This window comes from Capsicum annuum, chromosome 12 (genome assembly GCF_002878395.1).
Source record: "Capsicum annuum cultivar UCD-10X-F1 chromosome 12, UCD10Xv1.1, whole genome shotgun sequence".
Lineage (NCBI taxonomy): Eukaryota > Viridiplantae > Streptophyta > Magnoliopsida > Solanales > Solanaceae > Capsicum > Capsicum annuum.
In genome coordinates, this window is record NC_061122.1 from 7,799,000 (window position 1) to 7,863,709 (window position 64,710).

The window sequence follows — 64,710 nt, forward strand, 5'->3', positions numbered from 1 at the left end:
GTAAGGGAAGTACAAGTTGTAGCCAATCTCCCAAAAGAATTGTAACAAAGTGTGTTTGACACGGTTTGATTTGCCGTACTCGAGTAGAGGATCTTTCATAAACAGTGTGTTTGGTACGATTCTCGTTGCATACTTACTTTGATTTGTTGTATTCGAGTAGAGGATCCTTCATAAGCAGTCTTTCTGCTTTCACGAGGTAGTGATAATTAAAGTCTGCACGCACTATACTCGCTGCAAAAGCCACTTGTGGACTCACCGGATATGTCGTTGTCATTGTTGTTGTAGTGTGTGTTTGGTAAGGAGGGAAATATTTTCAAATTGTTCAATGTTTAATTGATCAAATTTATTATAGAAAATATTTTTTCTAGGAAAACAAATTTCTTAAAAATGATTTCTCGTGTGAAAGTAGGAAAAACAAGTTTCACAAGTAATATTTCACGTTGATTGTATCCTCTTCATCCTCCAACACACCTCGATCAATTCATTTTCACTCTCACCATGTAGCTTTACATCCCCACCACCCATACCCTTACAATCCACCCATCTCTCCTAGCTAGCAAGTCTAAATTATACACAAATATTTTTAATATATTTTTTTTGGGTTAACGTATCAAACACAAAAAAATAATTAAGAAACTCATTTGTATTTCTAAAAAATATTTTCTATGATGAGAAATATTTTTCCTCATACTGAACATGCACTTAGGAACCATTTGGTAGGATGTATAAGAATAATGCAAAATATGATGCATTAGCAATACTTGTATTAGTTATGCATGTGTTAACTATGCTTGCATTCTTGTTATGGAGTGTTTGATTTCGTGTATTAAAAATAATATGAATTGCATAATTTTTAAAAAAAGATATTTATTTTCAAAAATACTCTTCATAAATACGGTGGAAAAAACTTTGAGGGATAATTGTATCTTTAATCATGCATGTTAATGCATACATCAGGATTCATTGCATTACTAATACGATAGATTTTGAAGTATTAGTAATACACCCCTCAATACATAGTAAAGTGTTTAACTAATGCAAGCATTACATATACATAATTTAAAAAAGTACCAAACAAAATACTAATTAATACGCAAGCCTAATGCATGCTTATTATTTTTAATACACTCTATCAAACGACACCTTATTAATTTTATCTTTGCTAATCTTTAAACCTGAAAATCGAACCTCATAACTGTCAACCTACTTCATTAACCACTAAGTTACATTCTTGAATGCACTAAGGATGTACACTGTCAATACATACAAGTTTGCTCTATAAACCCTGTTTAAAAAGGGCAGTAACATTTGAATTTAGGGTACACATATGTTTTGACACTACTGTGTGCATAGTACTAATATTCTTCAAAAGAGAAAATGAAATCAAGAAAGAGAAATAAGAGGGGGCAAAAGGTATGTATAGTAAAGTGATAATTTAATGAAGAGAGATAGAAATAAGAGAAGTAAATAATGTGTAAGAGATGTTCCTTCTGAAAATCCTAATTGATGATACATTGTTTTCTCATTCACACAGAAACAGATAAACAAATTAAAAGCACCTTTTTGGGAGACTCATTTTTTTTCTCCACATATATTTAGGTAGGTGTGCAATATTAGGTTTCATGGGAGTACATTATCCGGAGCGGCAAATTCAGAATTTAGGGATCGTGGCTGCATGGAAGGTTTGAATATACATATTAACATCCAAAGCTTTAAGTAGTGGTGTAGCCAGAATATTTTATAAGAGGGTTTAAAATCGAAAGAAGTAGGCACATGAGCTAGTCGAGGGGGTTCAACATCAATTATATATACATAAAAAATAATTTTAAGTATATATAAATAGTATAATTTTTCACTGAAGATGATTCGGGTGAACCCCTGACCATAAGGTGTCTCCGCCCTGGCTTTCACTAAAACATTCAAGTATCTTCTTGGCTTACTGGGTGCTTTTCTAAGTTTTATACCAGATTTTATACACTTTTTAATATAATTATATCTAATCTGCATCAAATTTAATGGATATCGGAGCACCAGAAATTTGGTTATAGGTCCACCCTTGATTACTTGTATCTATATGTTGTTCAGACTTTTCAAAACTGATGTCAAATTCGTGTTGAATTTTAAAAAAATATACTACTTTATTTTAAATGACTCGACAAACATGCGTCGTCATTTTTGAAGAATATACGAGAAATATAAATCAGTATAAACAATTCATTACATCATCAAATTTATTATAATATATACATATAACTTATCAGAAAGGGAATGCACTCAAACTATTATACAAGTATATATATATAACTTGATGATATGAAAATTATTTATATTATTTAAATTCATACATATATATATATATATCTCAAACTTCAAGAAGAAAAATAGAAGGGGAATAGAATAGTCAATGTAAAGAGAGAGCATATGTAGGTATAGACTTGTTCTTCTGAAAGAATTATTCATTGTTTGTTTGTTCAGAAAAAATACAGTAAATATATACTATATAGGATTAGTCAATTCTGACTATAACAATTGAGAAAAATCAGTTGTTTGTGTTGGCATTGTCCAATTAATGCTATTGCAGAAGTGGTGAGTGGGGGTGGGGTGGGGTGGGGTGGGATGGGGTGGGTGGGGGAGTAGGAAAATGAGCAGTAATTGCTAAATTATGAAGAATTAGCAGGCTTAGTTAAAACCAATATATTATAAAACTAATTAAATTATGAAGAATTCTCACTATGTAAATAGTCATGCGATCAGGAGGTCATGGGTTCAAGCCTTGAAAACAATCTCTAGTAGAAATGCAAGGTAAGGCTGCGTACGATACACCCTAGCGGTGGGGCTCTTTCCCGAACACCGCGTATAGCGATAACTTTAGTGCACCGAGCTGTCCTTTTTTTTTTTTTGTCAATGAAGATTAATGATATATTGTCGATTGATAAAACTTATTTGAGATTAAGGGCGAGTAGAAGGTGTAACATACTGTGGCAGAGTTAAAATTTTCATTAATTCAGAAGTAAACATACAAGCTTTCAGAAGTCAACGTACAAACTATCAGAAGGGGTTCAACATTTACTATATATACATAAAATAATTTTAACCATATAAATATGGTATATTTAGTTTTCCGTTGAAGAGAGTGAGGATGAACCGCTTGATTTAAGGGTCACTCCACACCTGATAACATGGATAAACCAAGTGGAGAGGAGGATTCATCTGAATCTCATTCGGTCAAAAAAATACTCTCTCTATATATATAATAGATTGTTGGACCTTCTTAATTTCTTTATTTAACTTTTATCATATTTTGAAACTCTTACTGAAAATCTCAATTTCCTACCTAATTTATGTATACACCATAAGTAAGTAGCATGCAGTTTAAATTTAAAAAATATATATAATCATTAATGTTAATTTGTTTAATTTGATATAAATCTTAAATATAAATAAATATTTATGGGGTGGGGTGGTGGGTTGTGTGTGGGGGGGGTGGGGAAGTGGGGTTAGCAGTATGAGATTCAGAGGGACAACCCGAAATAAATGCATTTTACCAATTCCCCCCTTTTGGCTTCGTAAGCTGCGCTTCTCTCGGGATATGCCTTTCATTTCTATTTATGAATTGATTTGTATTAAATCTCGACTAATATATATATATATATATATATATATATATATATACTATTAATATTATGATCTCTATTCAGACATAGAGTTTGAATGAGAAATTGTTAATTAACGATGGATGAATCATTATAATTCAACTTACTCTATTGACGCAATATTCATTCATTGAATTTACAGGTCAAAGATTTATCATCTCTATGGGATTAAATTTCGAGTTATTGCGAAGTAAAAAATCGATGAGATTATGGAAGAGAATCAAGCGACTTCTGGACTTTCTGTGGCTAGCCCCTCTATCGATTGTGAGTTCCCAGACATGGGGAGTTCTCTTTCTCCAGATTGTTTGAGCTTACTTAGATTATTTTAATATTCTGAATTTTAAATTTAGATTTTCGAGAATTACACGAAAATACTACTACATTCTGCCATTATATTCATATTAATATAATTAAAAAATATATTTTTAAAAGTATTGATATGAAGTGTGATAGGTAAAAGTGAATGGAGAGGGAGTACATATTATCTAACTTTGTTTTTATGTCTATTTTGTACATATGTCTTTGTAGGACGACGTTCATATGGGATTTATTATCATATCATAAATAGGCTGAGAGGAGGACAATTATTGATACCAAGTTCAATCAATAATAATAAATAGTAACAAATGTTAGAAATGACTTATAACTATATACTGTAACATGGAAATCAGTACTACTTATTATTTAGTTGGATCTTTAATTTTCCTTTCACCACCAAATTTTTTACATAACTACTTGCATCCTCTTTTATAAGACACTATCCTTTTCAATTAAAATAAATAAATAATTGTGGTGTTTGAATCTACATACACGTATCTCAACTAATTTCATGAGAAGCGATGAATGATGAATGATGAATGATGAGATACCTAGCCACGTGAGTGTTGAATAACTATGTGTCTATCAAAATTAAAAAAAAAAAAAAGGAAATCACCTAATACACTTCTTTTGCCTCGATTGAGATTTAAACCTAAGACATTTATAACCAATTTTATTTTTTAAAATATACTTTAATTTACTTCAAACTTTTAATATGTGTACCAAAAAAAAAATAAAAGGAGGATCAAGACGAAGTTAGCTGTCCCTACTAGATTTTGTTGTTGGTTGGACTTTAGCAATTGCAAAATAATTGTCGTAAAAAGCACTATTATAATTCTACTACTTGAATTCTTTAAAAATATTTATAAATTCGTGATGAATTCTTTAAAAATAATGTATTTTTTAAGATTTCAATATGAATGTGGCAATAAGAGCATACTAATTAATCAATTGAGTCAGTCAATTTTTATATATATTTTTTTTATTTTCAAGATTCAGTCAGTGTATAAGTTAAAACATTTTGTATACTTCATTAATTAAAAGGGCTTAAAAACCAAAAGAGAGTGTTAATTAATTAGTAAATTCAAAAGGTTTGCTTTTTATTCTTTTCTCCCGTAGAACATGCATGCATGAAACTTATTATACTGCTATTTAGGCCACAATATTTACGCCTAAGAATGTGCATCATAGAACCCTACCCCGCACCCCCACCCTCCCTACCCAAACCTCTCAACAATATTTTCGATATGAGTCACTTGAGTCGAGGGTGATCGATCTTATGAAAACAGTCTTTCTATCTTTACGAGGTAGGAAAAAGGATCTACAATCATACATTGATCTTTCCTTCCTATATTTTAGATCAATGTATTTTTTCCTCTTCTTAAATTGCTCCACTAATCTCCTCACAAGGTGAATGACCTCAGTAGTCGAACTACCTGACATGAAATCGAATTGATTCTCGAAAATAATTATGATCCTTCTCAACAGGGGCGGAGCTACCCTTTGCCGAGAGGGGAATCATCCGAATCCCATTCGACAAAAAATTATGTTATATATGCATGATTAAAATTATTTTTTATATATATATAAGATGTTGAACCCTCTTTGATTAGTTCGTATATTCACTTATAAACCCCCTTGATAAATATTCTAACTCCGCCATTACTCCTCAACCTCAACTCTACCACCTTTATCATACGCCTTCAAATTTAAATCATGTAACCAAAATTTTCTGTATTAAGAGATGTTTTATCTCAAAATATAATTTATTTATATAAATTTAAATTAATCAAACACCAAAATAAATATCGAACTGAGATGTGAGTAATGGGTGAAGGGGAAAAACATGGGAAAGAGGACAAAAGGCATGCAGCTGTATAAAATGTCAGTGGGGAAGACGTATATTGCCCCTACTAAGACTCTGCATGCATTAATATAACAAAAAAAGACAAAATTTTCATCATTACTTTGCAACTACTAGCAAATCATCATTGCCCCCCCACCCCCCCACGCGGTTCTATTCCTATCTTTATTACTCCATTTATTTATTATTATTTACAAGTATAATTTCATTTTTTTTTATATTTTACAAGTAACTATGTACTAAATTACAATAACGTAACAATGTATTTAGTATTTGATCTCACAAAATGAGGTTCGAGATGAATATAATGTACGTAGAGTCGAAGATCTTACATCTATCTCAAAGATAGAAAAGATGTTATTGATAAACCCTTGATTCAAAAAAAATTCATCCAAAATAGTGCAAAAAATAATGTTCCTATAGATATTAGTGTTATATAAAATTTAATTTTTAAGATGAGATGATCGCAAAAATATCAAAATTCGATTTATCCAAAATATCCAATCGTGACAGTGCGAGAGGTGTTAAGGTGCCAACATCGGATGTGATTAAATATATTAAACCTTTTATATTTGAATAATTCTTGTGTCTCTTTTAAGCTAATTTTTAAATTTGAATTAGTTCAAAAAATAATTTATCGAGTGCACATGGAAATTAGAAAGATGATTAATTACACTTGGTTTATACTAAAGCAGTAATATCTTTTCCATGCACTTTTATCACATAACTATATATAGATAATAAACATATTTTAATCACAATAAATTAATATAATAAAGATTTTTTAATTTTTATGTAACCCCTAAAGTTTAGGATTAATTAATATGACCTATCTTTTTCTTTAATTTTCGAGGTGGCACTGTTCTATACATGAATCTCACGTGTAACTAAACCAACTATATAAGGAAATTCAACTAGTATAAGAGTATAATTTACTTTATATTAGAGTACTAGTAATAGCAATTATTTTCTGTAAATTGACCTAAAGTTGTATCCTACGTTTTGACTTAAAAGCAGTCCTATATATATAGGGTTACTTCTGATTTGGTATAAAGATAATATATAGTCAAATATATTTGTAGCGGCTTTGTTTAATCAAATTGACTCTCGAAAAAGAAACACGATAAATATTTTAGAACTGAGGAAGTAACAAAATGTGAAAAATTTGAGGATAAATTTTCACCACTCTTATTCTAAAATTTTCCTCAAGATTTTTTAGGGAAAAGAAAATATTAACACATGATCAAGAAGTATAGTCTAAGATATTAGATTAATTAATAACACACACAAAATCATAGTAAACATTAGAGAACATTAAAGTTGACGCAATATTAGGTCTCTCAAAAATAGTTATAGTAGTTGATAATAAACTTTAGTGCATGGGCTAATTAACAAGTATTAGCCATCATAATTCCATCATGCTTAATGTAATAAAGTACTCATATGTAACCTAAATTACCTAAGATGGATCTACCGGCGTACGCCGGCCATCAGCTCTAGCAGCCCTAGGCTGCTGGAACTGGCTCAGCTGGCCTATAAGAAGGCTACTCGCGTCAAAGTTGTTACTTCCATGACCTTCAAATGCTCGAAACATGTGTTGTTGTTGTTGTTGTTGCTGATCCCGAGGAAAGAACTGATGGTGGTAAAGGTGGTGGGAATGATCTCTCCCACCACCGCCACCGCCACCACCACCTCCAGACATGAAGTTGAATTGTTGGTGGTGGTGATTCGCGGCTGCAGCAGCTGCGGCTGCTAAGAGTCCATGAGTTGTAGTACTAGCAATACCTGTTTACATTAACAAAATTAAAATTTTTATATAAAAAAAAAATACTAAAATATCACACTCAAGAGTTTTTTCTTTTTGGCTACACTATAATATTCTATCAAGAGAAATCAACAGTTTATAATATATGATAGTAAAAATTAAGTCTATCCTATTTATAAAGTAGTATAATTTTCTAGCAAAGAAAGTCACTTTACTACAACCTAACTCTGCCCTATTTGTTGAAATATAATATAAATCAACTATCTAAGTACAAAAAAATGTAACATTTGTTTTTATGGTGAATTTAGACATGAAATCTTTAATTTTTTTTTTTAATTCAAACTTGTTTAACTCTCAAAATCTGAATAATAGCACCGTATAATTCAAACGGAGAAAGTAATTTAAAAAAATGTAGTACTCTTCTAATTTGTGTAGCATCATTGCAATTTAGTGAGTCTAAAGTCTTTTTTTGTAGATATCTTTAAGTGTTTTTTGAATTGGAATTCGTTTGACTCTCGAAATCCACAGTACCCACATAAACTCAAACCCAAAAAGTAACTAACAAAAATGTAGTGTTGATAAACAATATATATGTACTTACCTCCTGAGTTTTGGTACTTGGAGAGTTCAGATTTATGTGGCACCATTCAAATTTCAAGGGTCGAACTTAATTTTGCTCGTGAATTTAGATACGGGGTTCTTTAATTTTTCTGACTTCAGACTCGGTTGATTCTTAAACTTCGAATAATACCATATAAATTGAGACTACTAAGTTTATACATATTGAATACGTACCTCCTAGGTTTTGATACTTGGAGAGTTCAGATTTATGTGGCACCATTCAGATTTCAAGGGTCGAACTTAATTTTAGTCATGAATTTAGACACGGGATTCTTTAAGTTTTCAGAATTTAGACTCGTTTGACTCTCGAAACTCGAACAATACCACATAAATTGAGACGACAAAGTTGATAAAGATCGAATACGGTACCTCCTATAGGTTTTGGTACTTGGAGAGTTTAGATTTATGTGGCACTATTTAGATTTCAGGGTCGAACTTAATTTTGGTCATTCTTTGAGTTTTCAGAATTCAGACTCGTTTGACTCTCAAAATTCGAACAATACCACATAAACTGAGACGCAAAGTTGATAAAGATTGAACACACATACCTCCTAGGTTTTGGTACTTGGAAAGTTCAGATTTAGCACAACTAAGGTCCATTTGAAGTTGCCTAAGTTGATGTTGAAGGAGTGAAATAACACCAACACAACCATAAACAGGATCACGTAGCCTCATATCAGCTTCATATGCTAACGAATTTACAGCATCTTCACGTTGATGAGGCTGTAATTCGTTAAGCAATTTGGTCACATTACTAGCACCAAACACCTTATGAACATTCGCGAATTTTTGAGGTTGATCAGGAGGGAAGTAGGGCGCGAACGTACATTCTGGCTGGCATTTTCTACGCAGGAATTTGCAGGCCGCGCAAGGAGAATTTGACGATAGTGAAGAGGAAGATGACATTGATGATAGCTAGCTTCTTGTGTTGTTTTCCTTGATGTTTTGCTTCACTTAAGAGACCTAGAAAAAAAAAAATGGGGTAATGAGAAAATTAATGAAGTATAAATTGATCAATCGAAGTTTAAGTTCTATGTACTGAGAATGATTCTTATACAACGAGTTAAAAGTTAAGTATATATATAGATATATTATCAGATCATCTAAAGAATATTTATAGGTAAATAACAACTAATATGATATTTATGTACCAATAAAAAAGTGATTTAATGGTGTGAGTTAAATAACTTAAACACTCTTTGTGCAATTAGATCATTAAGGTAATTATAGGTAAATCTTCTAATAAATCTTACTAATAGCTAATTCTATCATAAGTTAAAATTCACTCATAAAATAAAAATTCTTTACAATATTTAGCATATATAATTAACTTAAGCTCATATCAACTAAAATGTTTGCCTTTGGAGAGACTTAAAATACTAAAAACATGAGTATATATTCTTGAATCTTGATCCAATTAAATTTCAATCAAAATTCTGAGATCTAAAATAACCCTTTTTCACTGGGTATTTTATTGTTGTAGTTGTTGTTGTAAAATGTAAAATAATACATTAAATTCTTCTATGTTCTAAGATCAAAGGGGAGGGACAAAATACAGTAATAAAAGTACCTGATTTTGTTGTTGAATATTTGTTGTTTGGTGAAATAATACTATTACACCTGAACAAAGATGAAGAATAATATTGGTATAACAAACCAAGTAAATACTTTTTGATTTTTTACCAAGTGTTAGTAAAATTTAGAAAAATAAAATTGTGTACGTGTAACATGAAAAGCTTAGGAATGGAAGCAAACAATTATTAGTACATCTAACAGATGGTATTAAGAAGATTTACTTTGGAAGTTATAATTTTTTGGGATTGGATCCCGTGAAAATAAATTATGAAAGTAAGAGCTTATGTATTTGTTTAATAAAAAATATAATTATCACTTTTTACGATGTAATAATTCTAGTCTCCTACTTAGATCTTGCTTGAAAATTCATTCATTCATGAACCTCGTCTAGTATATTTAGAGAAATTGTTTAGAATATATATACATATTTTGGTCTTAAAAGATAGTATCAACTTGTAAATTTTCTTAAAATATATGAGATTTATAATTTTTAAAATAATCTCTTCAGTTTATCTATTGATTGTTACAGTGAAATATTATTATAAAATATGATTATTACATAGCGAGCTAAAAAATGTGTTTTTAGTTAAAAAGATCGATACGTATAACGAATATTTTTTACATTATCAAATTATTCAAGAAATATTTGTATGTGAGATGATCTATAATCTTAAAAATATAAAAAAAGAGACGACGGTGTAAATAACTTCTTACAAAAAATCATGTGTATAACTTAAACTCTTAGATTAGAGAAAAATTAAGACTTTGAAATTCATTTTCTTGAGATAAGTAAACAAATAACTTAGTAGAACAATATGACAAACTAAAAAAGAAAAAGAAAACAATAAACTATCAATACCTAAGTGTTATGTTGCTCGAACTCTTTCAAAATGATAGCATATTTGTATTAGATCCTTGAAAAATACATTACTTTTGCAGAAATTGACACACACCTATCATCTTTCTTGAAGAATCCGAGCAACATAGTTTAATTAAGCATAATAGGACTATATATTTATTTATTTTTGTTTGAAAGTTTGTGCCACTATAGTCTCCTAGAACTCTTTGGTCAAACCTTTATTACTGTTTTTTGTTCTTTTTTACAGCACTAAAAGTCAAGCTTGGATCTTGTGTAGCTAAAAAGCTATCTTTTTCATACAGAAAACTATAAAGAAAACAAAAATACTACTACTAACTCCTTTACACTAAAATAGAGATGAAATGATTACCCTTTTTTCCTTTTGCTAAAAAGAGTCTTCTCTCTTTTTCTGACTAATAATCTTCAAGAAAATCTGCTACTACTATATATAAAGAAAGTGACAGAAAAATAACTTAGAACAAGCTAGATAGATAGACTAAGTAATATAAGGGTTTTCTTGAAATGAAAAATATAATTATAAGTAGTTAGTACTAGTAGAAAATAATGTTTAATTAGCTCCCATATGAAGAGTCAAACAAATATAATAAGGGACAAAAACATATAAAGATGGTGACAATATATATATAATTAGGAGAAGCACAAGAAAGTGTTTCTTGAATTTCTTTTGGATTTTTTTTACTTAGTAAGTGAATGTAAGTGAGGATAAAAGGGAGAAAAAATAGGGAAGTCCCCCAAGAGAAGAGGCTAAGGAGACGGAGAGAAAGCAAATGGAACTTTTTGTGTGTTGTTATGATGACTTTCTTGTGCTTATTATAGAAGAGAGATGGTGTGTTCTGTTCGGTCCTTTTCTAAACTCTGCGCAAAATAAAAGTTTTAATGTACTGAACTGTCTGTCTTTTGGAGAAGGTGTGTGTTCGGCCCTTTCTTTTGGACTTCGTGCAGAATGAAAGTTTTAGTACACTAAACTGTCTGTCTTTCGGAGGAAGTGTGTTCGGCCCTTTCTTGGACTTCATGCGGAATGAAGGTTTTAGTGCACCGAATTGTCTGTCTTTTGAAGAAGGTGTGTTCGGCCCTTTCTCGGACTTCGTGCAGAATAAAAGCTTTAGTGCACTGAACTGTTTGTCTTTCGAAGAAGGGGTGTGTTCGGCCCTTTCTCGGACTTCGTGCAGAATGAAAGTTTTAGTGCACCGAACTGTTTGTCTTTCGAAGAGGGGTGTGTTCGGCCCTTTCTCGGACTTCGTGCAGAATGAAAGTTTTAGTTCACCGAACTGTTTGTCTTCTCAAAAAGGTGTGTTAGGTTTTAGTTTTTGGAGGGATCTTATTGTTGTTCTAGTGTAGGAGTTTGGATGTGTGAAGTATGGTTTTTAGGGTTTCATTGAGTAAGGTTGGAGGGGTGGGGGTGGGGGTGGGGTGGGGTGGGGGGATATTAATGTGAAGAGAAAGAGGGTATTTTCTAGACTTGTGTCATTTGATGTGACTTATCCTTTTTTCTGTCCTTGTATTCCATTTGTTGCACTTACACACATTTAAGTCTCCTCTACACACTCTCTTTCTCTCTCTCTCCATAATTTTTCTTTTTAAAAAAATTGGAACTTTGTTTAAATTGTTGATGGTGGAGTACTATCTAGAGTTTGTTTGAATTTCTATATGATATTCCATACCATTTTTGGGATCCCAGCTAATTCAGTTTGCATGATATAAAGTTTATTAAAGGAGAAAATAATTTTATCATAATTATGAATTCGAGCCTTTTGGTGAGGATGAAAAAATCATATTCATCTCGGCACAATTTCGATTATATTGTATAAAGAGAAAAGATGATTTAGCTTATATGTGAATAATATATGTATTTTATTTGTTGTATAACATCGTATCTTAATATATTATACTACTATATATATAGTATCAAGCTTATGATGCATATTATTTACTCTGGCCCAATAGATTTAACGTATATTTGTGTATTTAGGCCTACGCCATCATCAAGTCCAATAATGTGTGTATCAATTTTTTTCGAGACATCTTCATCTCCATCTCCAACTACATCAACAACATTATAGATCACAACTGCGTTCGATTGAGCAAAATGTGGTAAAAAATATTGATTTGTAAACACTGTTTTCTTTTCATAAGCCAACTTGATAACTTTATATGTCGTAACAAATCATCATTTATCAAGAGGGTGACCACAAGCCAATGATACTTGCAATAATTTGAAATATTTGTTCTTCACTCGAATCCCAAAGGAAATTCAGTCTATTATATTATATTCGATTTTACTTCACCTCAAACACAAGTCCATCGTTAACAATGTTATTTACTTGTTTGGTCTAGAAAGACCATAACAGCGTTGATAACACTTAACTATATATTATAAGCACGAGTAGCAAGTTCTTCGAATAACCTAAAATTTAGCTTCTTGCAAAATGTAATGAAGTCCCATTGCATTTTTTGGATGCACATCTCTATGTCACACATTTTGTTGGGCATATCTTTATAGTTTAGACCTGCATTTCTCCATCGACTAGTAAAGTCATCAAAGACGATTTCACCATGCTCATAATTTACCTTATGCTATGAAATCAATCGAGGAGCTCCGACTCTAGTTGCTCCTAACTACCAATAGTATTAAGCTCGAGGTTCATGTATCATTCAACGTGTTAGTACTACCCAACATTCTGGGTAGGAGTACTACGTTGATTTTTATGAATTTTTTTTTTACGAGTATAGTACAAGGTTGATAAATAACAAACACAAAATGCTACATTTTACAGGCTCGGAAAATAATTTCAAAATTTTATACAAATTTGGAACAGATCTTACACATTGTGCATTCAGCACTCAATAAATTAAAATTGAATGTATAAATAGTACTTCTCGATTTCATTTTATTTGATCCGTATTAACTAAATAGAAATTATAGCTTTTTTTTTAGTCTTATATATGTAATTTTCTGAAAGTAATTATAGCCTTTTTACTTAACAATCTTAAGAGTTGTATTTGTGTAATTGTCCAAATTGGTTATTTGTGCAAATCACCCTCTATAGACATTGGAATGGACTAGAGAAGCCCAATTTCAACTGGGTTGCAGAAAACAAGATATAATAATGTCTCGAGGAAATCACATAAATATACAAATTTAGAGCCTATATTACAAAATCTACCATTATTATTTTTTATTTACAAAAGGTAGCTTTTATTTACAAAATCTACCAACTATTCAACTGTCATAAGTTCTTTTGAAACAACCTTTATGAAATACCACTTTCTATACCATGTTTATATTATAGTTTTTGAATATAGTTAACAAATCTTTAGAGGACACTAATTTCTATATCAATTTTATATTATATTTACAAGAGCACAGTTTATATATTATTTTTATATCATTATTTTAAAAGGTAATTATACCTCATAGAAATATACCATATTCAAATGTCATAAGTTTTTTGACATAGCCTTTATGAAACACCAATTTTTATACCATATTTATATCATATTTTTAGGATGTAGTTAAATAATTTTTAGATGACACCAATCTCTATATCAATTGCATATCATGTTTATAGAAACACCAATTTCTACATTATTTTTATACCATTTACAAAATATATAACATTTATGAAACACCAGTTTCTATACCATATTTATATCATGTTTATAGAAACATCAGTTTCTACATTATTTTTATACCATTTACATAAATATGTAAATAACTAGAGAAGATACAACAGCCTCGATCTCTGCCGCTACAATTGAATATCACCGATAACAATTATGTATTTGCCGCAGCATGAAAAATAAGAAAAAACTACACCAAATTCCCACGCGATTGGTCTGTTTTGTTTGTTCCCGGTGGACTTCACCGATAACTGAAATAAGGGTTGATTTCGAGGTGTTTCAGATGAGTTTCAGCGGTGGTTTTTGACTTCGGTTAATCCAAAAAACATGAAAAACAAGAAAATCCTCACCAAATTTTCACGCTGCAGGTCTATTTCGTTCGTCCCCGATGGATTTCGCCGAAAACTGAAATGGGGACGAACGAAATTGGTCACAACCCACAATTCTTTTTCAAAGAATTAGTGTTATTATATCTGATTTTGTGTTGGTTTTTGGTATTTATAGATTGACAAGGAATTTGGGGTATAAAGAGAAAGTTTTGATCTAGGTATTGATTATTTTGTTGTCTGGGTTGATGAGTGTGGACCATTTGCATTTTCAGTATAATGGCTTTCTATTAGGGATTCTTTTGATTTCACTTTCGGCTTAGGAGGAAGGAAAGGACTTGTTAGGTGGTTTTATTTTTGCAGTTTTGTTGTGTTTTAAGCATTTGTTTGTTGTTGCTGATCCTTTTTATTTTGCTTATTTGTTGAGGCATTATTGTAGGGGTAGGTTTTGTAAGTTTTGTATTGATATATTTTGTAAAATAAAATCTTGTGGTATATTTTGTAATATAGGCTCTAACTTTGTATAGTTATGTGATTTTTACATGTCAATGACAAATGTTAGACCCAATTCGTGTTCTATAGGGAAGAGATAAAAGAAGGAAAAATTACACATTATAGATGAAATAATTTAATAATTACATGGTATGATTAATATTTTAAAAAATTACAATTCATAGTTACTAATTTTTAATAATTACATGGTATGGTTAATATATATATCAAAGACAAGTAAAACTTTCTCTCTCATAATTAATTTTTTTATTTATCTTTTAGCTGATTGGAGTGCTTAGAGGCAATAGGTCATTCTTTTATTAGATGTTTTTAGCGGCAGTATGTATTCCTCCTAATTCAACAAATCTCAAAGTTTATTCTAGCATATATCAAAGACTATTTTTCTTTCTATTTCTTCTTCCAAATTTTCTAATATTTTATGTTTTCTCCTACACATTCGTTTTATTTTTTCATAGAAGATTTTCTTAATTCAACTAAATTGTTATCAATTGTATATTATGTGTCAATTATCATAGTGTCTATTAAATAGCTATATATCTATATATATATAGTTGCAGAATGTATATTGAGTGTGTACATATACATTTTGCATAGTGTATATACAAATATACAAATTATTTTTTTTAATTCAATCGTTATTTTCTTAATACAACTAAATTGTTATCAATTGTATATTATATGTCAATTATATATGCGTATATATATAAGTTGTATATTAATTGTTTATATGATGTAATTGTACAAGTCGTATATGTATAAGTCATATATGTCAATTGTCTATGTCAACTATATAAGTCATATAAGTATAAGTTGTTAATTGTATATGTACATCTATTTTTTTTTCTATTGTATATCTGAATGTTTGTATATTATCATAGTGTATATTACAGTAAATAACTATATATCTGTATATATACATTTGCAGAATGTATATTGAGTGTGTACATATACATTTTGCACAATATATACATAAATTTACGATTCTTGAAATTATAAAAAATAAAAGAATGAGAAAGGGGGCGGGGGGTATAAGACTTATAACTAAATTCCTAGTGAAAGTTTCAATAATTACAAATTATAGGCAAAAGTAGTTAATAGTTATAAGTATATATATAAAAATTATACAAATCAGAAGAAAAATAACCTAACTGAAATAAGAGATAAAAAAGGAAATTTGAAAGCAATAAATTCCCTTAAACTACTCCAACTTTTCACTAATTGCTCATCCATTATTGAGTATTAAAGCTCATTATCTGCGAAAATGGATGTATTAAAGCTAAAAGATTTATTTTGAAAAGATTTGAGAGAAGAAAGATGAGTTATTCAACAACAATTTTTAACAGGTATTTTCATAATTCAAATTTTATTTAAAAATTCTTGAAATACGATTTTTTGAAAACCCACTTGTCAATTTGCGAGTATATTGGTATATTTATTGTTTTTGACTAAATTATATGAATTTGAATATGTTTTGATTCATTGTTTTACGTTAATCTATACACTATGTAAACTGCAATTTCAATTTGTGATTTAACACGTGGATTGTTATTATTTTTGAAACCTGATAATTGTTAGTTTATTTTGAATTCATAGTTACTGACAATTTACATACTGTATTTGTTAACAGATTATGTTAAAAAAAAATAGGGCGATTATCAATTGTTCTGAAGTGAGGCGTATGAAACTGTTATAATGAGTATGAACAATACGAGTTGGACTCAATTACAATTGAAGAAACAGAAAAATATGATGGTTTGATTCAATTGATTGGTAAGCAACTTTGTATTGAGTTGAATTTAAAAACATTGAAAGTTGAGTATAAAGCTGACTTTAGCAGTAAAAGAATGGAGATATATAACGACATGAGGTTGACAGTTTAGGTAATGGTACGAAAAAAAGAAAAAGAATTCAGAATCTATCCATTATGTGTTTCTATATTTGATAAATCCATAAAAACGAGAGTGCTTGCTCAAATGTTGAATGTGTTATTTCTGTCATTTATGAGAAAAAAGGAAATTCTGGAGATCACGGTGTATTAATTAAAGTTGCTGATAAAAAAGAACATGATCAGACAATTATTTCTGATCCAAATCACAACGAAGTGCTCGTTGGTCAAGTTTATAAGGACAAAGCCACTTTAAAATCGATGATGACGCTTTATGCAATCAGAAATAGACTCCAATTCAATCCGATACAATCAAAGCAGTCGGGTAGGTATATTTATCATATTAAAGCATTTGTGTGTATATTCTGTACATGTTTTTATCTTATGTTAAAAATGTATTTATGTATTCATGTATACATAATAGGGATAAGTTTATTCATATTATTGTATAACTAGATATATACACTTATTACTATACGTTTTTATTCATACAGAATTTAGTAAACGTAATTGCATACGTTAGTAAATTAGTTTTGAACTTTTTTAAAATACTAAACTTTTTATGTATAAATTACTAATAGATAAGTTTTACGCCGTAGGTATAATTTGGTGTGTAAATCGAAGGAATGTGATTGGTTGCTAATGGCATCTAGTAATAGAAAGATCAACTTCTTTAAGATTCGTCGATTTTGTCAAGAGCATACTTGTCCTTTAAAAGATTGGGTGTACGAGCAGAAACATGTTAGTAGTACATTAATTGATGACATTGTGGAGAAGAATTTATCCAACCATAAAAGAGTATATACGGGGAAACACATACAGGAGGATAAAAAGAATGAGCATGGATTGGATCTGACTTATACAATAGCCTGAAGGGCTAGGAGAAAGCTTTGATTTCATTGAGGGGTACAACGTATGCATCATACAACAAATTTTCAGGATATTTATACATGTTGAAAAAAACATACTCTGATTCGCACATACGGATGAAAAAATAGAAAATGGTGAATTCCTATATGTGTTTATATTGCTCTATTCTTCAATTAAAGGATTTGATTCATGTCGATCAATTGTTGTTGTTGATGGAAGTCCCTTTAGGAGAACATAAAATGAAACTTTTGTGCCAGCTAGTACACTTGATGGAGCAGGTTTGTCCGCTAATTATTATTTATACATTAATTGCACTTTAAACATTATTAAGGTGTTAGTAAATACAACATTATTTGAAATACATTATCTGAAAAATACATTGTAGAATGGTTTATGTATATCTTGAGTATGCAGGACATATGTTTCCTCTTGTTTATGGAATATTGGATTCTGAGAATTATGCAGCTTGGAGTTGGTTCTTTGAGAAGTTTAAAAAAGCTCATGGAATAAAACCAAATATGTGTTGTATCTGACAGGAATGAGAGTATTATAAAGGCTTTGTCAACGGTGTATGATGGTGTTGCACATTATACTTGTATCTAGCACCTATGAAAAAATGTCGCAACCAATTTCAGAAAGTCGCATGCAAAATTAGATGATGTGTTTTACACAATTGCTAAAACATATACAATTTCTGAATTTAACAATCTAATGAAGAAGGTCGAACAGATAGATGTTAGGGTGAAAGAGTACTTGCAGAAGGCTAGTTATGACAAGTGAAAGATCTGTAATGTACCAGTGACCATATCAAGAGAACTTTTCCGACCTTGTCTGGACTGAAGTGCATAGAGTCTGTTTGGGCGTTGCCCATTGGTGGCACTGGAAGCGGTACCCTGCTGATTTAGGCGGATGGACTGAGCTGAAGGACGACTGTACTGACCCTGTAAACCTATCTGAGGACAATCTCTGATTCTATGGCCTAGCTTGCCACACCCGTAACATACTGATAACGCTCAATCTACAGCTCTCGTGGGAGTGTAAAGCGGTCGTTAGCAAATATAGAACCCAACCTGGGTTGGGTATCGATCCCACAGAGAATAGCTTGGCCAACAAGCAAGAGAAATTACTAGACTTTTAGTGCAAGTCTCGTAGGAAAGGGGGGATTGTAGTATGTAACCAAAACAAGAATGTAAGAACTGAAAATAGCAAAATAAAGAGAGATTGTCACGTGTGTTGTAAACAATGAGAATTGAGGCGTTGGGGTTATGTCCACCTTCTGAGGTATACGTCTCTATTGGCTATGAGTGTGTAGAGTCTTGACATGTAATTGCTTATAGAGAATTGTAGTCGATGGTAAATCCAAGCGTCTCTCGACCTAAACAAGGACTATTTCACTTTAACTCTCTCGAGCTTAAAGCGTGACTAACGGTACGAATTCTCCAAGAAGTTAGTCCAGGTACGGCACTAGCTTTTTAATAGGAAAGGGTGTCCTACTACCTTGACATTATCTCTTTTCCAGACAAATAACTTTTCTCTCGAACAAGTCAGATGTTAGACTGGCGTTGGTCTATGCGTCTTCTTTTCTAGACAAATAACCTTTCTCTCGAACAGGTTAGATGTTAGAATGGCGTGTTCTTGTGTTTGAACCGCAAAGAATGTAGATTTAAGATGAAGAGAATAATGATATAAGCAATATACTTGTCTTGAACTCACAAACTCATAGCTATAGATAGTAACTCATTCGGCTTCCATAACCCCAACTAAGAGATTTAGTTACCCATGAATGCGAAGGATATCACGTTTTGCATGGTGGATGGCGTGAATAGTAGGTGTTTGGCGTGTGGTTTTAGTGATTCCGTAGCAAGTAACGATTCTCTTGTTGTGGAATTTAAGAGTAGAAGAATGAAGAATTGAGAATGGGTTGTAGGAAGATGTCTTAATTGTAAGGAGATGAATGAATTGTCAGAATGTCTCCCTTCTCTTGAAAATCTCTAACATGATAGGGTATTTATAATACTCCTATCCTACTCCTACTAAACTAATAAAATAAATAACCAAATCCTAATATACTAATGAAATCCTTGACCCAATTGTACTAGGGTAAGGTTACAAAATTATAATCCAAATAGAATGATGAAACACATAACCTAATTGCACTAGGTTAATGTATTATGGCAAAAATCCAGCTTTGTGTCTGTAAGTCCCAAAGTCTTCAGAAATGCTGTTTTAGCCCGGGACAGATTTTCCATGCAGCAGATTTAGTCCTTTATGCGTCCAGCTCCTTTCCATCTCGTTTGTGAGCTTTCTTTTGCGTCAAGTAAGCCATAAATTGCTGTATTTTGCATCATTTATACCTGAAACTTTCCTAATCACATTTGTTAGCTCATTTACAGGAAAAAGGACTAAAAGTGTACGAAATAGATAATTAGTTCTCGAAACTAGGCTAAAATATGGGCAAAATATATTGATATAGGCGCGTAATTTCGCCTATCATCACATACTTCACTGCCAGCCCTACACACACCCTTATGATTCTTACCATATTCTCCACAAAGTAGATGGATACGACCATTGTTTACTAGCTGAAGATGGAGCTGGAACCAAGGATTTGGACAAAAATAAGAACGATTACCGCCTTCTGAGTTAGGCTGAGTGAAATTGAAGCTACCTATTCTAGTTCTCTTGTTCTCCTTCTCTCTCTCCTTATTCTTAGCCTCTTTTATCTGCTGAGCATAGACCATAAGCCTAGATATGTCCATCTCCTTAATTAGCATCATTGTTCTGCACTCTTTAACAACACCCTCTGACACCCCATATATGAACTTGCTCATTCTGGACCTACTGTCTGCTACTAAATAGGGAGCATACCTGGCTAACTGAGTAAACTTAAGGGAATACTCTTTCACAGTCATGTTGCCTTGCCTGAGATTGATGAACTCTAACACCTTGGCTTCTCTCAGCTCTAAGGGAAAGAATTTATCTAGAAAAGCAGTAGCAAACTCTTCCCACTCTATGGGTTCTGCATCTGTTCCCCTATCTACCTTTCACTGCTTAAACCACGTATGAGCCACATCTAGTAGCTAATAGGTGGCTAACTCAGCAATCTCATTGGAAATATCTCCCATGATATCTGTGACTTTCTGAACCTGATCGGGGAACTCCTGTGGATCCTCTTCTGACTTAGATCCTGAGAATAGGGGAGGATTCATTCGGGTGAAGTCCTGAATCCTGGCTGCATCAGTATGGCCATTGGGTTGGCCTGAACAACAACTAGCCATTCATTATGAGCTACTACCGAATTGACTAGAGTGGTGAATCCAGCTTTGAATTCTGCATGGGACACATACTCATCCAGGGGATCTGCCTGAACGGGCAGAGGTGCTGACTGATTTTCAATTCTTCTTTTGTTGGTCTTTTTGGGAAGCATGTTTTACAAACAGAAGGAAGAGTTGGATTAGACTGAGAGTTTAACTTGAGCTCATGCTCACTCACACGATGTGAATACTAAAAGAAGGGAAACTTTTCTAAGAACGTCTCATAGCCTCTTCTCTATAAGTGTGGCGCACTACACACACATGCACAAGACTCTACTAGACGCGACTTTTAGACTCTCTAGGACTCTGTTGAACCTTAGGCTCTGATATCAAGTTTGTAATATCCTGAGTCTATACATCCAACGCTACACGGTGCTTACGATCCCGACGGACCATAAGCTAACCCATGACTAATATCTACCATGAGCACTGAATAGTAATACTATAAAATGCAGAAAATAGGCTAAAATGTTATAAGGTTCAAAATCTAAAAATACTTAAAGAATATCAACTGGAATAATAATATGCAAAACTAAATATTATCTGAAAGTCTAGTCTTAAAAGCATCTAACTAAATTGTCTGAATGTGGAGTTGATGAAACAAGCCCCCAACTAACCCCGACTACTGAAATATTAAAGCTACTAAAAATACTAAAATAAAATCACATCCTCGATGGATGAGGACTCACTACTGAATCTGTTGCTGCTAACTGAATCTGCCTATGTGCGGTCAAGAACCTGAGCGTCCGAACCTATGATATTAGACATCATAGCGCAAAGAAAGAGTATGCGTCAGTATGTGGAATGTACTGGTATGCTAGATGAAGTAAGTTTAAATGCAAGGGTTCATATGCATAAACACTAACTGACTGAATGATATAAAGTAACTGAATATAAGTGTACATGGATAACTGAAACTGCTGTAAATACTGAATATGCAATACTGTGCATATCCGTGTATACTGTAACTGCAATTTTACTGAAGTTGAGTTCTGGTTTATGATAACTGAGTAACTGAAAACTGAGTTACTAAAACTGATTGACTATATCTGACAGTCCTGATTCTGTAGAACTAAACTGAGTTCTATATTGAGGATGAAACTAAAATTGTGGAAAGTAATCATCTAACCGACATGCCCCAAATAAGATAACTAGGGTCCAACTTGTAACCCCAATTGGAAGGGTGTCAGTATCGTACCATGGGTAAAGACAACTAAAAAGTTACCCACATCTAGCAGGTACTCTAATGAGAACGGTGGTACCCTCAACTGGCAATTAAAACACCTCATCAACCCTTAACTGGTAGGTTGATGTCTCAACCTACGCTGGCTACGTAGTTCTGAAATGCAAGGACTATTTCTAAGGATCACAGGTAAGCCTCCATCCTTGGGTTTACTCGGTGCTGAATTCTACTCCCAACTGAATAGACACTGAACTGATTATACTGAGCTAACTAGACTGATACTGAGTTCTGTAACTGACTGAGTTCATTGAGTTCTGTAACTGAATGAGTACTATTATTTTGTGTCATGACTGAGACTATTCTATAACTACTGTAGCTCTAGGTAAACAACTAGATTTATGGGTATTGAATACCCCCAGGACTCGACAGCATGAAAGTGAAGCATAGCATGATCTTGAAAAGCATAAAAATGTCCACTTGTTCATAATTCATTCATAGAGACATTTTTTCAAACACTTGTAGGGCATAACCTTGTACATATGCTAGCATGTCATGATTTCACCATTTAATTCAGATGGACATTCCATTAAACACATGGAGAGCACAACTTAATGCATATAATCACTAGCAGCATGTAAACATTGTAACTATAACATCCAAACTTGCAAATTCAAGGACTATAACCTAAGAACTACACAATTCAATATACATGATGTTTCAATTTCATGGAATCTACAATTAATCATGGATTGAAAGTCAATTAATATCGTGAACATGAATACAATCCAATTTCAAGCATGTAAATCATGAATCGATCATCTTGTAGTTAAAAAAAAATGAAATAATGAGCAATTAGTGCTCCTTTAGGGTTAAATTTCGTGTTTAAGACTGACTTAGGTCACAGAAAAATACCCAACTACCCTTGGGAATGATTTAAAAATTGTCACTGAAAAAACCTAATTTTGGGCCCTGGCGCGACGCGGTACAATTGCGGTACCCCACTGATTTTGAATTTTGGACTCAACGCGACGCGGTGCAATCACGGAGTTTCACTAGAAATGGACAATTCTGAAAATGTTAATTTTCGCGATGCACCATGATCGCGATGGAACACTGAAAAGTGACAATTGCCATTTGGCATGCCTCCGCGACGCGTTGATGTCCCAGTTGGTACACTGTCTTACAAAAATGGCTTTAACTTTCACCCAATTATCAGATATGGAGGGATTTTATATCGTTGAAAAGTTGACTGAATTTCCTACGCAATGATAAGCTCTAAACTGTAAAATTCTGAGTATTTAAAATTTTTTATATAGGATTACTCATGTACTGAGAGTTAAAATGAGCTAAGAAAATATGGGGTATTACATTAATTCAGCACCAAAGGATAAAAGGGGCTTGATGACTGATTATTTGCTCAAGTAGTGATTCTCGATAGAATTCCTATCAAAGTAAAATTATTATTCATGTATACACAAGACCAACATAAAAATACAAAACTTAAATTGAAATGAATATATGCAATATGTACATATGAATTATAAATGTATTAACACTACATATCAGAACAAACATAAAACTTATATATATATATATATATATGTATATATATATATATATATGTATATATATATATTATGTTAATATATGTATAACTTTTTTCACAGAATACAAACGAACATAAAAAAAAAATTAACATTATGACATTCTAGACAACTAAACAACTAAAAAATTCTAATAGTATATATGTATATGTATAAATATTTAGATTGACAAATATAATATTTTTGATATTCAAATTAGTAAGGTACAAATAACATACTTAAAAGTGTGTTTCTTTAGTGTTCCTTCAAGTACCCAACTTAAAAACTGATCATATAATTTCTGATTGTGTGGCCCATATATGATTTCGAATCCGAGTGGATGTTTTGTACCAAAAATCTTAGGCATCCTTGATGAGCTACCTGAAAATTAAACATTAATTAAATAATAATTTATTTCTAGTATATCACATCTATAAAGATAACTAACATATTGTTTTACTAGATCCAGATCCAAAATCATTCATGTAAGGAGATGTTTTCTATCGACCTGATTTTCGTGTCCTCTGGGATAGTTTTGGTGTTTCTCCTATCAGTTTTCTTTTGTGCATATCTATGATACGTCTTTTAGTAATCAAACTTGGGAGTAGTTCATCAGGAAATGCACATTGAGTTTTCGTTACATCCTGAATTGACTTTGGATGCTCAATTTCAGCTGGATCTTCTATGTGAACCGAGGCTGCAAACATGGCTTGCTGGTCTGGTGAGTAACTGCTTATATCGGTATGTACTGCAACAATCTGAAGATCGTGTTGTATATCTCTATGAGAATGATCACCTTCTACACAATCAACTTTCGTTTCATCCACCTAAAACAAACATGAAAGTAATGATTATAAATATAAAGTAAATAAATGAGGAATAGTATGAACTTAATTCATTTAACAGTACATGAACTTTCATCAGGTCAAATGACTGATCTTTTATTTAAACATCTTCATGACCACTGTCCATGTTTTTCAAGTTGTCAATTAACTCTTCAATATGAATTCCAGCATTTTGAATCTTCAAAATTGATTTTGTATTCGGAACCTAGTATATAAAAGTTCATTAAATTGGCATTCAGAAAATTCATAAAAAAATAAAAGTATGAATTTAGTAACGACTTCTACTTATTTCAGAAATAAAAAAAAAGGTATATAAAATGAATTCACTGCTTAAAATAAATGACTAAGCATAATTGAAAAAATGATAAGAAAAAAGAAGTAATACTAAATTTGCGGCTTAGCAAAGAATACCTCATCAATGGGCTTCTTAAGTTGAAAATTTACGTTCGCATCATGCTCATGTTCAACAGGAACATTCAAACGTGAAGGGGTACCATTGACGTCCATATTACTCTGGTAACAAGCAATATTGGTGAGTTAGTACTTCGTACATTAGAAATGTGCTTCAATTTAAGATATAGAAATAAGCAATTGTCTCAATCCAATAGTCCAATATATATATTCATATGTATTTCTATGTGCATATGCCAATTTAATTATAAAAATATGTAGACATATGTATATACAACTGTGTGCATATAGGCATTCTGAATCTATAAATGTATATACAATATCAACATAAAAAAATACAAAATTTAAATTGAAATAAATATATACATTATGCATATATGTATTATAAATGTATTAACACTACGTATCAGAACACACATACGAATTGAATATGATGATAGAATTGACTGCATGTATATTTGTATATACGTATATATATATATATATATACACACACAAATACAGTTATATATAAATTAATATAACTGTATTATGTCAATATATGTATAAATTTTTACACAAAATACAAACGTACACATACAAAACTTCAATATTATGACATTCTATACAGCTAATCAATAAAAAAGTCTAATAGTATATATGTATATGTATAAATACATATGTACGTAAGAACATGTTACCTTTGAAAATCTATATATACATAAGAACATAGGTCGTAAATATATATTATATCATCTTATAAATAGTTACCTTTGAACACTTGCTACTGCCAGGAACACAATGCACACTCATGGGTGGGATTTCTCCTTGCTCATCAATCGATGATTTTTTTGATGAAATCCTAATATGTATTACAAATCATTATTTAAATTATGTATGATTTATTCGAAAGTAATGCTCGTATACTTCATACCTTCTCATGAATATATTTACTTTTGATAGCATCCATGACAATCTGACGGTTGGCATTTATCAAATTACACAGATTTTAAAATTCTGACTTTACCCACATTTTATATAATAAATTTGCATCGCTAATTTCATAATATGAATTTTTCTAAAATTTGTAGATGATTATAATATACTTACATAACTCTCCAACGCATGGATTTTCTTATTGAGAATATTGAAATCATCGATCGGAATGGTTCTCTTCACTGCTGCATCGGTCACAAGTGATTCAATACTATGCGATGACTGAATTTGCTCCTCTACTGGCTTCCTATTCAAGGTGGACTTTTTGACTGTTTTATTAATCAAAAGCGAAGATGTGTTAGAGACTGTCGCGTTTGAAACCACCTTTGTAGGACTCTTGATTGATATTGACGTACCCGATGACATTTGTTTCTGCTTCTGGTTCCTTTTTTAGGGTGATACAGATACACCTATTTTACCCTTTTCTTTGTGAGCAATAGAGATTGGAGGCATCTCTTGAAGCCGTCGTCAGAATTAACAAAATCATTCATTAGAGATTCCGCAATGATAACATTGTCAATAATTTTTTGTGGGAGTTGGAAAGCTGCAATTTCACTTGCGGATGCCTTGATGTTTTGAAAGAAAATCTGGACATCAATTATGGATTATCAATTAGTTTTGTATATATTCAAAAATACAAATATTAAATTATACAAAATTTTGTATTTGAGGTTACTAAGATACTGAATTTTATCTTTTTGCACGTAAACATGTTCTTCATAAGCCATTTGTACTGTGAAAGGTCTTTTATGGTTTTCCCATTAAGCAATCTGGGAATTCGATCACCAACCCTTTTAGCAAGTCGCTTATCAACATTAGAGCAACACTCATACATCCAGCCTTTCACAGTGTATGACATGACATGAAGTCGATTATATTGTCCATCAGAGATCATCTTCCTTGATATGAACTAGGAAAGCTCTTCGAAATCTTCTTTACCCCAACAGTAATCCATGTATCGTTCATGCTCAACCACATCAAAATAAAATCTTGAAACACGAACAATAGGTATCTTGTCCGACATAATAAAATGATGAACGAAATAGAGAATACCAATCTTAAAAGCATCATCGTCATTCTGACCCATACTTTATCCTCAAATGCCTGAAATAACATTGCTTTGTAAGGTTCTTCTTCACCATCAAAATACGTCTGCATTAATCTATTCGGCACATTTATGTCGAATACAAAATCACCTTTGGAAGTAACACAGTTCAGATCAGATATGATTGCATTCCTTAATGTAAACCTTAACCTGTTTTTGTTAAATCGCAACATTATAGCATCCGTTGAACTGGTTTTCAACTCAAGGGACATAGTGTACCTAAACAAGTGGGACTGAACTCATGAATCTGACATAGTGGCATATTCACTAAAGCATGTTCTCATGAATCTTCTACGCTGAACACTGGATAGTTTTTATTTTAACGTATCAAATATCTTCTCTCCACATAACACGCAATATGCGGGGACTTCTTAGGAAAATCTGTGATGACAAAACTACTATCTTGTTGAACCAAAAAATACAAATGATGATAAACAAAAACACACAAATGATAAAAAAAAATTATAAAATGAATATATAGCCTCATCCCTAAACTAATTGTATACAACTACATATCATAAAACACATAAAAATTTTATATGTTGATAGAATTGAATATATGTATAAATTTATATATGTGTGTGTGTGTGTGTGTGTGTTCGTGTGCGTGTGCGTGTGTGTATGTGTTTACATATATAGTTATATTTACATAAGTATAACTGTATGATGTCCATATATGTATATATCTTTACATCAGATACAAACGTACACATACAAAACTTTAACATTATGACATTCTGCACAACTAAACTACAAAAAAAATTAATTGATAAATATACAAAAATACCTTATATTGAATCTCGACATCGTTACTCTCCGCTTTGGATTGATAAACGTTGGAATATTTTGCTTTTTCATTATTGCTAGAAGTTGCCATGTCTTTTTCTTTTCTTTTTTTATGATCCACTTGTACTGACCATTGATATTTTGAAAGCGTTGCTTAAATCATCTTTTGATTGACAATATACCATGATATTTTGAATACTAACATGGTCATTGCCACTTCTTCTTCGCGTCTCTGCTTTCAACTTGTCTTCTTCCAATTTCGCTATAAAACCTGCATTGTCACTGTCTAATTGAGAAACTCCCAAATCAAATGATGGATTACCACAATTAATCTTATCTATATGTTCAATACCTCTTGTTACTCTCCTAAAAGGGGTTTCCCCATCTATTTGAAAAACTAGAAATTGGTTACTTGAACACCTAATTAACACTGTCAATATATGAAAAATTGAATAAAATTAGTGGGTAATGTAGAGAATAACTTAAAAAAATAAAAAAGAATAAATATATATATCCGTAAAGATATAAAATTTACTGCAAAAATCTTCAAATCAAATCTATGCGAGTTTTTAGGGATGAAAAAAATTTCAATGTAATCTTCAATAGACAAAATACAGCTAATGTGTAGGTGAAGAACATAATATTTGAGAAAATTTGGGAGAAGAAATAGGAAGAAATATATTCTTTGATATTTCAATGGAAAAACTTTTGAGATTTTCACAATCTTGCGCATAAAAGCTTGAGTAAAAAGTTGAATTAGGATGTTTACCTTCTGCCACCTAAAACGTTGAATAAGAGGAAAAGAGTAATCTATTGCCGCATATCACTCCAATCAGCTAAGGGTGAGAATAAACTATTAACAATGAGAGAGAAAATCTTATTTGCCTTTGTTATATACATTACAAATTATATTTGTATAAATGGGCCCACAGAAAACAGATTTTTAACTAACAATTACTTATGAATTGTGATTTTTTAAAACACTACTCATACCATGTAATTATAAAAGATTTTTATCTATAAACTGTAATTTTTTCATAAAAGAAACTTTCTCAATTGTTGTTCGCCGTCCGACACTTACATTCAAGCTTAACTAATTCAGATTTGCGTTATATAGATTTCATTCAAAAAAAGCACTTCTTACCATGGATATTCTCATATCCAAGACTCGAAATTGAAATTTATGGTTAACGGAGGAGTAATCCAATTCGCTACACGGGCTGCTCTACATCCTTTGATGGTCTAATCAAAAGTATTTGAAATCAATGGATGTGTGACATAGATAGCATTTCTCCATTTGTAATTAGTTGTTTTCAGTTAACATCTCGTGAATAGTAAAATCTTTGATAAAAAATACTTTCTTAAATAAGCTGTAATACGATGCAAATACAAATTAATGGGATAACGAATAAACACACCAAATGATTTTAAGAAAAACAAAAAGATTGAAATCCTAAATCTTAGTGTTGCAAAGTAAAATTAATTAAAATTCCAACGTCTATATTTCCAACTGAATCGCGAACTCTATATTCTCTTTTTCATTATTTACTTTTTTCTTTTCCCAGTGACAAGTTCATAGTCTATTGCAATAAGCTATAATAATTTATTTACATTGATGATTGATCTTTATATCAACTCAATAAATAAAGAGATAGAGAGTAGAAGATGGAAAAATAATCGTATGTTATTAATTGTATGACAGCTATTTAAAGAGTATGTACAAGACTATGAGGGTGTTTGGATTAGATTATAATTTGGTCAAAATAGCTTAAAAGCTATTTTTAGATTTTTGGAGTGTTTAGCAATTTAAAAAATTATTTTAGAAAGATCAATTTTGGCTTTTTATAAGCCAAAAACTAGAAGTTGGTCATTACCTACTTATTTTTTTTAGCTTATAATCTATTGAAAGTTGATCAAGTAAATGACTTTTGTATCCCTTATAATTTTCACTTATTCCAAAATAACTCTCTTATAGTCCATTTGATTTTTTTAGCTTATAATCCATTAATGCTTGTATTAATTAAACATTTTCACTTTTTGTATTTATGGCGAACTTAACTTTAGGTCTCTAGCAATATTAGTACCTCTTTTGTATGAAACTTTTAATTTATGAAATATGATTTTTATGTATTATTCATCTTCTTTAATATATTCTTTTAAATTTGGACAATTACTATTGTACAACATATGAATTTCTCTAAGGAAAAAAACCCATCAACCAAGATATATGGAGAACACTCACTGAAGATATACAACTTCATGAACGATTAGTGAACAATTCATGTATATTTGACGATGCAACGTTCGTATTCAACAATATTTTAATAGTGATATAGTCATTACTCAATTAACGAGTAATATATTTTTCAATTAAGAGTCATTTTAGCAAACAAATAGTATCATTTGTGGCAACTATTTATCTATTAATGTAATTATAATGATTAGTAACTTATATATTTTGTTTGATAATTTAAACTCTTTTAACCAAGAAAAAAGTTTTTTTTAGCGCACAAATTTAATAGTAATTCATGAAAATATTATATTATATTATATATGTGTGTGTGTGTATATATATATATATATATATATGAAATTGTAACTGTATTGATAAACGTCTCCCAGTCATTAATTATGAAATTCCATCACTATGTATAGTGTTATCAAAAGTGGGGGGAAAAACTAAGGCTGCATAAAATTTGTCTTTAAATAAAAATTAATAGATATATAAACACTAACTTCTAATATTATATATATATATATATATATATTGAAAATGAATTTAAAATATATATATATATATATATATTAATTTTAATTTTAATTATTTTAGAAATAAAAATTAATAATAATCAACTCTAATATTGTTATCAACTTTAAGGGTATTTCAGACATTTTGACCAAAAGGAAAGTGCTTAATAACACTTGTTTACCAAACACATCAACAATTTTTTTTTTCAGTTTTAGCACTTTTATACAAACACGTAATTGCTTATTTTTAAAATAAGTTTCAACACTTTCAAAAGCACTTTTAAAGAACTTTTTAAAAGCCACTTGTTTCAGCTTATCAAAACGGGCTCTATATACAAGACCTATATCAACAAGAATAGACTTAAAGTTACAACAACTATAAGAACTCTACAACAACTAGGTGTCTAGTAATTATCCGTTACTAGGTCCCCACAAGTTGGTGGTGTCAACAACACCCAACTTGGAAAACTGCTTGACAAAAGAGATTCTTGGAAGTGGTTTGGTCAGTATATCTGCCACTTGATTAGCCGAGTGAAGAGGTTGAACTGCGATATCCTTGTTTTGAACTTGTTCACGAACAAAATAAAAATCAATAGCAATATGTTTCATCCAACTATGGAACACTGGGTTGGCATAAATGTAGGTGGTGCTAACATTGTCACAAAATATCTAAGGAATGTCTGAAATATAAAATCGAAGCTCATGGAGTAAACTTGTAAGCCAATTGGTCTCAGAAATAGTAGCTGCAACAACCTGATATTCTGCTTCTGTGGAGGAACGGGAGACAGATCTTTGCTTTTTAGAGGACCACGATATCGAAGAGCTGCCAAGGTAAACAAGATAACCTGTGGTGGAGGTTCGATCAAGAGGATCTCCAACCTAGTTAGAATCTGAGTAGGCTAGAAGACGGTGACCATGTTCTTTGGCAATCCAGAGGCCAAATGAGGATGTTTGGTGTAGATACTGAAGGAGATGTTTATAGTTGTCCAATGAGATATGAAAAGTTGATGCATGGACTGTGAGAGTTTGCTGACAGCAAATGCTATGCCCGGACGTGTAAAAAAAAAGGTAATGAAGTTTATCGATGATCCGCCTATAAAGAGAGCCATCAACTAGATAATCTTCCGCGGACTCCGAGAAAGTTATAGTAGAAGCCACCAGTGTTGGAACACCTTTGCAATTTTGCATATTAACTTCCTGCAAAAGATCTGTAATGTTGTAGTGTACTTCTGTTGAGACAATAGAAGACCACCAAGATAAGACAAGACTTCAACACTAAGGAAATAATGAAGTGGACCAAGATCCTTCAGTGAGAATCGGGTTGCAAGATTATTAATAATTCTTTGAACACCACGAATTCGATTACCAGTAATAATTATGTCATCAACATATACTAGGACATAAATAATAAACTTAAAATTCTGCAGGATGAATAATGAAGAATCAGATTGGGACTTAATAAACCCCAAAGTAACCAAATAATTTTTTAGTTCAGTGTACCAAGCCCTGGGGGCCTGTTTGAGTCCATAAATAGCTTTTTGCAGCTTACAAATATGCATCGGATGTGAGAAGATTCATAAGCCGGTGGTTGGCCATATAGACTTCCTTATCAAGACGACCTTGCAGGAAGGCATTATTGATATCAAGTTGACGAATGGGTCGGATTTGTTATGTTACAATCGCAAGAACTATTCGAACAGTTGTTGGCTTTACCACAGGGCTAAAAGTACATTGGAAGTCAAGGGCAGGTCATTGTGTGAATCCTTTGGCAACCAAGCAAGTTTTGAACCTATCCACAGAACCATCAAGATGATATTTAACCCGAAAAAGCCACTTACATTCCACCACATTTTTTGAAGGATCACATGGTACCAGCTCCCATGTCCGATTTCGAACTAAGGTATCAAATTTATTTTTCATAGCTTCACGCCAATGTGGGACTTGTTAAGCTTACTTAAAGGTTCTAGGTAGGGAGGAAGTGGTTTGAACAATAGTGTGGAATTGCTTAAGCTTAAGGCTATTGGTCTTAGATCTAGTAATCATGTTATAAGTGGGCGTTGATGTAGAGCTAGGGCAATGAGAGAAGGTTGTGGGGCCACAGAAGATGGGACAAGTGACGAGGAAGAGGGTTGTACCACAGGGTTCTGGGTCAAAGGACCAGTAGACTTATTTTGACGCTGGTAAGTGATTATTGTGGATTGCGGCTGGGGAGAAGGATGAACTGGTGAGGCCGAAACATTTGGTTGGGGTGAGGTGCAGCTGGAAACTGAATTTTGTATGGTGAGGGAAAGGGGGAGTGGAGATTTTGGAGAAGGAGAAGAAGTATCGATAAGGGAGAAATTGAATTATCTGAGACGGTGGTACCTATTAGGGCAGAGGAGATGGGTGAGCGTGTGTCCACGGGCTGCTGCACAATGTGAGCAAGAAACTCATAAGAATCATGTGAATATTGAGTATTATCTTATGACTACTGTTCAGTTGAACAAATTTTCCAAGATACATTTTTATTTTGTGTGTTTTTTAAATGAGATCTTAGAGTTCTCATAAGATACATTTTTATTTTTATTTTGTGAGTATATTGTGTTTTCCCAAGATACATTATCTTGTGTGTGTTTGTATAGTAATAACAGATAATTAACAGACACCTAGTTGTTGAAGAGTTCTTATATGAAAAAGTAGAACCGCAAGTATGACTGGCAGCAGAGAGTCTCGAAATTCAGATTCAAGTCCACTGAGAATTTTCATAATGAGTTTTGAGTTTGATATCGGTGCACCAACAATTGCAAGTTCATCACAAAGTGATCGAACTTGATGAAGATAATCCGTGACTGAACGACAATATTTAGTGAGGCGGGCTAATCGATCTCGCAAGCTGAAAATTCTTATTTGAGATTTGTTCGCATAGGCAGTATGCAAAGCATCCCAGGCATCTTTGGCAGAGACTGCAACAACAACTGTGGGGGCAAACGTAGGATCAACAGAGGCCAAGATAGCATTTTGAATTAGCTGATCTTGGCGATACCAAGAAAGGAACTCAGGGTTATCAATGTCTTGATTGTTCTGAGAGATGGTGAGAGTGGGTGCAGGGATGGAGCCATCGAGATGGCCATAAAGATTGTGACTATGCATAAGCATTGAAACTTGAGATTTTCACAAGGAGAAATTGTGACTGCCCGTTAATTTAATGGGCAGTTGGGTAACTGGATTGAATTGAACAATGGTGATGGCATTGTTGATTCCATCGGCATTGGTCAAAGAAATCTTAGAGGCCATTTGTGTGAGTAAGCAGAGAAAAAAAAAAAAAAGAGGATCAACTCATAGGAGTTTAGATATTCTCTGATACCATAAACAAATAAAGCGTAGAAGATGGGAAAATAATCGTATGTTATTAATTGTATGACAACTATTTAAAGAGTATGTACAAGACTATATACAAGACCTATATCAACAAGGATAGACTTAAAGTTACAACAACTATAAGAACTCTACAACAACTAGATGTCTACTAATTATCCGTTATTAATAAATATATAACTATCGTCACTTATCATTTTTGTCATTAAATCATTGTTAACTTATACATATTTTCACCTTAATTTCTGACTAAACTATAATAAACTAATGGAGTATTGTTTGTTGTGAATACGTGATGCAGATTATACATTTATAAATTTTCGGTATAAAATAATACAATTTCCCCTCAAGTCACAATAATAATGTCAAGTGTAATTTGATGTGCATAATTCTAATTTCTAACTTTCAACCCCCTAAATTAAACTCTCCTTAATTAGGGTCTGGCTAGATATTAGTTATTACACAGAAATGAAGTGCCTTTTTCTTCGTTCGGTGTTCCATATCTGCATAGACATCTGATTAATTTAAATTCGCGTATGAAAACAGGCTCATTTCAAAGGCCAGTGTTTCAAATAAAGATTTCTTTCATTTTTAAAATTCAAACCCGAAATCTCTGGATTTCCAAACATCTCACCACATACCATAGCCATGTAGGCTACACCAAAATGTAGTTAATTAGTTACATTATATCCATCACATAGTCTTCAAACAAGAATTTCTTGACTATTTCAAGCTCATTTTGATTCCAAACAAACTCTTCAAAGTTTTTTTTTTTTGACTTTCCAAACAAACTCAAATATTCTTCAAGGATTGTTTAATACTCTCTTCGTTTCAAAATAAGTTTCAATTTAGCTAAAAAAAAATTGTTTCAAAATAATTATCGCTTTAGGAACGCAAGACAATAATTAGTAATCCCTTCATCATTTAAATTTGTTTGCCAAATTTTGATTTGGATTTAATAAAACATAGAATATTTTTTAACCTTGTAGTCTTAAACACACTACGTGAACAAGTTAGAATTAAAGATTTGTCAAAAAAAAAAAATAACATTCTTTTCTTAAACGAATTAAAAATAAAAGTAATTACTCCCTCTGTCCATCTTTATTTGAAAAATAAATGGCTGATTTACCTCTTTCTACCATTTTATTCTTGTTATTAAATACTACTAGTATATGTACCCGCGGATAGTATTAAAATATTATTTTTAATTGTTTCATACTGGAACATCTCGTCGTCCGAGTATGTTTTATCATGTTTTATCAAGTAGAACACATGCATAAGTATTACTTAAAGATTCATCTCCAGTATCCCATAAATTGAATATTCATAAAAAGACCAAACATATCGAATGTCTGTCTCAAATACATCAAGAAGATCTACAAACCCTTCTTTCATGGACATCAAATTTGAATATTACTACATTCGAAAAATACGTCATTAACGACCCTCGACGACGGAGGCAATTCACTTGGTGTGGATACTAGTGGAGCAGTATAGGAAAAGGAACAAAGACGTACATATGGTGTTCATCGACTTGGAGAAGGCGTATGACAAAGTTCCTAGGAAGGTTCTTTGGAGATGCTTGGAGGTGAGTGGGGTCCCGGTGGCGTACATCAGATTGATTAAGGACATATATAATGGAGCAAAGACTCAGTTGAGGACGGCGGAGGAGACTCAGAGCATTTTTCTATCTTGACAGGGTTTCATCAGGGATCGACTCTTAGCCCGTTTTTGTTTGCGTTGGTGATGGATGTGTTGACACGGCATATTCAAGGAGAGGTGCCTTGGTGTATGCTTTTTGCAGATGATATTGTTTTGATTGATGAGACGCGGAGGAGGCGTGAATGAAAAATTTGAGGTTTGGAGACAAACCCTTGAGTCTAAAGGTTAAGGTTGAGCAGGAGTAAGACAGAGTATATGGATGCAAGTTTAATGACTTGAAGCAAGAGAACGAGGAGGTAGTAAGGTTGGATTCCCAGATTGTTTGTAAGAGGGATAGTTTTAAGTATCTAGATTCCATGATTCAAGAGAATGGAGAGATTGACGAAGATGTATCCCACCATATTGGGGTAAGATGGTGAAATGGAGGCTCTCCTCGGGAGTGTTGTGTGATAAGAAAGTGTCGCTCAAGCTTAAAGGCAAATTCTACAGAGTGGCAGTCCGTCCGGCCATGCTGTATGGAGCAAAGTGTTGGCCAATCAAGAACTCCCACATTCAAAAATTAAAGATGGCGAAAATGTGGATGTTGTGTTGGATGTGTGGGCTTACAAAGGGAGATAGGGTTAGGAATGAGACTAACCAAGAGAAGGTGGGAGTGGCTTCGGTGGAGGACAAGATGCGAAAAGTTAGGTTGAGATGATTCGGGCATGTGATGAGAAGGGGCACGGATGCCCCAGTTCGTAGGTGTGAGAGGCTAGCTTTGGATGGTTTCAGGCGGAGTAGGGGTAGGCCAAAAAAATACTGTAGAGAAGTGATTAGACGTGACATGGAGCAGCTACAGCTTACTGAGGACATAACCCTAGATAGGAAGGTATGGAGGACTCGAATTAGGTTAGAAGGCTAGTGCTTGTGGGTGGGTCGTAGCCAGTAGTTAGGAGAGCTTTGGATTAGCCGGGATGGTAATCTTAGAGATATGTCCATAAGTTGGAGTTGTTAGTAGGAGGGTATGGGGGTGGGGGGTGCCTGTGGTTCGTTAGTGCAGGGTATTACTTTGTGGGTGTCTTATTTCTATTATTCCATCTTGCTTCATACTTTATTATGAATTTATTTACTATTCTTTGTCTTGAGCCGGGGGTCTATCGGAAACAACCTTTCTACTTCTCCAGAGGTAGTGGTATGGACTGCGTACATTTTACCTTCCCCAAACCCCACTATGTGGGAATACACTAGGTTTGTTGTTGTTGTTTGAGAAATACGCCATTAGCAGTCCTCGAATTACGGAGAAAATCCATATGAAATTCAAATCTTTCTACATTCGAGAAATGCACTACTAAGTACTAGCGACCCTCAAATTACAAAGAAAATCAAGAAAGAAGAATCAAGGGAGGAACAGAATTCTATCCATATCATTTATCAATAAAACATACTTATTTCTTTATATTTTATTTGTGATCGCAATTTATTTCTATCATCTCACTAAATTTATGTTGCAAACAACATCATAGATAACTATGAAAGTGGATTGGTATATAGTGATGCACAAAAATAATGAACTCTCTTTGACCTACAATTAGTGTAAACTCTAAAGTAGATAGGTATGATTTGATTACATGCTAAATTGGGTCAAACTCAAGACTACCATGGTATACAACACTTGAAAGGATGGTGTTGCAAAAACAGGTGTTGTTGCAATGGGTTGGGTTGAACATAGTTTCACAAGGCCAAGAAATTTGTTTTTAAGAGGACAATGGCTGAATTTTAGAAACACATCTCAAATGTAAAATAAATAAATTCTTAAAGATTTTACTTGGCTTATAAGTCAAAAAGTTAAATATTCAAGTGGAGTAATTTAAAACAATAATAAGTACTTATTTGATTTGGAAGGAAACTTAAGAAAGTAAATACTCTCTCCGTCCCATTTTACTCGTCTCAAATTTCTTAATTTGATTTCTCATTTTACTTGTCATTTTTCATTAATTAAGACATGACATTTTCCCCCTTTTTTTCTATCCTGATTAGTATTAATTATTCTTTCTCCAAATTAAAATGTAAACATTATTTAATAGGAATACTATGATAAAGTAGCCATGTTATCAACTGTTTTTATTAATCAATATGCAATGTCAAATTGAGACGAGTGAAATGGGACGGAGGGAGTACTTTCTTCGTCTCATTTTATGTATCGTCTTTTGATTGGACACGAAGTTTAAAAAATAAATGATGACTTTGTAAAGTTTACAATATATTGCACCTCTTAACTCACTTTAATATTCACTTTTTAGTTGTCTTTTATTATTAAGTGAGATCCAACGAGGATAAAATATGGATGACTCCATTAAATAATTGCCAAATAAAAAAAGATAAACATTCTTTTTGGGACGGACAAAAAAAAATGACGACACATAAAATAAAATGAGATAAAGAGAGTAGTACTTTTAAATCTTGTCATCTTAAATACATTAGTAAAAAATTAGATTTAAAGAGTTGTCACATTAAAAAGAGACATTTTCTTTAAACAAATTAAAAATAAAAGTAAGGTAAATTAATTGAAACTTGACAACTAATTGTTTTCAAATTTGCTTTTGAATTAAAAAACTAGTTATAGTACTCATTAATTTGGTATATGATTCTAGTTACCAAAACGATGAGAATGTCATTAATGCAAATGAATCCAATTGGTTTGCAAATTCTACCTCTTATTTAATGTTTATTGGAACTAATCAATTTTAATTTTCAACTTTCCAAGAAAAATTCAAACTTCCCTAGTAAAAGCCTATATTTTTTGCTACTAATTATATACCATATGAATACATTTGATCCAAATTAGATTATCTAGCAGTTGGTTTTACTTTGTTTCACTATCATTTCCAGCTTTCAAATTCCCTTTCATTAAACAATCACAAGTCACAACTCTATTTATTTCTATAATATACAATAAAGTCAAATCATATACTTTCTTAATCAAATTCAATATTTACAAAGTTTCTTATTTTTTTTTCTAATATAATTGTGTCTAAATACACTCTATGTACTATTTATAAATAGCGCTTCTATGTTTCCTCCGTTCAATTTTACTTGTCACATTTTGCATTGGCATACCTGACATGTCTTTCTAAGGACTCATTCCACTCCTTTTAAATTTGTTGGTCAACTTTCTTTTCTTCCTAACAAAAAAATACTAAAAAGTTCTTCAATGCTAGTTTATTTTTATTTTCTTTTTGGAAAAATTCAAAAAATATATCGTCCAACATAAATATTACTGTATTTCATATAGTTTAATTTATTATATTGTATTTCATTCGTTTCGTATTGTTTGTTCTACAATTCTTTATGGTCTGTTTTAAAATAAATGTCTCTTTTTCATTTTTGAAAAAATTTTAATTTAATTTTTCACGATATTTAAGGTCATGAGATTAAATAACATTTTGATAATTCTAAATATCTTCAATTTTAGATCACAAACTCAAAATTTTATTTATTTTCTTCAATTCTATGTCACGTAAAAAATTAGATAAATAAATTAAAACGATTATGAACTAACCAATGTAATCCCATAAATGGATTTGAGGAAGGCAAATTATACAGTCTTACATCTACCTCGTAGAGATAGAGACATTATTCTCGATGGATCCTCGGCTCTAAGTTAAAACATATTCAAGCAATCAAGAAATGTAAAAGTAGAAATGAAAACAATATCAAATGACCTATGTTGCTCGGATCGGACTCTTGAAAAATATCGACGGGTGCGTGTCAGATCTTTTAAAAATAGTATATTTTAAAAAAATCCAACACGAATGCGACAATATTTTTTGGAGAGTTCGAACAACTTAATCAATGACTAAATATATGAAATAAAGATCAATACACACACAAAAAAAAAATCATAAATGACAAAACACAAAATATAAACTATGTGTCATAAATATTTGTCTCCAATACATACAGTGGGTGGGTGGGGTTTGTGGGGGGGGGGGGGGGGGGGGGGGGGGGGGGGGGGGGTAAGTACTTCATACAAACAGTCAAAATAGCCTTCATGTTCAAAACCTACTAGAAAAAAAAAACCATGAAAGGGAAAGAAACCATCAAAACCAAAAATGTTACTACTACTATTCATAAATCTCTCTTTCCACCATTTGTCATTAATAACAAATTAAGCATAGGTACATTTTTCCCTTTAGCTGTCACCTTTTTCCATTTATAAAACCTCAATCAAAAAATCTCAAATCATTTCCCATTAATCACACACACAAAAAAAAATGCAGTCGAACCACTGGGGTGGTTCATTAGAAATAGCAACAACAGAAGATGATAATCGGAGTCATAATTTATATGACTCCGATAGAGCATCCATCAACGATTACTACGATCATAGTAATCGTAGCTTGGATCAAACACAACAAAGTTGGTTATTAGGTCCACCTGAGAAGAAGAAGAAGAAATACGTGGATTTAGGATGTATTATTTGTAGTAAAAAAGCATTGAAATATAGTTTTTATGCTATGGTTATGTTACTTCTTGTAATTGGACTTCCAACGATTGTTGTGAAGTTTTGGCCGAAGCATAAACCACCACCTATCCCGCAGGATGATTACACTTTTGCCCTTCATAAAGCTCTAAGATTCTTCAATGCCCAAAAATGTACGTTTCCTCTCATTCTTTTACCTTCTTTTTTTTTAATTTCTTTTTGCTTGTTTGTGTTTGATTCGTGGAATTTTTGTCTTGAGTCTTGGGGTATTTTTTGGAAACAATTTCTAGTGATATGGATTATGTACGCTTTATCCTTCAGAAATTTCAGTTTATGGGAGGATACTGAATATGATGTTGTTGTTGTTGTTTTTGATTGATGGAATAAATTATTCTCGATTATATTATGTTCCTAAGATTATGTTCCTTTGATTAATTTATGAGATAAGATGGATACTATGAGTACGTTTTTCTCTACTCCTTGTTTTGATTGTTTATTTGGTAATGTTGTTGTGTTTGATTCGTGGAATTTTTGTATTGAGTCTCGGGATATTTTTGGGAAACGGTCTCTAGTGATACGGCTGCGTATATTTTGCCCTTCTGAAATCCCATTTTATGAGAGTATACAGAGTATGATGTTGTTGTTTTTGATTGACGGAATAAATTATTCTGGATTACGTTCATAAAATTATATTCCTTGATTAATTTATGAGATAAGATGGATTATATGAATATGTTTTCTCTACTCCTTGTTTTTATGAAAATGTGGTTGCGTTTGATTGGTGGAATTTTTGTATCGAGTCGGGGGTATTTTGAAAACAGTCTCTTTAGCTCATTTCAGAGGTAGTGGTATGCACTATGTACATTTTGTGAAAGTATACTGAGTATGTTGTTGATTCGCGGGATAAATTATTCTGGATTACGTTCTTAAGATTGTAATCCTCGACTAACTTATGAGATAAGATGGATTCTGGGATTAAGCTTGAAGTAAAATTTATACTATATTCGATTGATGATATAATTCATAAAAATTATCTCCAACAATGCACTCGTTGAATAACTTGGGAGGTTCGCAAGGAATCGCGATGATACTATTTTAGGAGAGATACATTACAAAAGTTAGATATTAAGGTAGAAAAGCGCAAGATTATATAAGCCCCACATAAGCTTTCGATTTAACTATTGAGGACGATAATAGAAGTTGGACTTTCGATTCAGATAGAGCACCGGTTAATAGTCTAACTTCGTACAATGACTGTACAATTCTGGATTATAATCCTTAGATTAATTTATGAGATAAGATAAATAAATATCTAGAATTAAGTTTTATCTCTCGATTAGCTATTGAGGACGATAATAAGAGTTGGAATTTCAATTTTTCAGATAGAGCATCAGTCAATCATATAACTTTCTACAACCCCTATATAGTTCTTGTTTATAATTCTTAGACTAATTTATGAAATAAGATAAATAAATATCTTAATATCTCTAATTAAGTTTGAGATAAAATTTATATTGTATTTGACTCATGATAGCTCTTCCTACTATCATTGCGAAGTGTTGGTCAAAGCATAAACATCTATATGAATTTTGATTTTTAACTTTTTGCCTGACGAAAATAAAATTCTTTTATTTTTCTGAACATAAATTCCTTTTTTTGATGCAAAAAGGGTCAAAATTACCTTTATACTATTACGAAATAATTAACTTTACCCTTGTAACACATTACTAGAAAATGTCAATTCAAATAGAAGCTAATGGATAAAATTATCTAATAGAAATTAATCGAGATGGACAAGCTAACCAATAAACATGATAACAAAACAAAAAAAAAAAAAAAAAAAGGTGAAAGGAATTGACTTTTAATATTCTACTGTGTCATTTTCTTTTGCTGATGTGTGAAAAGACTATATATGTAAAAGACTATAAAAAGTGGAAAGAAATAAAGTTAGCTGATTTGGGAAAATAATAATTATAGGCTAAAATTGCTCCTAACAAACATGATGTTTGTTATTGGAATTTCACATAATTTTAGCAAAGTTCTTGACTTTTGGTAGTAAAATTGAATTGGTAAAACTTAATTTTGTACTAGCGCACACAGGGTGTTTACCTTTTTTGCGGTCGATAAAAAATATTATCATAAAAATATTTATATATAATTTAAATAAATAATATGAGAGGTAGGAATGAGTTACGGGGTGAACAAAATCAAAATCAATGTGAAATATTATTATCCATGAAACTTGTTCTCTTTTATTTGGAAAAAGTCATTTTCTTCGTTATTAAGAAACTTATTTTTTTAAAAAAATAAATAAATAAATGTTTATCGAAAATTTGACCAACTCAAAAAGAAAATTGAAAAAACATTTTAGTGCTTTGTGGTGCTTGTTAACGTGATTAGTCATTGGTGTGAAAGAGACGTTATAACTTATATGAGTTTTTAAAATTATACTACGTGCCAATATTATTATTTTTTGTTCTTTGTGACATTTTATTGTTAAAAAGTATCAAAACATTATGTTTAATTTGTGACATTCTTTAATTAATTTTATTTTTAGATATACCACTTAAAATATTTATCTCTTTTAAACTTTGAAGTTAAGCTTGACAAAAACTATGTTATAATTTTAGTTGTATATGTATGAACTTTAGCTATATAACACTTCAAACACAATATTTGAAGTTAGTCCAAAGTGATTACATGTGCGGAACAATTTTTTTGTGAATGGGTCCAAGTTAAATAGCAACATCAAAAAATAAAATAGCCGTGGTGTGACATAATGGTCAATAAAATATGTTGAGTATTATGAGGTTTTAGGTTTAAATTCCAACAACTCGTGATTTTGTGTGAAGGACAAAATCTGTTTATGATATAATTGAAGAAAGGTGTGACATATAGTTGGAAGTTGGAACATCCTTAGCACTTGATCAACATAACTATTAAAATGGGTCAAAAAAATATGTAAAAAATATCAAACTCATTGTTTGATAGGGACATTTTTATTCCTTGTCAAGCAACAAATATGTAATAAATTAATTTATTAACAAATAGTTTAATGCACTAAATCTTTTGCTATATGTGAGGTTCGTATAAAGACCAAATTGTAAGGCTATATATGGGGTTCTTATAAAGACCCAATTATAAGGGTTATTTGTGCAGTCTCATCTGGGGTTTGAAAAAGTAAAGATAGTGTTTGAGATTTGAACTTAGAATCTCGACGTTAATATTGAATCCTCTAAACCACTACGGTGACCTCTAGTTTTGGGTTGAGTACACTAAAAATTAAAAAAAAAAATCTTAAATATGTCGTATAATTATTTGTCGAGGGGATTTGGATGAACTCCTTGACCCCTCCTAAATCCTCCCTTGGCACTTATTACTCCAACACTCTCCTTTAAATTAATTTATTTGTTTATTAATAAACCAAAGTTTATGATTTTTTAAAAAAGAGAACAAACTAATAGCTTAAGATAAATTATTTAATTCTCTAGAATATTTTACTTATTTTACTAGTTACATCTTGATATCATACCAATAGTCTAAAACTTTGTGACATTCTTCAATTGTTTTTTTTTTTAGGTCTAGTGGAGGAAAAGGACTATATTTAAAATATGAGTTAGTGGGGAGCCATGATCACTCTGATTCTTTGATTTCGTCAATTATAATTTATTTTGCATTAGGTTAAATCTAATATATTTTATGTTTTGACTTTTAAGATTTAGAGCTTGTTCGAGTTTGGTGTTGATAAATAACTGATAGACTGGTCAAATCCAAGTGTCATTATGTATAAATTCGATCCACTAAAGCTTTTGCAATGTGTAGAATTTAGAAACGGACCGAATCACAAGATTTTTTGTACATAGCCTTACAGACTGTTTTCACAATTTGAATTTGTGACCTTCTGATCACGTGACAACAATTTTTTCGGTTATTCCAATACTTTCCTTCCTACTGGCTAACATGTCTTCAAGTGATTGATTTGTATTAACCTTACAAGTTGTAACTCTTCTTAAACATAGACAGTAGAAAATATATTTTTCAGTCATGAATTTTGAGTTAAATATATTGAATTTTTTTTTGCAATATATTACTTAAAAAATTGACGTGTGTAGGATCATTTGATACATCGAATGGAATAAATAGAGATATCTCATGAGGCTATTTTTTTCAATGTCCTTATGGGATAGTAATCCCACTTTTTTAATACAAATAATGGGATAAAATAATCTCTGAATTAGTTAATACCTCATACCATGCATGTGTGACATGAAATTATCACTTTACTAGGTTACTAATCAATGCTTATCAAGTGTGACATGAAATTATTTAACCTGATTGTATGAAGATTACCAGGGGTGGATCTAGTACAAGTAATTACAAGTTTACGTGACTTTTGTTGTTGCAAAGTAACTTGATGTCTTTGTAAAAACTCGAAAACTTAAAATCTTGAATCCGCCCTCTGACTGTTTGTCCTTCGATGCATTTTGTCACTTCTAGATGTAACTAGACTTTCACATCATCACAATGCACAGTGAATTATTTGTTTTAGAGTTGTCAAAGTCACGCTTAAGCCCTGAAGCGAGGCTCAAAACGTGCTGACCGCATTGCCTCACTTACCGTGCCCTTTAGTGTCATCGTCAAGGTTCTAAGGCATACTTTCCCTTGCGAATGGAGCCTCTTCTGAAGAGGCGGCACGAAACAATTGACGTTCTACTTTATCATAATTTTTGTTTCAATTTCTTTGTTCATATATTTGTCATTCGTGTTTATAACTATTAATCTTGGATTAAACATATAAAAAAAGGCAGTCCGTTGCACTAAAGCTATCGCTATGCGCGGTGTCCGGGAAGGGCCCCACCACAAGGGTGTATTGTACACAGCCTTACCTTGCATTTCTGCCAGAGGTTGTTTTCAAGGCTTGAACCCGTGACCTCCTGGTCACATGGCAGCAACTTTACCGGTTACTCCAAGACTCCCCTTCGGATTAAACATAAATATTTGTATTTTTCTTTTTTTCTATTAAATCCCATGCTTTTTTGCGCTTTTTGCTTTTGATAACACTGGTTTGTTTTTCCTTTGCATGCATGCAGCTGGGAAATTGCCAAAGAGCAATGGGATCCCATGGAGAGGGAACTCAGGTTTACAAGATGGATCAACACTTACAGATGTTAAAGGTGGATTGGTTGGAGGGTACTATGATGCTGGTGACAACATAAAATTCCACTTTCCAATGTCATTTGCAATGACCATGTTGAGTTGGAGTGTGATTGAATATGAACACAAGTACAGAGCTATTGGTGAATATGATAACATCACAGAACTCATCAAATGGGGTACTGATTACTTGCTTCGTACTTTCAACTCTTCTGCAACTAGAATTGACAAAATTTACTCACAGGTAACATTGTCTACTTTCAACATCATGTTAAAAAACACAATGGTAGGATGTTTTTGGTATATGAGTATTATTTCGTTATTGCGATTTGCGTAGCAACAAGACCCTAGATAGAAAGGTGTGAAGGAAGCGAATTAGGGTAGAAGGATAGTTGGAAGGAGTGTGTCCTTGCTCGTAGGTACGAGGACTTTGTTTTGTTAACCGTGCCAGTGGCTATAGTGCTAGTCTTGTTTCAGAGTGTATTATCATTTGTCGATTTACTTCGTGATAGTTTTGTTTATGTTATTATGTGGTGTGTGAATACCTATTGTTTCTTGTTCTCTTTACTATTTTTTCTAGACTGTTTTTGTCTTGAGCCGGGGGTCTATTGGAAACCGCCTCTCTATCTCACCTATGAGGTAATTGTATGGATTGCGTACTTTACCCTCCCCAAACCCCACTTTGTGGGAATATGCTGGGTATGTTGTTTATTTTTCTTACAATCCTGCGTCGGATACTTTTCTTTTGAGACCAGGGTCTATCGGAAACAACCTTATATACCTTACAAAGGTAAGGATAAGCTAAGGACTGTGTACATCCTATCCTCCCCAGTGCCCACTTGTGGGATTACACTGGGTATTATGTTGTTGTGTTATAACTCGTTGAGCTACTAGGTTCTAAGTTTATAATTTATGCATATTTAAAGAAATTTGAAAAAGTAACTAAATAGGGGTTGGATATAGCTACTAGGTTTTGTCGAATTCGTATCGTAAATGGTACAGACGCACCTGTGTTGATATGATGGAAGTCTTTCAAAAAAATGCTTTCCAGAGAAAATCTTGTTTCATAAACACTGTTATCCAATGTTTAGTTGAAGAGTGAGCGGTAGGGTAAGTTCTACGTATGGTATGCTCTACCCTCCGAAGATCCCACCTGTGGGATTTGTAAGAAGTTGGTGGTGGTGAGAAAATAGGGGTTAAACGTTAAGAACCATAAAAGTTGTTCGATAGAGTTCAAATCCTAGATCCGCGATTGAACTCAACTGAAGTGAAGCTTTAAGCCTAATGTTTTGACTGTGCATCACTAAATTTCATACTAAATTCTGTATATGGTTCCGATTTTCATATTCTTAGGTTGGTGGTGCTTTAAATAATTCAAGAACGCCCGATGATCACTACTGCTGGCAAAGGCCAGAAGACATGAACTACGAGCGCCCTGTTCAAACAGCTACTCAAGGGCCTGATCTCGCCGCAGAAATGGCAGCAGCATTGGCTGCTGCCTCCATAGTCTTCCGGGATAACGCAGAGTATTCAAGAAAGCTAGTTAAAGGAGCGGAGACAGTCTTTCACTTTGGTCGGGATGAGGGAAAACGGACTTCATATTGCCGTGGTAATCAATACATTGAACCTTTCTACAACTCCACCAACTATTTCGACGAGGTCATGTGGGGTTCAGCTTGGTTATACTACGCTACTGGTAATAAAACTTATATATCGTTGGCCACTGATCCTCGAATATCTAAGAATACCAAGGCCCCCTTCATGATCCCGGATTTGAGCGTGTTGAGTTGGGATAACAAGCTGCCTGCAGCTATGCTGCTGTTAACTAGGATGAGGATATTCTTGAATCCGGGCTACCCTTACGAGGAAATGTTGAGTAACTATCACAATTACACTGGCCTTAACATGTGTTCTTACCTACAGAGGTTCCGCGTCTTCAACTTCACTAAAGGTATGCCGAATCCTCTTGCAAGAACTTGCCTTTGATTCAACATGTTCTAGTTTACCAGCTGGAAAAAGATAATTCTTGTGTACCAATAAAGAGAAATTAGTTGATAGATACGTTAGGTCTGGTGAGTCCTCCACATCCCAAAACCTTCACGGGGAAAGGAGCTGACTCACTCGCCCTACTTTAGAAGATAGAAAAGGTTAGCTTTTGCCCAGATTAGGTAGAATCCATTAAATAGATACAAATATCCAACTTCGTACTCAGTAGCAAAAGTGGTTATGCGTTCCTGAACTCATAGACTTCAAATCCTGAACTCGCCTCCGATTTCACATGTTTAGGTGGACTGATCCAGTTGAATCACGGGCGTGGTCAGCCGTTGCAATATGTGGTAAATGCAGCCTTTTTGGCATCACTATTTGTTGATTACATGAATGCCACTGGTGTTCCTGGATGGTATTGTGGCATTAACTTTATCCCCTTGGAAGATCTTCGCAGTTTCGCCACTTCCCAGGTCTGCACAATCACTTCCTTTCATTATCTTATCGACTTCAATATACAGTAAACTGTTAGAAAGCTGCAACATGAATACATTTTTACATGGTCGATTGTGTATTTGGTACGACACAAGTCATTTTCAGATGTTTGGTTATATCAGAAAATTAAAGTCCCTCTCTTATTTACCCAAGTCATTATACAAATATATGAACGTTTGCCTTCACATTACTTGCTCCAAGCGGTACTGTTCAGAATGTTTTGTTATGCTTTCATTTTATTCTTTTTCTGAACTGCTTTGACTGTTTTTACTCAAGTTGAGAGTCTATCGGTTACTGTTCAGAATGCTTGGTTATGCTTTCATTTTGTTCTTTTTCTTAACTGCTTTGACTGTTTTTACTTTAGCTGAGGGCCTATCGGTTACTGTTCAGAATGCTTTGTTATGCTTTCATTTTATTCTTTTTCTTAACTGCTTTGACTGTTTTTACTTAAGCTGAGGGTCTATCGGTTACTGTTCAGAATGCTTTGTTATGCTTACATTTTGTTCTTTTTCTGAACTGCTTTGACTGTTTTTACTTAAGCCGAGGGTTTATAGGAAACAACCTCTCTGAGTCTATGTCTTTGCAATAGGGTAAGATTTGCATATGCTCTACCTTTTCGGATGCTCTACCTTTTCGGACCCCACTTTGTAGGACTAATGTTGATGTTGGATTACTTGCTTCAAGCCAACAACTAACACCTAGATATATTCTAAATCTTTTGCACTCAAGTTTTTACCAAAATAATCTCTGATTTGCTATATTATTATCAGTATCTAATATCTATTGTTCTTTCAGACTTCCATCATTACCAAATAAACTCTAAAACTAATACTCCCCTGTTCAATTTGTCTGTCTTACTTTACTTTTACGTTGTTTAGAAAAGAATGTCACTTTCCTTTTTTGGCAACTCTTTAGTTTCAATTTTTCACATGACATGTTTAAAACCACAAGATTCAAAAAGACTTATTTTACTTTCTTAAACTCTGCCAAGTCAAAACTAGACAAACAAATCGAAACGAAGGAAGTTATGCTTTAACATTTCCATTAAGAGTTTCCAACATGTCCTAACATTTTGGAAAACAGGTGAATTATATTTTAGGTGAAAATCCCATGAAGATGAGCTACATAGTGGGATATGGAAACAAATTTCCAAGACATGTTCATCACAGGGGTGCATCAATACCTACAGGTAAAACAAAGTACTCATGCACTGGAGGTTGGAGATGGAGAGACACCAAAAATCCAAACCCTCATAACATAACAGGAGCCATGGTAGGAGGACCTGATAAATTTGACAAGTTCAAAGATTCGCGCTCGAACTTCAGCTATACAGAGCCAACACTTGCTGGAAATGCAGGACTTGTTGCTGCATTAGTTTCTTTAACTGGTAGTGGTGGTTATGGTGTTGACAAAAATGCAATTTTCTCAGGTGTTCCACCTTTATATCCAATGAGTCCACCACCACCTCCACCATGGAAACCATAAATGCGCGAAGATTCTTGATGATTCCAGCTGAAATTTTGCCTGGTAAAATGGCTGTCTTCTGTACAAAGTTTTGAGATTACAGTGTTGTTTTAACTCTATTTATCTTGTGACATTCCGGCATAATAAAATTCTTGCATTGATTTTAAAGTGCATGCATGAATCGATTTGCTCTTCGATTTTAACATTTGTCCAATCGGCATGTGTATCTTCTCCTATTCCGATGATGGAATAGACAAGATAAGTAAGAAAAAACGATTTTTGTTCAAGAATGAAATCTTATTGATGTTGTTCATATCCGTTTCATCCTTTAGAACCATATCACATCCTCGATCTAAAGAAATAGGATGAATTTATGAGATGGAATTTCATATTTTCTATCAAAACGCTTTCATAGCCTTAAAGAAAGACCTCTCTTTCGAGATCTGTTCTATCCCTAGATTATAATAGTCAAGGTTTCTGTTGAAGTGTCCTCAACGCATTTTGAGCCTCACTTCAGGGCTTAAAGCGCGCCTTTGACAATAGTGTGTACAGTTTCATAAAACTAAAAAGTTTCTCCTTGAAGAACACATGTAATAAAGTTGTGAGACTACAATTTACTGCCAATGAACTTATAATAAGGCTGATATAACTTTCATATATATTCATTTGAAAGAATTGCAACAGAGAGTGTTGCCTTGCAATGGATATCGACAACTTCTGATGCATAACCACCTCCTAATACTCAGAAGCACCATATACATGAACTTTAAAAAATGAGACGAAAAAGAACACTTTAGGTAACTATTGCTCATAGCAAGAACCTGGTTCTTCTGGGGCAGCTCGCCCACCTCCGGTTAATGGACCAGAAGCCACTCCTCTTTGATTCAGTAAGCACCTGAAATACGCCAGCCTGCGAGTAGCTTGATTTGGATTCTTGGCAATGTTGTCATAAGCGGTCCATAGCCTCTCTTTAGTGAAGAAAGTACAGCACCAATAACAAAGAAGAGATGTTACGACGAGAAAGACTTGGATTTAACATGTTGTTCAAAGGGCATCCTATTCTGGAACCATATACGGAGACATGTCATAACTTATAGTCTAATGCACGTGAAAATAGGGCCAGAATAGTTGAAGTAGAAAGGAACAGGCGTAGACCAACGAGCTTTAGTTCATCTGAGATCAGCGCGAAATAATCTAGTAAAATGCATGTCAAAACACAACTTCTCGTTCCAAAAATTTCAATTTCGAAAACTCAAATTTTCAAGTTTCAACTTCAAAATTAGCCTAACGGGAGCTAGATTTCAGGAAGACAGATTCAATAAGAGAGAGGAACAAGTACCTGCAGCTGCTGCTGCACGAGGCCATATGGTTGTTTCGATGTTTGATCCATCAATATGCTCACCCCACATACATACTTCACCACCAATAACCAGCCGTTGTTGATCAGAATTTGTAATATTAGTTAGTGGCTCATTTGAATAGAAATCTTGCCATGGGGTATCTATGTGGTCCAAATACCACTTATCCTGGTTGCTAACGATGCACCGCAATCCAGCTGCAGTTACTTGCTGAGCAACACCACCACCAAGCCTACCAGATATAATACAAACACAAGGTTTGTCCATCAACTGGTTTTAGGAAAAGTCTTCCAACCAATTTGGCAACGCCTAATTTCTCATTTTTTGAATCACCTTAATGCCAATGTCCGTTAAGTTCAAGATACTAAGAATAAAGGAAATGAAAAAAGACAACAGATGTATGAACTAATATGGAGCTTCCAGCTTATACCAAGCGATAAAAGGACGTACCAGTTGTGAACTATAGTTTTCGGGCTCAACTTATTTCCAAAATTATTGAACGTCTCTTCCCTGAAAATTTGAATATGAAAAGTTAAACACCAGTTACTGTCGGTAAAATCCCATAACCAAAGGTCTTCCTACCAGTTTATAATTTCATATCCATGGGATAAAGCTATCTTCTGTGCTCGCAAGACAAAGTACTGATAAGCGGTGGTTCCATTCAACCGGTGTTGCTTTAACCTGTCAAATAGAACATATTTGCTATTTTAATGGTCAGACAAGCTTGTCAAATGATTGTGAAGATATGCAATATAGCTAGTACAGCATTGTAAATAAAATCGCAAATTTTTTTTACCACTTGCTTATATGAGGAGTTAACGTCCAGCAACCTGCAGGAAAAATCAAATTGCATGTCAGTAAATATTTCCTTGAAGTTACTGAAAGTATACAACAGAATCAATTGATTTACCTATACATTGACAGCGAATAACGAAATATCAACTAAACTCCTACTCTTTCAGAATCTAATATGAGATTTTACACTTTTTCCTTTCGACTATATTACAAGTTAAAAATTACATTCTACCAACTAGAAGTATATCACCGATCAAGGACTCGTGAGTTAAGTAGACGCGAACACTAATCTGTTCACTATCAAATGCAACAGCCTGCTTTTATGTTCACATTAGATGAAATCAGATATCAGAGGATAACAATTATTAAAGCAAAAATGAAAGTTGTCTGAACATGGAAACTTACTTGTATCCACTTCATCACCTCCGAGATGAACAAATCTGTACTTAAATATCTTGCTAAAATCTGAAACACGGGAAAGTTTCCAAACCGTGAATGGACTATTATTTTGACTCATGAGGATCAGGTCATGAAGTGATATGCAACTGAGCATTACCTGAGAGAATCGCATCTATCACTTTGAAGGTGAAATCATTGCTCACGTCAAGTGGTTCTTGACAGTATTTTGACGGCCATAAAGAAGGATAACCATTACCCCTGAAATTGAACAACTGTTAGATTGGCTAAATAGCGACGAAAAAAAAATTCTTGTTGAAATTTCATTCGACTAGCTAATGTCCAAATAGAATGTGATTTCGTCACCCCATACCATGATTTAGCATGTCCCGGAACGTCTAGTTCAGCTAATACATTGATTCCACGTCTTCCCGCATATCTGCAACTCTTAAATGTCATGTGGTCAGCAAAACTGTCATTTGCACATCAAAAGCCAAGGAAAGAAGAATGAAGAAGCATGAAAGAAATAACGTACCTGACAATCTCAGCAGCATCAGCTACAGTATACCGTTCTGAACTTGAGTAAGCGCCATTCCACAGTTCCGGATATGAAGGTATCTCAAGTGGGAACGATTGCGTATCTACAATGTGCCAGTGCAGCACATTCTGAATAGAGAAAATTGTGAGGATCAGAGTCTTGTAATCAATAAGAAGTAAGATGTATGCATTTCATTATGCGAAGTGCTGCCAGCAGGCATAGGAATGTTTCCAGCGACATCATCAAATTGCTAATTCAATAAGAAATTGAATAAGTAGCCGAGTGTTGTCGTACTTTAAGCGCAAGAGTTAGGGTGATATTTTTAGTAGGCGTGTAGTCTCTTATTCTTCAGTGTGTATTACTATTTGTTGTCTCATTTGCTTTGTATCTTTCTATTTTATTGTCATATTATTCTTGCAGTTCTGCTTCAGAAACATGTCTTTTGAGCCGAGGGTCTATCGGAAACAGCTTCTCTACATCGCAAAGGTAGGGATAAGGTTAGCGTACATCCTACCCTCCCCAAACCCCATTTGTGGGATTACGCTGGGTATGTTGTTGTTCTTGTAATAAGAACTTGAATAAACAGAAAGATACATCACCCATGTCCCACACAAAGTTGAGCAAGACGCATCTTTTTCAAATTGGTGAACTTCTTTTCTTTTGAGAATTATAACTGTAAGACATATATGTGTGTGTGTGTGTGTATTTATATTTAAATAGACATGAAGTAAAAGATTATCAAGAGGTCTAGAAAAGTGGTACATGGTATTTAGCCGGAGAGTTACTATACCAGTTTTGCATAAGCCATCGAATCAATGACCTTCAATATGACAGGCAGCGGCAGATAATGACGAGAAGTGTCTGTAAGATAATAAAGGATATCAGCATTTTCAGTTACCAAGAGATCTTGATAGAATACGACATGGTAAAGCCACGAGATAAGGTCATTCACGCTGCACTCTCTTAAGAGAGCCAAATCTAGAACTAATACCAGAGTATGTCAATGATAAAGCTACAAGCTAAAGTTTGAACATAAGTTGTTCAAAAGCACATTCAATGAAACTATTTTGGTTTTCAACCTTTTGGCTCGTCTTACTCCCTCCGTTTCAATTTGTTTGTCTACTTTCCCTTTTAGTCAGTTTCAAAAAGAATGTCTTTCCTTTTTGGCAACTCTTTAATTTTTAACTTTCCAGCATGCATTTTGGTTCATTCTACATACCTTTAATTTAAGACCATAAAATTCAAAAAAAAAAAAAAAAATTACTATCTTAAACTCCGTACCAAGTCAAAACCAATCAAACAAATTGAATTAGAGGGAGTATAATGCTTCACTTCTTGAATACTTTAAAGCCAACGTAACAATTCAGATATCAATAAACTAGCAGTATCACTAGGATGCTTTACATTGCATCTGCACACCGGATATAAATGAGAAATTTGCAGATATAGGAGAGTTTCCAACTTGACAACAAGCACACCTTGTTGGCATGATTTCTTATTTCATTAAATTCCATGCTTGAATAGTATTCGCGGTGTTAAACTAGAAAATCGAGATTAAATAAGTAAATGCAACCCTCATATTAAAAATGCTTCTCACCAATTAAAAGTCCTCGATAAGAAAATCTTGGCTGATCAACAACTGTCCATGGGACTTGATGAACTTCAATTGTTCTTGTTGTAAAGTTAAAATGGCATGCTTGACTAAATGTCTGTCTTGATACCAAAAAACAAATATTAAAGCATCTAATTGAAGCAAATATATTTGGCTAAGTACTAGCAGTTATTTAGCTTGAGCGGAAGCATCAAACCTGCAAACCATGCAAAGCCCCGTAAACTGTGTTTGCCTGCATCAGATCTCCATTATCAGATTAGATCCAACAGTGTGAAAAAGCATAAAACAATCTCTCACTATCCGAGCACAGACATAAGGAGACAGATAGCACGTGCAGCTGTTTTCAAACACTCGTGCGACTTCAAGAAGACTGAAGGTCGAAAAACAAGATGGTAATAGAACCACATGAGCAGAAATGCAAGTAGAGAGAGTTCATATACAGTCATTTCTTAACATATCATGCAACTTCATAGAGAAATAATAGTACAGAAAAATAAAATATACTAACAGTAGCTGCCTCTATTGTTATATAATAATGGTGATTGAAATCTTGGGGACTGGTAATTAGACAAGACATGCACACCTGCAGCTTACTAAGGACATGACTCTAAATAGGAAGATGTGGAGATCAAGGATAGGTAGTTGAACATTATCGAATCCCCTTATCAGTACTGCTACTATTACTCCCCTACTATCATATTCTTCCATTTTGGCATTACCTATAGTTTTTATTGCTTCTGTTATCGTATTATTTGTTGTTGCTAATTGTTCTTTTCTTAGCCTAGGGTCTTTTGGAAACAGCCTCTCTACCTCCATGAGGTAGGGGTAAGGTTTGTGTACACCCTACCCTCCCCATACCCCAACTTTGTGGGATTTCATTATGTTTGTTGTTGTTGTTTGTACTTGTTCTTTACTTAATTGTTTCCAACATAACTTCTTCGCTACTGTATTTGTTCGACATACTTATTTTTGTTATGTTTTACTTGAGCAGTTGAGCTGAGGGTCTAACAGAAACAGTCTCTCTCCCTTCACATGATAGGGGTAAGGCTGCATACACACCATCCTCCCCAGACGCCACTTGCGGGATCACGCTGGGTATGTTGTTGTTGGTAATTCAATGAAATTCACCGCCTATTGCTGAAATATCTTCCTCAAGTACCAACCAATTTGTTTGGTTAGCGAGTGAGTTTCTAATTCAATGATTAACAGCAAAAAGTGTACACGAATAGGATGCATGATATTATCATGCACTATAATACCAGGCAGCTAATTAAGCTATCAAAGTCTAGCTTTAAAATTGTTTCAGCTATGAAAGATGAATTATTTACTGCAACTTAGCCTATCGATTTTGGCAAAAATCACTTTAAGATCTATTGTAGAATACAGTAAACGATACTGCAGTGCAGCTATAGTGAAATGCATTTGATTATACAAATATATCTTTTTAAAGAGATGAATCATATTATCAACGGAAGAGAACCGATAACACCTACCGTCAAATATGCACAGGCTGGGTTCCCTTTTGCTGGTATTGTTAAGTTGTAGGACTCATCAACACCGTACTGCAGCTGCATCACACAAGATTTTATTCAGTTGGTTTAGAAAATGCAATTCAAGGAAAAGATCTACAAACGATAGAATTGAACAAAATAAAAGCACCAGAAATATTTAAAGCATGCACTAACTTCATTTGACTGAGATAATTAGTTTAAGAGTTCAAAGTCCTAATGCATAAACTGCAAACACTTCAGTGGTTCACTCTGTTGAATTTAGAAGATACATGTAGTCCACAACTTTCAAGAGTTTGGGTTCAATTAAACCATTCGAATACAAAATATTATGTCGCGCGTCCGTCTAGCACAGGTACCGAGTAACTCTATAAACTAACTGGTGCCTTTGTATTCGTGGGGATTTGGACCACACCTTTCGGTGTTCCTCCTATAGTTTCATATTCCAGAACTCTTAATGAGAAACAAACTGAATGGAAGATCAATTTTCAATGAAGATATCCGACTTGGCGGAGATTATTGTAGTGGAAAATACGAACTCATAAGATATTCTTAAGAAATAGACTATTCCTTCGTCAGGAGCTATGTGCATGGTTTCCGTTGATATAGCAAAAGCCAAGAAACTGATCAGTATCGCTCCTGTTTGGAAATGCCTTCTAGAGAAACTGATTTATGTTCAAGTGATATACACGAAACTATGTTCCCGTAGATCTCAGAAGGCATTAACTAAAAGCTATTTATTAACAATACTATAGCAACAATTAACTTTTACTGAGGATCTCTAACGAAATGAGCAAAACATGACTAGAAGCTTGTCTATCATTGGACAAAGTGACAAAGCTCTTCCCAAATACTACTTTTTTTCTTTGACAAAGCCATAGTTCATCGATATGCAGAACCATTTACGAGTTAAACAACTGAATAACAGACGAATTAAATGACCAAGCTAAAAAAAAAGAACGAATTGCTACGAGGTTACTTTCCAGGCCATCGGAGAGATTACCATATCACTCGGAGAAAGGATGACCACTTGAATTGCCTTAAGCACAGGAGAGGAACCGTCATATGAAACGTTGTCATCAACGACATGAGCTACCTTAATGACATCAAGTAACCTTTCAAAACCTTCCTTGAGAATTCCAGAGGCATCAGGATACTTGCTACCTTCGGTCTTGAGCACAAACTCATTACTTAGTTGAAGAGTCCTATGTCCATGGCTAACCGATAATGGCATTGGCCATATCTTCAAATTCTTAAGGTCCGCAGCAGCCGATATTACAAGAATGTAAACCGTAACAGCAAATAATACGCTGCGCAATCCTAACTTCCCCATCACTATACTCTAGCAACAACACAAGTCAAATGAACAAAATCAGAAAATTCATCTATACAACAACGATAAGAAATGGTGACATTAGCTATAAGTAAAGAAGAATTAGCTTAAATAGCATCCCACCCAATCGCTTAAAATAAAGATAGCCGCCATATGCATAACATACGTCTAATCCATGTATCATGTGTATATAACTATGTATAATCAGTGTATACACTACAAATAGCGGCAAGCAAAAGTACACAGGTTATCCGACGAGCTATTTGAGTAAAGATTATACGTAAAAAGGAAGTCATTCAAAACTTAAAAAAAAAAATACATAACGGAAGGGGATTACAAGGTGGAGAATCAAACCCTCACTAACAAGGCGAAAGTACAGGTAGCCAACCAAAACCAATTGAGCTACTAAGATCCCACGGCCATTTGAAACTTAGGCTACTTAGCTTACAAGAAAACCCAAAATTCTTATACCTTTCGTAAAGCATTGGATAAATAAACTGATAAAATGCAAGAAGAAGAAAAAGATCAATGAACTAAAACACACAAACATCATTCTCACCAGATTTATATGGAAAAAGAAATAAATATCTATTAGGGAAATGCAATTATCAGCCTATGCCCCACCCCAAATGGGCAAAAAAATACCAAATTTAATAAACAAATCAATGAAAAAAAAAAAAAGCAGCATTAGTTACTAATCTAAGCAAAAAGAACAACCCCATTCCTTCAAATCAAAGAAAGATCAAATCTTTACACTTCCTTAACATAAACAAGTAAAACATCAAAGCAGAAAGAACAACCCCATTCTTTCAAATCAAAGAAAAGAACAATCTTTACACTTCCCTTAACATATACAAGTAAAATCAAAGTAAAGACAACTTATAAAATCATTATCTTTCCATTGAAATTTCCACTAAAAAATGTTCAATGGCTATTCCTACAGATATTTGGATTGAATCGGTGAGTAAAAAAATACTTAGTAGTGTTTTCACACGAAATAATTAGAAACTTTTGTTTCCCATCGTGCGTTTTCCCAGTGAGCTGACATTCATGTTTTATAACACAAATTTCTCATTGATTCGCGATGGGAAAAGACTATGTTTCTACTAGTGAAAAGAAGCAACACATTCTTTCAAAGCAAAGAAAAGAACAACCTCTATACTTATATATACTAACATACTTACAGATACTAAAATCAAAATGTATATCTTGGAACAATCTTTATGAAATCTTCAAAATCAAAAATCTTGGAACCCCAAGTCTGCAAATGTTCAAAAAATCAAAAAGGGATAAGGAAAAAGAGTGACATTAATTAGTTGAACAACTCTAGATGAGCAAGTGGGAAACAGATAGAAAATGCAATTATTAACCTTCATTATTTTCTTTCTTTTTTTGGTAATTATTGTCAGTCATATTCGAATTCATAGTTAATCTTGAATAAAAGTAGTATTATTTTGAGTAACCATGACACTCTAACTACAACAAAATAATATGATTTCAAGAAATAGCATATAGTAACAAAAACAACAGATAATAACACGACAGTAACTACAACAAAATAATACGATAGCCGATTACTAGTTGATCCAAAAAAGAACAACCCCATTCTTTCAAATCAAAGAAAAGAACAATCTTTACACTCCCTTAAACATATACAAGTAAAAATCAAAAGGAAAGACAATACCAAAGAATACTATCTTTTCATTGAAATTTCCACTGAAAAATGTTCTGCATAAGTTTTGATTGAATCAGTGAGAAAAAAATAGTAGTATTTTTACGCGAAAAAAGTTAAAGAAAGTTTCTCACTGAAGAATCTGTTTCCCACCATGCGTTTCTATAACACATAGTTCTCATTGATTCGCGGTGAAAAAAATACTATGTTTCTAGTAGTGAGAGAAGTAACACATTCTATCAAAGCAAAGAAAAGAACAATCTTTATACTTATATGACATACTTACATATAGTAAAACCAAAGTGTATATCAAGAAATTTGAAAATGTGGTACTTCAAAGACCTTAAAAATCAAAAATCTTGAAACCCCAAGTCTACAAATGTTGAAAAAATATATTGTTAGATAAGGCCAAAAAAAAAAAAAGTGACATTTATTAGTTGAACAACTCAATATGAGCAAGTGGGAAACAGATAAGAGAATGCAACTATTAACCTTCATTGTTGTTTTCTATTTTTGGTAATTATTATTAGTCATATTCACATTCTTTGTTAATCTTGAATAGATTTCAAGAGTAAACAAAATAATATGATAGTCAATTATGAGTAAAAATGACATTGTAACTACAACAAAAGTAGCATAAACAACAGAAAATAACACGACAGTAACAACAACAAAATAATATAATAGTCGATGATGACTAATTGAGCCAAAAAGAAGAGCCCCATTTTCATAAATCAAAGAAAAGATCAAATCTTTACACTTACTTCACACATACAAGTAAAAGATCAAAGCAAAAAGAACAATCTTTATACTTACATAACATACTTACATATACTAAAACCAAAGTGAATATCAAGAGAGATGAAAATGTGGTACTTCAAAGAGCTTAAAATTCAAAAATCTTGAAACCCCAAGTCTACAAATGTTGAATAAATATATTGTTAGATAAGGCAAAAAAAAAAAAAAGTGTCATTTATTAGTTGAACAACTCAAGATGAACAAGTGGGAAACAGATGGAGAATGCAATTATTAGTTTCCTTTTTTTATTTTTTATTTATTTGGTAATTATTATTTATTTCATATTCACATTCTTTGTTAATCTTGAATACTAGATTTCAAAATAGTACATTATTGAACATGGTAACCATTGTTTTGTAAGAAAAAGACATTGTTCACTTGTGATTCTCTGAACTGCACAACCCTTTTTGCTGTCTTTTTCTTACACGGATATATTTAAAATTGGAATAATTGCAGTTTTTATCCCTTAATTATTAATAAAATTTTATTTTGGTTCTTGTAATATTATTTAACAATGCATATCTAACGTTCAATTAATTAAAGAAAAAAAATATAAACATACACCTTAACTTACTATATTTACACAACACAGGAATTTTAATTAATTATGTATCTTTAGAAAGGAAAATATGTATTTTTGTTGGATGTAATATGTATCTCGACAAACTCAAAATCAAAAAAAATATAGCGGAAGCTAATTATGTATCTTTACAAAGGAAGAAGTGTATCTTCGTTGAATGTATCAAGAGTTAATTATATATTTTGACAGACCCAAAATCGAGATTTTTAGTAATTATGTAAAATATCGAAATTTTATGTTGTTTGCTCTTAAAAACAATTATATATGTGTTTTTTTAGTCCCATTATTTATGTAACTGGCAAAGTTGTTGTCATATTCGGGAGATCAAATGTTCAAGTCGTGGAAATAGTCCTTTGCAAAAAGGTAAGGTAAAACTATGTACAATAGACCCTCATAGTTCGACCTTCTCGAATCCAACACATAACGAAAGTTTCAGTGAACCAAACTGACGTTTTTAACGTTAAATATGGAGTAACTGATTTAGTCCACACAAACACGTCATATTTTTCAGACACGTCATCATTTAATTTTATACGAATATATCACATTCTTTCGAATACATCATTTTATTTTACACAAATATATCATATTTCACAGGAATATATCACATTCTTTCGGCTACATCACTTAATTTTACACGAATCCATCACATTTTTCAGCGATGCATACAAGCTTTTACGTAAAATTAGAAATTTATATAATTATTCTAGGGAGTTGAAATTTTATATAATTATGGTGAAATAAGTTATGATATGATGTAATTTTTCGTTAAATTTATTAAAGCTTAGGACCTAAAGTAGAGAAACGGCAGAAAATTAGAGTCTAAAATGAGGACGGTTAAACAGTTAAACCTAACCCTTTACGTTTAGTAGTAGTATTTTTTTATAATTAATAAAATATTATGATATAAATGTAATTAAATGCAAATATTTTAAATAATTTAGAGTTAATATTTACAAATAGCTTATTCATGCAAAATTCATAATTCACAACATTATTTATCATACCTACATAAAATTTCTGCCCTTTTATTTTGTTACATTCGTCCTAAATTTTAAGTAATGTATTCGAGATAGTAATGTATTTAAAGACAGTATATATCTAAACAAATTAAGTAATGTATATGAGACAGTATGTATCATGATTTTACTGTATCATGATTCTTGAGTAATTTATGTTTAATTATAGTCATGATATATAACAACCAACCTACTGACATAATGTATTGAAACCTACGCAATGTATCAGAGATTTCAGATGAACTAATTATGGTCATGATACACAACAATAAACCTGCTAACATAATGTATGGAGACCAATGCAATGTATCAGAGATTCCAGATGAACTAATTATGGTTATGATCTGTGGCGGAGCCAGAATTTTCATTGAGGGAGTTCGGAAGGAAACATACGAACTAGCCTATATATACATTAAAAAATATTTTAACCATGTAAAAATAGTTAAAATAAAATATAATTTTTCGTTGAAGGGGATGACCCCCTGGATGAAAGGTGTCTCGCCCATAGTTGAAGGGTCCGTCGGGTCGGGTTTGTGTTTCTTAAAAAAAGGGTCAATTAATGTTATTTGGGTTATTCCGTTAGTTGAAGGGTACATATATAAACTTTCATAATGGTCGGGGTATATATGATCCCAAAGTATGACGGAGGATAAAATTGATCAATTTTTCAAAGTAGAGGGATATTGTTGATCCTTTTCCGTTTAAAAAAGTCTCTTTAAATTTATTATAAGAATTGGATTGTACATATTATATTTATGTGTAAACAGCTCTTTCGATCTTGTATTAAATTAAATTACTCCTATCCTAATCTTTTTAAAAATTACTAAAAATCTCCGATTTAGTCCATACAGATACATCACATTTTTTCAAATACATTAATTTCACACACATTCTTTCTAATACATCATTTAATTTTACACCAATACATCACATTCTTTCGAATACGTACTTAATTTCACATGCATTCTTTCAGAATGATCACTTAATTTTATACGAATACATTACATTCTGGATACACCACTTAATCTTACGCGAATACATCATATTCTTGTATACGAACTCTTAAATAAAATAAAAATTTATGTAATTATGAAATTTTATAGAGTTATGGTAAAAATTTATAAATTGACTAACAATGCCACAAATATCTGAACAGGAAGAGTATTATAAATTATAATAACTAATAGCTTGAAAAAGTAAATTATAATACCGAAAAAGTATTATAAATCACAATAATTAACAATTTAAAAAATTTAAAATTATATTTAAAATATAATTAATTATTTACATTCTATTTGTATCGCATAAACTAAAAATAAAAAATAACATATATCCTGGACATCTAGTTATACTATAGAATTCTCATTCATGTTCTTTTTTTTTTTTTTTTGTCATTTTATGTGAATTATTAGTTCACCAGCCCATGCATGATGGATACATATGAACTATATTCATTACTACATTTTTTCCCTTTTCAGTCATTACAATTTTATAATCAGAGGCGGAGTAAAAATTTTAAGTAAAAGGGTTTAATATTAAAAAAAAAATTAAGGATAATATCCACAAAAATATCTGAAGTTTAACCAAATTTTCAATAGAGCATATTGAACTTTGCGGGAGTCCTATTACCTCCTATACTTTTTTAATTGGAATTAATTCCCCCCATACTTTTTTAAAGTGGAATTAATCCCTCCTCAAAACGTATACCCATTTTTTTCCATAGAAAGTGTAGTACACACGTCGTTTCTTCTCCATTTTATCACTTTCAACATTTTTTCACAATTACAGCCATATTAAATATTCCAAATGATTCCATTAAATTTATGAAGAAAGTTTTTTCAAATAATTGAATGAAATCTTCCATTAATTTTTCATTGAAACTCGGAAGATTCAATTAGCGAGCTTCATTAATGGAAGATTCAATGAAACTCGCTAATTGAAAACTCAATGGAAGATTCAATTTCCATTAATGGAACTTGGAAGATTCGAAAAATTCATTAATGGAACTCGAAAGATTCGAAAATTTTAATTTCATGATTCAATTTCCATTAATGAAACTCGGAAGATTCGAAAAATTCATTAATGAAACTCGAAAGATTCAAAAGATTTAATTTCATGTATGAAACTATTCAATCTTCCGTTAATGAAACTCGGAAGATTCAGTTTCCATGAAACTATTCAATCTTCCGTTAATGGAACTCGGAAGATTCAATTCCATTAATGAAACTCGAAATTAAATCAACGAGTTTTCGAATTTGAATCTTTCGAATCATTCATTGAGTTTCAATTAGCAAGTTTCATTAAATTATAACCATTAAGGAATTTTCCGAGTTCCATACATGAAATTTAATTCGGAATCTTTTCATTAATTATAACCATTAATCTTTCCATTAATTCGGAAAGATTCCGAGTTCCATACATGAAATTTTTTTTCATGATTTTTTGAGTTCCATTAAGAAGAAAGAAGAATAAAAAAATAAATAAAAATATAAAACTTTAAATAATTATAAAATTAAGGGGTTGTTTGGAAAAAAAAAAAAGAGTTTTAAAACGTTTTTAACACTATTCACGCGCTTAATGTGCGTGAATCACACGCAGTATGTCAAGTGGCAAGTATATGCCATTAAAATATGAAAAAAAATTGGGGTAATAGAACCCCCGCAAAGTTCAGTATGCTCAACTGATAATCCGTTCAAATTTCAGGTATTTTCTTGAGTATTATCCTAAAAAATTAAGTTAAAAGGGTTCAACACCTACTATAAATCTATAATCATATAAAAAATAATTTTAATCATGTGAAGGGGGTTCGAATGAAACCTCCCCCTCTGTCTATAATCACATAATTCATCAAAACAATGAATGAAAATTTGAATATATGTATGCGCAGTCATTTGATCTTTCTTTTCTCGATTAACTGAATTCAAATAAATTTGACTTTAATTCATCTTTGTCAGTAAGTTCATATAATAAAATACTAGTCCAATATTAGGACTGACACAATCAAATTAGTTAAAGGGCGTTTAATATTAATTAGGTGTTTATTCATAACAATAAAAAAAGATTGTTGTGCCACAAATTATGCAGTAATTTTTTCTTATTTCTTTTAATAATAATATGGTTATAATCAATCTACCAAGAATGACAATACTTGTTACTTTTTTTTTCCTCAGATTATAAATATACTTAATATTAAGAAATCAACCTCTAAGATGTTATGCTTGATAAGTACTCCTTTATTTATAATAGGGATAATATTAATAAAAATATCTGAACGTTGACCGAATTTTCAGTTGAGCATACTGAACTTTGCGGGGATCCTATTACCCCCCTAGCTAGACTTTTTAAAGTGGATTTAATTCCCCCCGAAACTCTATACCCAGTTTCGACGTGTACTGACGCGTGTAATACACGCGCCAACCTCATAGTTACACGTGTTCAAGTGGGCAGATATATGCCATTAAAATACGAAAAAAAAAGTCTAGGGGGTAATAGGACCCCCGCAAAGTACAGTATGCTCAACTGAAAATCCGGTCAAAGTTCAGGTATTTTTGTGAGTATTATCCCTTTATAATATGATATTTCAAATTTGAGTTCTGAGTATGAAGTCGTCTTTGTTAGAGAGCGTTTTACCCCCTAATATGAGACTTCTCGACGTGAATTTAGACTTAATCAGACCTTAATGC

The 64,710-nt window shown here is 32.5% G+C and overlaps 3 protein-coding genes across 14 annotated transcripts; 1 reads left to right on the top strand and 2 right to left on the bottom strand.

Moving 5' to 3' along the window:
- Window positions 1–7,080: 7,080 nt before the first annotated feature.
- On the bottom strand, window positions 7,081–12,046 carry LOC107851888 (protein ASYMMETRIC LEAVES 2). 2 transcript variants are annotated; one of them, XM_016696978.2, is made up of 4 exons: window positions 11,026–12,046; window positions 9,792–9,841; window positions 8,770–9,184; window positions 7,081–7,620 (listed from the first exon to the last, which is right to left on the bottom strand). In XM_016696978.2, the coding sequence occupies exons 3-4, from the start codon at window positions 9,125–9,127 to the stop codon at window positions 7,295–7,297; spliced, it is 684 nt and encodes a 227-aa protein (XP_016552464.1). In that variant the 5' UTR covers window positions 9,128–9,184; window positions 9,792–9,841; window positions 11,026–12,046; the 3' UTR covers window positions 7,081–7,294. The 2 variants fall into 2 exon arrangements, with proteins under 2 accessions (XP_016552464.1, XP_047256640.1); XM_047400684.1 differs by lacking the exon at window positions 9,792–9,841.
- A 27,837-nt stretch (window positions 12,047–39,883) lies between these two features.
- LOC107851348 (endoglucanase 12) lies at window positions 39,884–49,595 on the top strand. Its single transcript, XM_016696327.2, has 5 exons — window positions 39,884–40,492; window positions 45,410–45,717; window positions 46,827–47,424; window positions 47,760–47,932; window positions 49,038–49,595. The coding sequence occupies exons 1-5, from the start codon at window positions 40,111–40,113 to the stop codon at window positions 49,437–49,439; spliced, it is 1,863 nt and encodes a 620-aa protein (XP_016551813.2). The 5' UTR covers window positions 39,884–40,110; the 3' UTR covers window positions 49,440–49,595.
- Window positions 49,596–50,031: 436 nt separating this feature from the next.
- On the bottom strand, window positions 50,032–59,602 carry LOC107851365 (beta-hexosaminidase 3). 11 transcript variants are annotated; one of them, XM_047400694.1, is made up of 16 exons: window positions 59,460–59,602; window positions 58,143–58,219; window positions 56,629–56,960; window positions 55,611–55,685; window positions 54,314–54,349; window positions 54,103–54,214; window positions 53,296–53,366; window positions 52,503–52,633; window positions 52,341–52,406; window positions 52,128–52,228; window positions 51,977–52,036; window positions 51,573–51,606; window positions 51,359–51,457; window positions 51,227–51,286; window positions 50,758–51,008; window positions 50,032–50,386 (listed from the first exon to the last, which is right to left on the bottom strand). In XM_047400694.1, exons 3-16 carry the CDS (start codon window positions 56,956–56,958, stop codon window positions 50,220–50,222), a joined length of 1,593 nt encoding a protein of 530 aa, XP_047256650.1. In that variant the 5' UTR covers window positions 56,959–56,960; window positions 58,143–58,219; window positions 59,460–59,602; the 3' UTR covers window positions 50,032–50,219. The 11 variants fall into 11 exon arrangements, with proteins under 11 accessions (XP_047256650.1, XP_047256644.1, XP_047256645.1 ...); XM_047400688.1 differs by having other exon boundaries at window positions 56,629–56,967; XM_047400689.1 differs by lacking the exon at window positions 58,143–58,219 and having other exon boundaries at window positions 56,629–56,967; window positions 59,460–59,596.
- Window positions 59,603–64,710: the final 5,108 nt, after the last annotated feature.

Coding starts and splice junctions, on each gene's coding strand:
- LOC107851888 (XM_047400684.1), bottom strand. CDS start 9,127: ATGTCATCTTCCTCTTCACTATCGTCAAATTCTCCTTGCGCGGCCTGC. Junction 7,621..8,769: donor CAAGTACCAAAACCTAGGAG/GTATGTGTGTTC, acceptor TAATGTAAACAG/GTATTGCTAGTACTACAACT.
- LOC107851348 (XM_016696327.2), top strand. CDS start 40,111: ATGCAGTCGAACCACTGGGGTGGTTCATTAGAAATAGCAACAACAGAA. Junction 45,718..46,826: donor TTGACAAAATTTACTCACAG/GTAACATTGTCT, acceptor TCATATTCTTAG/GTTGGTGGTGCTTTAAATAA. Junction 47,425..47,759: donor CGTCTTCAACTTCACTAAAG/GTATGCCGAATC, acceptor TCACATGTTTAG/GTGGACTGATCCAGTTGAAT.
- LOC107851365 (XM_016696354.2), bottom strand. CDS start 57,142: ATGATACATGGATTAGACGTATGTTATGCATATGGCGGCTATCTTTAT. Junction 52,037..52,127: donor GATAGATGCGATTCTCTCAG/GTAATGCTCAGT, acceptor CCCGTGTTTCAG/ATTTTAGCAAGATATTTAAG. Junction 51,287..51,358: donor GGATATGAAATTATAAACTG/GTAGGAAGACCT, acceptor TCAAATTTTCAG/GGAAGAGACGTTCAATAATT.